At 56.5% G+C, this 70,024-nt stretch overlaps 4 protein-coding genes across 5 annotated transcripts; 3 read left to right on the top strand and 1 right to left on the bottom strand.

Annotated features, from left to right (window-relative positions):
• Positions 1-344: 344 nt before the first annotated feature.
• On the top strand, positions 345-9,222 carry PML (PML nuclear body scaffold). The gene is made up of 5 exons (XM_077786003.1): positions 345-1,196; positions 4,198-4,778; positions 5,888-6,174; positions 6,698-6,890; positions 8,842-9,222. Exons 1-5 carry the CDS (start codon positions 610-612, stop codon positions 8,922-8,924), a joined length of 1,731 nt encoding a protein of 576 aa, XP_077642129.1. The 5' UTR covers positions 345-609; the 3' UTR covers positions 8,925-9,222.
• A 6,924-nt stretch (positions 9,223-16,146) lies between these two features.
• On the top strand, positions 16,147-19,279 carry LOC110482663 (immunoglobulin superfamily containing leucine-rich repeat protein 2). Its single transcript, XM_021552080.2, has 2 exons — positions 16,147-16,352; positions 17,185-19,279. Exon 2 carries the CDS (start codon positions 17,191-17,193, stop codon positions 19,276-19,278), a length of 2,088 nt encoding a protein of 695 aa, XP_021407755.2. The 5' UTR covers positions 16,147-16,352; positions 17,185-17,190; the 3' UTR covers position 19,279.
• A 61-nt stretch (positions 19,280-19,340) lies between these two features.
• ISLR (immunoglobulin superfamily containing leucine rich repeat) lies at positions 19,341-30,901 on the top strand. Of its 2 annotated transcripts, none has more exons than XM_021552078.3 (2): positions 19,341-19,667; positions 28,959-30,901. In XM_021552078.3, the coding sequence occupies exon 2, from the start codon at positions 28,968-28,970 to the stop codon at positions 30,213-30,215; it is 1,248 nt and encodes a 415-aa protein (XP_021407753.2). In that variant the 5' UTR covers positions 19,341-19,667; positions 28,959-28,967; the 3' UTR covers positions 30,216-30,901. The 2 variants fall into 2 exon arrangements, with proteins under 2 accessions (XP_021407753.2, XP_077641978.1); XM_077785852.1 differs by lacking the exon at positions 19,341-19,667 and adding an exon at positions 28,030-28,090.
• Positions 30,902-33,095: 2,194 nt separating this feature from the next.
• STRA6 (signaling receptor and transporter of retinol STRA6) lies at positions 33,096-59,102 on the bottom strand. Its single transcript, XM_077786002.1, has 17 exons — positions 58,981-59,102; positions 57,199-57,277; positions 56,058-56,143; positions 54,405-54,556; positions 51,775-51,941; positions 49,222-49,344; positions 47,278-47,345; positions 47,111-47,184; positions 45,882-45,943; positions 43,760-43,940; positions 41,436-41,511; positions 39,300-39,433; positions 37,674-37,791; positions 36,891-36,992; positions 35,536-35,699; positions 34,615-34,752; positions 33,096-33,367 (listed from the first exon to the last, which is right to left on the bottom strand). Exons 1-17 carry the CDS (start codon positions 59,100-59,102, stop codon positions 33,189-33,191), a joined length of 2,025 nt encoding a protein of 674 aa, XP_077642128.1. The 3' UTR covers positions 33,096-33,188.
• Positions 59,103-70,024: the final 10,922 nt, after the last annotated feature.

Here is a 70,024-nt window from a genome sequence, read left to right as displayed (position 1 = left end):
GGGGGTTTTGGGGTCTCAGCCAGGGAGGTTTTGGGGTCTCAGCCAGGGAGGTTTTGGGGTCTCAGCCAAGGGGGTTTTGGGGTCTCAGCCAGGGAGGTTTTGGGGTCTCAGCCAAGGGGGTTTTGGGGTCGGTGCCAGGTAGATTGTGGGGTTGCTACCGGGGAGGTTTTGGGGTTGCTGCCAAGGGGGTTTTGGGGTCACTGCCAAGGGGGTTTTGGGGTCTCAGCCAGGGAGGTTTTGGGGTTGCTGCCAAGGGGGTTTTGGGGTCGGTGCCAGGGAGGTTTTGGGGTTGCTACCGGGGAGGTTTTGGGGTCTCAGCCAGGTAGATTCTGGGGTCTCAGCCAAGGGGGTTTTGGGGTCTCAGCCAGGGAGGTTTTGGGGTCCGGGTGTCCCGGCTTTTCCCTCTGTCGGGGCAGGAAGGGGCGGTGGCCATGGCGGCACGGAAAGCGTTTTACTTTCACTTCCACCGGCGCTCGGGAACCCGAGATTCCGGGAAGATCGAGAGCTCGGGAGGGTGGCGAGGGAGCGAGGGGCGGGACAGCAGAGCCCCGAGCGGGATCTGTAGCTCCGACCCCCGACCTGCTCCATCCCGGGGGCGCATCCCCGCAGATGGAGACGGAACCGGAGGCACAAGCGGCACCGGAGCAGCAGCCGGAGCCGTGCCCGGCCTCGAGCACCCCGGCACCGGCCTCCCCTCCCCATCACCCCGCCGAGGGCGAGGATGAGGAGGAAGAAGATGACGATTTCCAATTCCTGCGCTGCGACGGCTGCGGGCAGGAGTCGCCTCAGCCGCGGCTGCTGCGCTGCCTGCACACGCTGTGCCCGGCGTGCCTGAGCGACACCAAGCAGTGCCCGCGCTGCCGGGCGGCCGCGGCCGTGCCCGCCGTGGACAACCTGCTCTTCTGCAACCTGCGGAGCCGCCTGCAGCTCTGGCGGCAGATCCGCAGCGCCGGCGGGCCGGGCTGCGGGCACTGCCGCGCCGAGGCGGCGCTGGTTTGGTGCCAGGAGTGCGAGGAGTTCCTGTGCGGGCGCTGCCTGGAGGAGCACCAGTGGTGGCACAAGAAGAAGGCGCACAGGGTGCGCAGGGTGGAGGAGCTGCGGGCGGGCTCGGCGCGGCAGTTCCTGGAGGACACGCGCGGCTCCTGCAGCCTCTTCTGCTCCAGCGACAGCCACCCCGAGGAGAGCCGCGTCTGCAGGTGGGAGCGCCTCGGCACCGCTGCGGGCGACACCGCGAATCTCCTCCTGGCCCCAGATCTTGTCCTGGCCTCAAAGCTTGTCCTGGTACCAAAGCTTGTCCTGGTACCAAAGCTTGTCCCATCCCAAAACCTCATCCTGGCCCCAGATCTTGTCCTGGTACCAAAGCTTGTCCTAGCTCCAAAGCTTGTCCCATCCCGAAACCTCGTCCTGGCTCCAGATCTTGTCCTAGCCCCAGATCTTGTCCTGGTACCAAATCTTGTCCCATCCCAAAACCTCGTCCTGGCCCCAGATCTTGTCCTGGCTCCAAAGCTTGTCCCATCCCAAAACCTCGTCCTGGCTCCAGATCTTGTCCTGGCTCCAGATCTTGTCCTGGTACCAAAACTTCTCCTGGCCCCAAAGCTTGTCCCATCCTGAAACCTCGTCCTGGTACCAAAGCTTGTCCTGGCCCCAAATCTTGTCCCATCCCAAAGCCTCGTCCTGGCCCCAGATCTTGTCCTGGTACCAAAGCTTGTCCCATCCCGAAACCTTGTCCTGGCCCCAGATCTTGTCCTGGTACCAAAGCTTGTCCTAGCTCCAAAGCTTGTCCCATCCCGAAACCTCATCCTGGCCCCAGATCTTGTCCTGGTACCAAAGCTTGTCCCATCCCGAAACCTTGTCCTGGCCCCAGATCTTGTCCCGTCCTCAAAATGTATCATGGCCCCAAATCTTGTCCTGGTACCAAAGCTTGTCCTAGCTCCAAAGCTTGTCCCATCCCGAAACCTCATCCTGGCCCCAGATCTTGTCCCGTCCTCAAACTGTATCATGGCCCCAAATCTTGTCCTGTCCCCAAATCTCTTCCTGGCCCCAAATCTTGTCCTGGTACCAAAGCTTGTCCTGGCCCCAAAGCTTGTCCCATCCCAAAACCTCATCCTGGCTCCAGATCTTGTCCTGGCTCCAGATCTTGTCCTGGTACCAAAGCTTGTCCTGGCTCCAGAGCTTGTCCCATCCTGAAACCTCGTCCTGGTACCAAAGCTTGTCCTGGTACCAAATCTTGTCCCATCCCAAAGCCATGTCCTGGCCCCAGATCTTTCCTGGTCTAAGATCTTGTCCTAGCCCCAGATCTTGTCCTGGCCCCAAATCTTGTCCCGTTCTCAAACTTCATCCTGGTCCCAGATCTTGTCCTGGCTCCAGATCTTGTCCTGGTACCAAAACTCATCCTGTCCTCAAATCTCACACGGGCCCCAAATCTTGTTCTGGTCCCAAAACTTCGTCCTGGCCCCAGATCTTGTCCTGGCTCCAAATCTTGTCCTGTCCCCAAATCTCATCCCATCCCCAAACCTTGTCCTGTCTCCAAAGCTCATCCCATCCCCAAGTCTCATCTTGTCCCCAAACTTCATCCTGTCCCCAAATCTTGTCCTGTCCCCAATCTCATCTGGTCCCGTATCCTTGTCCCGTCCTCAAATCTCACACTCTCCCCACACCTTGGCCTGTCCCCGGACATTGCCATGGCCCCAGATCCTCTCCCCAAATCTCATCCTGTCCCCAAATCTCATCCTGTCCCCAAAACTCAATTGTCTCCAAATTTCATCCTGTCCCCAAAACTCTTCCTGTCCCCAAACATTGCCATGGCCCGAAAACTTATATTGTCCTCAAACCTCGTCCTGTCCTCAAATCTTGTCCTGTCCCCAAAACCTCCCCATCCCCAAATCTCGTCCTGTCCCCAAAGCTTGTCCTGCCCCCGAATCCCACCCTGCTCCAGGAGGTTTGGGGGTGATGCTCCAGCCTGGAATGTGCAGGAGTGGGATGAACCCAAATCTCATCCTGTCCCAAAATGTCACACAGTCCCCAAACCTCATCCTGTCCCAAAATGTCACACAGTCCCCAAACCTCATCCTGTCCCAAAATGTCATAGTCCCCAAATCTCATCCTGTACCCAAATCTCATCCAGTACCCAAACCTTATCCTGTCCCCAAAATCCCGTCCTGTCCCCAAATTCCCTGTCCCCAAATCCCTTGTCTCCAAATCCTGTCCTGTCCCCAAATCCCGTCCTGTCCCCAAATTCCGTCCTGTCCCCAAATCCCCTGTCCCCAAATCCCTTGTCCCCAAATCCCATCCTGTCCCCAAATTCCATCCTGTTCTCAAATCCTGTCCTGTCCCCAAATCTCATCCTGTCCCCAGTCCCCTGACCCCAAATCTGTCCCCAAAGCTGTGCCAGTGGGATTTTGCCCCCTGTGTCTGGGGGCTGGTGGCAGTGACCCCACAGAGACCCCGGCGGTGCCAGGGGAGCTCCAGCCGAGATCTGGGCACGGCCTGGCTGTCCTGGAACGGGCACTGACCACTGACCATCACTGACCACCACTGAACATCCATGACCATCCCTGACCACTGACCATCACTGACCACTGACCATCACTGACTGCTGTCCATCACTGACCCCTGACCATGACTAACTGCTGTCCATCCCTGACCACTGTCCATCACTGACTGCTGTCCATCCCTGACTGCTGACCATCACTGTCTGCTGTCCATCACTGACCCCTGACCATGACTAACTGCTGTCCATCCCTGACCACTGTCCATCACTGACTGCTGACCATCACTGACTGCTGTCCATCCCTGACCACTGACCATCACTGACTGCTGTCCATCCCTGACCACTGACCATCACTGTCTGCTGGCCATTACTGACCCTGACCATCACTGACCACTGTCTGTCACTGACCACTGACCATCACTGACCACTGACCATCACTGACCACTGACCATCCCTGACCACTGTCCATCACTGACTGCTGTCCATCACTGACCACTGTCTGTCACTGACCCCTGACCATCACTGACCCCTGACCATCACTGACCCCTGACCATCACTGACCACTGTCCATCCCTGCCCCGTGTCCATCCTGAGAGCCAATCCCGGTACCCTGGAGTCGCTCCGGCTGTCCCCACCCCTTGCGGCCGCGCCGTGCCCCCTCGTGCCACCACCCCTCCCTGACACCCACCAACCTTTCCCCCCGGCAGCATCTACTGCCCGCGCTGCGAGCGGGCGCTGTGCTGCCCGTGCGCGCTGCTGGACACCGGCCACGCTCCGTTCCGCGACCTGCGCGCCGAGAGCCGCCGGCGCCAGGATGAGCTGCGCTCGCTGCGCCGCGACATGCGGTGCCTCCGACGCGCCTTCGAGGCGGCGCTGGCGCGGCTGCGGGGCGAGGTGGCGCGGCACGAGGAGCTGCGGGAGCGGCTGCGGGAGCGCGTCCGCGCCAGCGCCGAGCGGCTGCAGGAGCTGGTGCGCAGCGAGGCCGAGGAGCTGCTGGCGCTGCTGGAGGCGCGGCCGGAGCGCGGCCGGCGCGGCGCGCTGGCGGAGGAGCTGAGCGGCGCCGAGGCGGCGCTGCTGCGGCTGGAGGCGGCCGAGCGGCTGGTGGACAGGCTGGGCCGCTACGGCGGCGAGCAGGAGCTGATGGACATGCAGCCCTTCGTCAAGGCTGCGCTGCTGGAGCTGCGGCGGCTGCGGCCGCCCGAGCCCCCCGAGCTCCGCGAGCCGCCCGACTTCGCCGAGTGCCGGGCGCGGCTGCGGGCGCTGGTGGAGCGCGTCACGGGGCGGCCAGGTCAGCGACGGGGTGGGATAACGGGATGGGATAACGGGATGGGATAACGGGATGGGATAATGGGATGGGATAATGGGATGGGATGGGATGGGATGGGATGGGATGGGATGGGATAATGGGATGGGATGGGATGGGATAATGGGATGGGATGGGATGGGATGGGATGGGATGGGATGGGATGGGATGGGATGGGATGGGATGGGATGGGATGGGATAATGGGATGGGATAACGGGATGGGATAATGGGATGGGATGGGGAGGGGAGGGAGCGTGGGGCTCAGCTGGCTTCAAAGCACCCTCTGAGAGCAGGGGCAGCACTGGATTCTTCTCCTTCTCCTTCTCCTTCTCCTTCTCCTTCTCCTTCTCCTTCTCCTTCTCCTTCTCCTTCTCCTTCTCCTTCTCCTTCTCCTTCTCCTTCTCCTTCTCCTTCTCCTTCTCCTTCTCCTTCTCCTTCTCCTTCTCCTTCTCCTTCTCCTTCTCCTTCTCCTTCTCCTTCTCCTTCTCCTTCTCCTTCTCCTTCTCCTTCTCCTTCTCCTTCTCCTTCTCCTTCTCCTTCTCCTTCTTCTTCTCCTTCTCCTTCTCCTTCTCTTCTCCTTTCCTTTTCTTTTTCATCTTTTTCTTTTTCTTTTCATATTTTTATTTTTATTTTTATTTTTATTTTTATTTTTATTTTTATTTTTCACCTTTTTCTTTCTCTCCTTTCTCCTCTTCCTCCTCCTTATCTTTCCTCTTTCCCCTCCTCCTTCCTCCTCTTCTCTTTGTTCTTCCTTCTCCTCCTCCTCCTCCTTCCCCTTCTCCTCCATGTTCTCCTCCAGCTCCTCTCCCCGTTTCCCTGCTCCGGCTCCTCTCCTGCCGAGCCAGGATTTGCTCCGTGGTTTTCTTGGAGCCCCTCTGGGTGTCCCCAATCCCGGTGGCTCTGGGGACGCCCATTCCCGGCTCCCCGGAGCCTCCCAAGCCCCCGGGGCCACCCCAATCCGGAGGGAAGGGGTTCGGAGCTGCCGAGCGGGATTTTCCCAGCTCCGGAGGCTCCGGCTCGGGATCTCATCCCGGTTTTCTCCATCCCCAGATGTCCCCGAGGTTGAGGTGGCCCTGGAGAACAACCTGGTGAGATATCGGGGTGCTCCTGCCCCATCCCACACCTGCACCTCTCCTTTCCCTCCCCATCCCGCTATTCCCAAGGTTTCCTCCCCCACGAATTTCCACATCCCACTGGGCACAATATGGGAAATTCCTTAGCCATGGCACCCAGACCCATCCCAGACCCCCCGTGCCTCAGTTTCCCCATTCCCGAGGGTGTTCCCATCCTAACTCCTTGCTTTTCCCGCAGGAAGAGGATCCAGCCCATCCCAAGCCCCAGAGCGTCTCCCCCAGCCCGGAGGAGATCCACGTGGGGCAGGTGAGGCCCATCCATCCCTTCAAGGGGGGATCTGCTGGGATCCAGGCGTTCCCACCCCAATCCCCATCCCAACCCCAATTCCCCATCCCAATCCCAATCCCAATTCTCATCCCAATCCCACCCCAATCCCCATCCCAACCCCAATTCCCAAGCCCAATCCCAATTCTCATCCCAATCCCACCCCAGCCCCAATCCCAATTTTACTCCAATCCCATCCCAATTCCAATTCCAATTCCATCCCAGTCTCAATTTCCATCGCAATCTCATCCCAATCCTACCCCAATCCCAATCCCACCTCAGTCCCAATGCCCATCCCAATTCCCATCCCAATCCACATCCCAATCCCACCCCGATCCCACCCCAACCCCAATCCCAATCTCACCCCAATCCTGATCCCAGCCCCAATCCAACCCAAATCTCAATCCCACCCCAATCCCAATCCCAGTCCCAATCCCAATCCCAATCCCACCCCAATTTCAACCCCACCCCGATCCCATCCCCGATCCCGCTCCTGCTTTTCCAGCCGGTCCCGCTGTGCTGCTGGACGTCGCGGCCGCAGCCCATGGTGGAGCAGGGCAGCCAGGTGTCCCCCAAGATCCTGAAGCTGGAATGCGACCACGAGCCGGGCCCCAGCCATCCCAAATCCCGCTGGGAATTCCCGACGCAGCCCGGGCCCTCGGCAGCACCGCACAACTGCGCCCGCGCCGGCGACACCGGTGAGCGCCGGGAGCGTCCCCGTTCCCGTTATTCCATGTGTCCCCGTTCCCGTTATCCCGCGTGTCCCCGTTCCCATTATCCCGCGTGTCCCCGTCCCTGTTATCCCGCGTGTCCCCATTCCCGTTATCCCGTGTGTCCCCGTTCCCGTTATCCCACATCCCCATTCCCGTTATCCTGTGTGTCCCCGTCCCCGTTATCCCGCGTGTCCCTGTCCCTGTTATCCCGCGTGTCCCCGTTCCCATTATCTCGCGTGTCCCCGTCCCCGTTATCCCACGTGTCCCCGTTCCCGTTATCCCGCGTGTCCCCGTTCCCGTTATTCCGTGTGTCCCTGTCCCCATTATCCCTCATGTCCCCTTTCCCGTTATCCCGCGTGTCCCCTTTCCCGTTATCCCGCGTGTCCCCGTTCCCGTTATCCCGCGTGTCCCCGTTCCCGTTATCTCGCGTGTCCCCGTCCCCGTTATCCCGCGTGTCCCCGTTCCCGTTATCTCGCGTGTCCCTGTTCCCATTATCCCGCGTGTCCCCGTTCCCGTTATTCCGTGTGTCCCTGTCCCCATTATCCCTCATGTCCCCTTTCCCGTTATCCCGCGTGTCCCCTTTCCCGTTATCCCGCGTGTCCCCGTTCCCGTTATTCCATGTGTCCCTGTCCCCATTATCCCGCGTGTCCCCGTTCCTGTTATCCCACATGTCCCCATTCCCGTTATTCCGTGTGTCCCCGTTCCTGTTATCCCGTGTGTCCCCGTCCCCTGGGATCCCCCCCGGCCTCTCTGCGCCCCCATTCCCTGCTAGGCCTGGCCACGGATGGGGACGGTGCAGATCCGTGGGATTTAGGGATCCATGGGATGAGGGATCCACTTGGTCAGGGATCATTGGGATGAGGGATCTGTGGGATGAAGGAACCATGGAATTCAGGAACCATGGGGTGAAGGATTTGTGGGGTGAAGGTTCCATGGGATGAAGGATTTGTGGGATGAGGGATCTGTGGGATGAGGGATCTGTGGGATGAAGGAACCATGGGATGAGTGATCCATGGGATGAAGGATCCATGGAATTTAGGATCCATGGGGTGAAGGAACCATGGGGTGAAGGATCAATGGAATTCAGGATCCATGGGGTGAGAGATCCATGGGGTGAAGGAACCATGGGGTGAAGGGTCCATGTGATGAAGGATCTGTGGGATGAGGGATCCATGGGATGAGAGATCTGTGGGGTGAAGGAACCATGGAATTCAGAATTCATGGGATGAAGGATCCATGGAATTCAGAATCCATGGGGTGAGGGATCCGTGGGGTGAAGAACCATGGAATTCAGAATCCATGTGATGAAGGATCTGTGGAATTCAGGATCCACGGGGTGAGGGATCCATGGAATGAAGGATCCATGGAATGAAGGATCCATGGGATAAAGGATCTGTGGGATAAGGTATCCATGGGGTGAGGGATCCATGGAATGAGGGAGCCATGTGATGAAGGATCCATGGGATGAGGAATCCGTGGGATGAGGGATCCATGGGATGAGGAATCCATGGAATAAGGGGTCCATGGGATGAAATAACCATGGCATGAGGGATCCATTGGATGAAGGAACCATGGGATTAAGGATCCATGGAATTCAGGATCCATGGGGAGAGAGATCCATGGGATGAGGGAACCACCAGATGAGGAATCCGTGGGATGAAGGATCCGTGGGATGAGGGATCCATGGAATAAGGGGTCCATGGGATGAAGTAACCATGGGATGAGGGATCCATGGGGTGAGGGATCCATGGAGTGAAGGATCCATGGAATTCAGGATCCGTGGGATGAGAGATCCATGGAATTCAGGATCCATGGGGTGAGGGATCCCAGGAATTCAAGATCCTTGGAGTCACGGCCATTCCAGGGGTTGGCTCTGGGCGCATATGTCGGGAATGTTGATCCCGCGGGATCCGGAATTTTGGGATTTCCATTTCAGAGGACGGCAGCATCATAATCTGCAGCTCGGACGACAGCGACGAGGACACCGTGGTGGTGACGGTGACACCGGAGCCGTGCTGACGTCCCAGCGGATCGTCCCGCCATTCCCATTCCCAGAATTCCGCTTGGGCTTTCCTCCTCTTAGCCATTCCCAAATTTATTCCTGGACTGAGGCTCCGGTGTTCCGGAGCGGCCCCAAATCTGGCTGGGATCTGCTGGGATCTCTTCTTCGGGGCTTTGAGGTTTCCTGGTGTCATGGTTTGACACGGAAAGAGAATTTTTTCCGAAAGGAAGAGTTCAATTTGGATATTGACCAATGGAAGGTGGACACGCCTCTGAGAACACAGAGGGGTTAAAAGCAGAATTCCCAGGGAACTCGCTCTCTTTGGTTCTGGTCAGTGTGCAGTGGAAACCTCCCCTGCCCAGCCACGAGCTGGGTGGGGAGGGGAAGCCCCATGGCCTGACTGAGGTAAGGCCCAAGGGTGGTGGAAGGACTGGAACCGGGCTGGCCCCTGCAGATGGAAGGGTGGAAGGAATCTGGGATGTCTCAGTTCCCGCCCCCCCGCCCCAGAGGTTCTCTCCTGAGAGGGAGAGAGAAAAGAGACAGCGGCAGTTCTGTCAGCAATTCCACTGTGAGGAAGGAGGAGAGGGGGGAGCTGCAAGGTGCCCAGTGCATGGGAGTTGCTGGATGTCCGGGCATCGAGCCATCCAGGGAGTTCGGACTTTTAACCCTTCCTTGAGAAATGAAAGCTTTGTGAATTTTCCTTTCCCCTCCTCGGTTTGAAAGAGAGGAAGAGGGACACCTTGGACCCTGGGATGTTAGAAGGAAGAATTCTAGATGGGAGGGGGATAAAGCGTGGCTTTTGGCTGGACTTTTCCGTGTTAGCCACAACCTGAACCAAATCTCCTTCAAGAGAGACTGTGTTTTGGGAGGATGCCAGTGAGTCAAGAGACCTGCTTCAGCTGGGAAAAGACAAGAGTGGAGTGAACGGAGAAAAGGTTAGGGGGTTTTTGGTGGCCCTTGTCCTCAAAGGAAAGAGAAGAGAAGAAGATCTCTGTTCTTGAGCCCTCGGCCCCAGGGGAAAATGGGGGGGACTGTGGTCCCAAACAATGAAAAACTGAACTGTTGTTTTCTCCCCTCTTGGCAGGGCATCCTTGAAAGGAAAAATCCTAAAAGCAGTGACCATCCATGCATTGTGGTGAGAGCACTGTGCATGGAAAGGAGAAGGGTCACCATGGCAATCTTTTCTCTAGGCGGTGCCATGTGTGACATGGAAACACAGGATGTGGAGCTGTGTTTCTTGGGGGGTCTGTGGCACAGGAAAGACTCTGTTCCCTCTAAGGGCTGAGTATCGATTGCTTGGAGGGTGGAAACCTGATTGGGGTCCAGATTGTGTCTCACTGTGGTTTGTTGGAGTTGGGTGGTGGGGGGAGGAATGCTTTGCAAGGTTTTCATTTGATCTTTGTGTGTTTTTTTTTTTTCCCCTTCTTTAGTTTTCTCTTTTATTTTGTAGTGGTAGTTTAATAAAGTTTTTTTCCTGTTATTAAGCTTGGGCCTGCTTTGCTCTGTTCTAGATTCCACTTCACAGCATTCCAGGTAGGGATCACATTTTCATGGGGGCACTGGCATTGTGCCAGTGTCAAACCATGACACCTGGGAATCTTGCTCTCCTCTTGGAACACACCTGGCTAGATCCCAAAATAAAATTTGGGATGGGAGTCGGGATCCGTGCTGGCGGATCCTGTTCTCAAGCCCCCCCAAAGGTGGGGAGACGATCCCAAGGGTGGGATCCCCCTCTGGGATCCCCCCCAGCAATTGGAGCAGGGAATTCCTCGGGATCGGGATCGGGATCAGGATCGGGATCAGGATCGGGATCGGGATTGGGATTGGGATTGGGATTGGGATTGGGATTGGGGTTGGGATTTGGGCCGATTTCCTGATGTAATGAGGGATTAAAATCCCGGGTTTTTTTATGTCTCCCCTCAATAAATTTGCTCTGGGATAAAATTCCAGCCTTGCTTTTCCCAGTCCATCCTGAGCAGAGGGAAAATTGGGAATTTTGGGATAAAATGTGACTCTGCTCCCTGCTCCTGGCACCGACCCCAGCGTTTCAGGGATGAGAGAGGTTCCAGGGATAAAATTCCCACCTTCCGTGGGTGGAGGAGCCTGTTCCAGCCACGTTCCCACAAATCCGGGGCTGCCGGGAAAGAGGGAAAGGGAAATTCCATTGTCCTGAGGAAAAGAATGTGGGATTGTCCCGAGGAAAAACAGGGAATGAATTCGGGGCTCTGCTTTTATCCCAGATCCCAGGGTTTTTTGGGACACCCCAAGCTCCAGGAATGTTTCCATGGATTAAATTCTGAGGATTTCTGGGATTTGAGCATTCCTGCCTCAATCCCAGCTGGATTTGGGATTCCCAGTTCCAATTTTTGGAATTTCCCAGCTCCAGGACTGTTTTCCATGGATTCAATTCCCGGGATTTGTCCCGGCTGGATTTGGGATTCTCAGATCCCATTTTCAGGGTTCCTCACTCCAGGAATGTTTCCATGGATGAAATTCCTGGGATCTGAGCATTCCATGGATTCAGTTTCCATTCCTCGCTCCCAGGCTGCCCCATCCAGCCCCAAGCCACCAGCCAGGATTGGGGTCCCTTCTCCTGCCTTTCCCAGGATTTTGGGGACATGGGGACACCGGCCCATGGAGGTGGCACCTGGCCCTGTCCTCACCCCGGCCTTTGTGATTCCCGGTTGGAGTCGGGAATTCCGGAATTCCATGGCATCTAGGGTGTCCCCAAGGGTGACATTGTCTGGGGAATTTGGGGACATGGAGAAACCCATGGACGTGGCACCGGGTGTCCCATGGAGGTGACACTGTGTGTCCCATGGAGGTGGCACTGGGTGTCCCATTGAGGTGGCACTGGGTGTCCCATGGGGGTGGCACCGGGTGTCCCATGAAGATGACACTGTGTGTCCCATGGAGGTGACACCGGGTGTCCCATGGAGGTGACACTGGATGTCCCATGGAGGTGGCACTGCGTGTCCCATGTGGGTGACACTGTGTGTCCCATGGGGGTGACACCGGGTGTCCCATGGAGGTGACACTGTGTGTCCCATGGAGGTGGCACTGTGTGTCCCATGGAGGTGGCACCGTGTGTCCCATGGAGGTGACACCGGGTGTCCCATGGGGGTGACACTGTGTGTCCCATGGAGGTGGCACTGTGTGTCCCATGGAGGTGACACTGTGTGTCCCATGTGGGTGACACTGTGTGTCCCATGGAGGTGACACTGTGTGTCCCATGGGGGTGACACCGGGTGTCCCATGTGGGTGACACTGTGTGTCCCATGGAGGTGGCACTGTGTGTCCCATGGAGGTGACACCGGGTGTCCCATGGAGGTGACACTGTGTGTCCCATGGGGGTGACACTGTGTGTCCCATGGGGGTGTCACTGTGTGTCCCATGGAGGTGACACTGTGTGTCCCATGGAGGTGACACTGTGTGTCCCATGGGGGTGTCACTGTGTGTCCCATGGAGGTGACACCGGGTGTCCCATGTGGGTGACACTGTGTGTCCCATGGAGGTGACACCGGGTGTCCCATGGAGGTGACACTGTGTGTCCCATGGGGGTGACACTGTGTGTCCCATGTGGGTGTCACTGTGTGTCCCATGGAGGTGACACTGTGTGTCCCATGTGGGTGACACTGTGTGTCCCATGGAGGTGACACCGGGTGTCCCATGGAGGTGACACTGTGTGTCCCATGTGGGTGACACTGTGTGTCCCATGGAGGTGGCACTGTGTGTCCCATGGAGGTGACACTGTGTGTCCCATGGGGGTGACACTGTGTGTCCCATGTGGGTGACACTGTGTGTCCCATGGGGGTGACACCGGGTGTCCCATGGAGGTGGCACCGGGCGGTGTCGCCGGGCGGGTCTGGCTGTGACGAGGCCGTGCCACCACCAGGTGTCCCCCCTGCACAGCGGCTCGAGGCTGGCGCTGCTCTGGGGACACGGGGACACTGACACAGGGACAGTGACACAGGGACAGTGACACGGGGACAGTGACACGGGGACACTGACACAGGGACAGTGACACAGGGGCAGTGACACGGGGACAGTGACACGGGGACACTGACACTGGGACAGTGACACGGGGACAGTGACACGGGGACAGTGACACGGGGACACTGACACGGGGACAGTGACACTGGGACAGTGACGCGGGGACACTGACACGGGGACACTGACACGGGGACACTGACACGGGGACAGTGACACTGGGACAGTGACGCGGGGACACTGACACGGGGACACTGACACGGGGACAGTGACACGGGGACACTGACACGGGGGCAGTGACACGGGGACACTGACACGGGGGCAGTGACGCTGTGACACTGTGACACTGACATTTGTGACACTGACACGGGGACACTGACTCTGTGACACTGACAAGGGGACACTGACATGGTGACACTGATACGGTGACACTGAGTCTGACACAGTGACCCTGTGACACTGACACGGTGACACTGACCCTGTGACACTGACACGGTGACCTTGTGACACTGACATGTTTGACACTGACTTGGTGACAACTGATGACACTGACACTGTGACACACGTGTGACACTGAGGACACTGACACAGTAACAGTGACATGTGCAACACTGACACAGTGACACTGTGACACTGACCCTGTGACACTCACATGTGTGACACTGAGGACACTGACACGGTGACACTGAAATGTGTGACAGTGACATGGTGACACTGATCCGGTGACACAGAGAGTGTGACACTGACATATCTGACACTGACCCTGTGACACTGACACGGTGACATTGACGACACTGACCCTGTGACACTGACACGTGTGACTTGGTGACACTGACACCGTGACCCTGCGACACTGACAGGGTGACACAGATGACACTGACACTGTGACACTGTAACCCTGTGACACTGACACGTGTGACTTGGTGACACGGACACGGTGTCACCGCCATTGTCACACTGCCATGTGTCACACTCCCATCCCAACCCTCTGCCTGTTCACCTGCGTGTCCCTCGGTCACCCCTGGGTGGTGGCAGGGCCGGGAGAGGGGGAGGGGACAGAAAGGAGGGAGAGATCCCAAAAGATCCAGAATGTTATTCCCAAAATCCCACAGTGATCCCAAAGGATCCAGGATGGTATTCCCAAAATCCCGGGCCGTGGGATGGGGTCAGACCCTCCCAACACTGGGAAAAGGGAGGCAGGAGAGAGACGGGGGGGAAACGGGATGGGAAAATAATGGGAAAAATCCAGTCTGGTGATGGAAATGGATCTGTGACCTCCATGGATCCATCCATGCATCATCCATCCAACATCCATCATCCATCCATCCATCCATCATCCATCCATCCATCCATCCATCATCCATCCATCCATCCATCCATCCATCCATCCATCCATCATCCATCCATCCATCCATCCATCCATCCATCCATCATCCATCCATCCATCCATCCATCCATCATCCATCCATCCATCATCCATCATCCATCCATCCATCATCCATCATCCATCCATCCATCATCCATCATCCATCCATCCATCCATCATCCATCATCCATCCATCATCCATCCATCCATCATCCATCCATCCATCCATCCATCATCCATCCATCATCCATCCATCATCCATCCATCATCCATCCATCCATCCATCCATCCATCATCCATCCATCATCCATCATCCATCCATCCATCATCCATCATCCATCATCCATCCATTCATCCATCCACCCATCATCCATCCATCATCCATCCATCCATCATCCATCATCCATCCATCCATCATCCATCCATCCACCCATCATCCATCCATCCATCCATCCATCCATCCATCCATCCATCCATCCATCCATCATCCATCCATCCATCCATCCATCCATCCATCCATCCATCATCCATCCAACATCCATCCATCCATCCATCCATCCATCCATCCATCCATCATCCATCCATCATCCATCCATCCATCCATCCATCCATCATCGATCCATCATCCATCCATCCATCCATCCATCCATCCATCCATCATCCATCCATCCATCCATCCATCATCCATCCATCATCCATCCATCATCCATCCATCCATCATCCATCCATCCATCATCCATCCATCCATCATCGATCCATCATCCATCCATCCATCCATCCATCCATCCATCCATCCATCATCCATCCATCCATCCATCCATCATCCATCATCCATCCATCATCCATCCATCCATCATCCATCCATCCATCATCCATCCATCCATCATCGATCCATCATCCATCCATCCATCCATCCATCCATCCATCCATCCATCCATCCATCATCCATCCATCCATCCATCCATCATCCATCATCCATCCATCATCCATCCATCCATCCATCATCCATCATCCATCATCCATCCATCCATCCATCATCCATCCATCCATCCATCCATCCATCATCCATCCATCCATCCATCCATCATCCATCCATCATCCATCCATCATCCATCCATCCATCATCCATCCATCCATCCATCCATCATCCATCTGTCCGTCAGTCACACCTGGGGGCAGTCCCGCTCTCTGTCGCGGCTCCGCGATGTCGCCGACACCGGGAGGAGCCGCTCTCCTCCCGCATTCCCCGCTGGCCGCGGGGCGGGGATGGAGGGATCGGGGTTGGGAAGGGAAAGGCGGGAATCGATCCCCGCCCCATCGGGACGATCGATCCCCGCCCCGATCGGGATCGATCGCCGCCCCATCGGGACGATCGATCCCCGCCCCGATCGGGATCGATCCCCGCCCCATCGGGACGATCGATCCCTGCCCCGGTCGATGCTTCCTGCCCCGGGGCTCTGTTGCGCCGCTCCCCGGCTCTCGTTTTTCCCGTGTGGATCGCTCCGGGAGCGGCGTGCGGCCGCCGCGTCCCCCCGCTGCCGTCCCCGTCCTCCCTCCTCCTCCGGCGGCCGCACGAGCCTCTGGAATTCCCGCATGGATCGGGAACAACGGCGCGGGAGGCTCCGACCTTCTCCTCCTCCATCCTCCGAGGGATGCGCGGCCGGGACGGCGAGAGCCGCGCCCCGACGGCATCGCCGCCGCTCCGGGCAAAAAGCGGCGACCGCGCGGCCGAGCAGCACCGGCGGCTCCGCGTCTTTTTTCGGGCTTATTTCTGTATTTTCGGGGGTACCGGCGGCGCGGGAGCGGCCGCGGGCGGTGCCGGCCGGGGGGGTGGGTGGTGGGCTGGGAGGAGGAAGGGGGTGGCGAGCGGGCGGAGGGGGAGGCTGGCAGAAATGCAAATCGCTGCCTCTCGCTGCGCCTCGGCAGCCCAGAGCCCGCACGGCCCCGCCGCCGCTCGCAGCTCAGCCCCGGCAGGCGCGGGGGCAACGGGCGGGGTCCCCCCGGTCCCCCCGCCCCTCGGCCGGCTGGCAGGAGGAGGATGAGGAGCGCCGGGAAGGGCTGAGGGTGGCGGAGAGGCTCCTAGGAGAGGGTGAGTGGTGGGGGACGGAGCGACAGGAGAGAGGGAATAGGGCGGGGATGAAGTAGGGAGAGACGGGGGAGCGAGGGAGGGGAGAGCTGGAGGGGAGGGAGGCGAAAGAAATAATTGGGAAAGGAGGGATGAAAGCGGAGGATAAAGAAAATGGAGGTTAATTAGTTGGTTATTTCGCTGGCGGGGAGTTGGGGGAGGAAAAAGCCTGATAGAGGCGAGGAAAAGAAAAGTGAGAAGGGTGGGAAGAGCGGGCTGGGAAAGGGAGAAGGAAAAACCTGATCCAGCCGGGGAAAAGAGAGTGAGAAGGGTGGGAAGAGCCGGGAAGGGGAGAGGGAAGGAAAAACCTGATCCAGCCGGGGAAAAGCGAGTGGGAAAGGTGGGAAGAGCCGGGAAGGGGAGAAGGAAGGAAAACCCGATCGAGCCGGGAAAAAGCGAGTGGGAAAGGTGGGAAGAGCCGGGGAGAGGGAAGGAAAACCCGATCGAGCCGGGGAAAAGAGAGTGAGAAGGGTGGGAAGAGCTGGGGAGGGGAGAAGGAAGGAAAAACCTGATCCAGCCGGGAAAAAGAGAGTGAGAAGGGTGGGAAGAGCCGGCCAGGGAGGAGGAAAGAAAAACCTGCTGGAGCCGAGAAAAAGCGAGCGAGAAGGGTGGGAAGAGCCGCCGCGAAGGGGAGCAAAGCGGGGGAGAGGGCGAGGAGGGGATGCGCGGGAGGCAGCGGGCGGCAGCCGGGGGGAGCCGGGCACAGACAATGGGGCGCGGCCCCGCCGCCTGCAGCTCCCGAGGGCGGGCGGGGCCGGGGCGCGCTGGCGCTGAGCCCCGCGCTGTCCCCTGCCAGGGGGACATGGCCCCGCTGCTGGCGCTGCTGCTGGCGGCCCTGCTGGGCTCGGGCCGGGCGTGCCCGGAGCCCTGCGCTTGTGTGGACAAGTACGCGCACCAGTTCGCCGACTGCGCCTACAAGGAGCTGCGGGCCGTGCCCGCGGGGCTGCCCTCCAACGTGACCACCCTGAGCCTGTCGGCCAACAAGATCAGCTCGCTGCCCCGCGGCGCCTTCGCCGAGGTGACCCAGGTGAGCTCGCTGTGGCTGGCGCACAACGAGATCGCCGCCATCGAGCCCGGCGCGCTGGCCGCGCTGGCGCAGCTCAAGAACCTGGACGTCAGCCACAACCAGATCGTGGAGTTCCCCTGGCGGGACCTGCGCAACCTGAGCGCGCTGCAGCTGCTCAAGATGAACAACAACCGCATGGCGCTGGTGCCGCCCGACGCCTTCCGCACGCTCAAGGACCTGCGCTCGCTGCGCATCAACAACAACCGCTTCGCCACGCTGGCCGAGGGCATCTTCGACTCGCTGGGCTCGCTGTCGCACCTGCAGATCTACAACAACCCCTTCGAGTGCTCCTGCGCGCTGCGCTGGCTGAAGCGCTGGATGGAGAGCACGCTCATCTCCATCCCCGAGAAGGACTCCATCGCCTGCGCGCTGCCCGAGCGCCTGCGCGGCGTGCCGCTGGCCAAGCTGCCCGAGCTGAGCTGCGCCGCGCCCGCCGTCAGCCTCAGCTTCTCGCCCGAGCTGGACGCGGCCGAGCTGCCCGACGGCATCGCGCTGAGCCTGCACTGCGCCGCCAGCGGCTCGCCGCCGCCCGAGCTGCGCTGGAAGATCCGCACGGCCGGCCAGAGCCTGGAGCTCGGCGGGAGCGGCCCCGAGAGCGCGGCCAAGGAGATGCCTCGGTCGGAGCCCGAGCGCTTCGTGGCCTTCAAGAACGGCACCTTGGCGATCCCGCGGCTGAGCAAGCGCGAGGAGGGCACCTACACCTGCGTGGCCACCAACGAGGTGGGCAGCAACCACTCCTCGGTCAACGTGGCCGTGGCGGGCGCGCAGAAACGCCCGCCGGTGCCCGGAGGAGACCCGCCGGGCGGCAAGGGGCAGGCAGGCGACAAGAAAGCCGCCGGCGAGGCGGCCAAGAACAGCGTGCTGACCCCGGAGGAGAGGGGCAAAGCGCTGGGCCCCACCCGGCAGAGCCGGCCCGGCTCGGCGGCAGGGCCGGAGCCTGAGGGCCGGGGCCTGGTCCCGGTGGAGCTGCCGGGCCTGGAGAAGAAATGTGGCTCCTCGGCGGGCGGCTCCAAGCACATCTCCAACCACGCCTTCAACCAGAGCGGCGACTTCAAGCGGCGCAGCTTCGACCTGGGCGTCATCGCCCTGGACGTGGCCGAGCGCGACGCCCGCGTCCAGCTGACGCCCACCCGGCCCGGCGAGGGCCACCTGGGCGTGCTCTACCTGTGCCAGCAGGGCCACCGGGGCCACACCCTGCTGCAGTGGTCGCAGATCGAGGCCGGCGTGAACTCCTACTGGTTCCAGGGCCTGAGCCCTGGCACCAACTACTCGGTGTGCCTGAGCTCGCCGGGCGAGGAGTGCCGGGTGCAGGTGGTGTTCACCACCAAGAAGGAGATCCCGTCGCTCATCATCATCGTGGTGGTCAGCATCTTCTTGCTGCTGCTGGCCACGCTGCCGCTGCTGGGCGCCACGTGGTGCCACCTGCTCGCCAAGCTGCAGGCCAAGCCCTACAAGCTGATCATGAAGGCGCAGAACCCCGACCAGATGGAGAAGCGCATGGCCGCCGACTTCGACCCCCGCGCCTCCTACCTGGAGTCCGAGAAGAACTTCGGTGCCGGCGAGGCCGAGGCCGAGGAGGAGGAGGAAGAGGAGGCGGGGGATGAAGAAGGAGCGCGCTGGAGGAGCGGCAGGGAGGGGGAAGGCGCGGCGGAGCTGGAGCGGGAGGAGAGCGTGGCCGCCAGCTCCATGGCGGAGTCGCAGTCCAAGGGCGGCGCCGAGGAGTTCGAGGTGCGCTCCGAGTACAGCGACAAGCTGCCGCTGGGCGCCGAGGCCGTCACCATCACCCCGGAGATCAACGGCAACTACCGGCAGCGGCCCCGCTGAGCCCCCCGAAGCCCCCGGCCCCCGCTCCCCACCCCCCGCTCGCCCGGGGGAAAAACCTCCGGGATCGAGCGGAGCCATCCCCGCCTCTCCTCCCCCTCCTCCTCCTCCTCCTCCTCCTCCTCCTCCTCCCCCTTCTCCTTCTCCTTCTCCCCCTTCTCCCTCTCGCCCGGTGCCGGCGGGTTGAGCCTCCCACGATTTCGTTTCCATTTCGGGCAACAACGATTCCCGCTCCCCCGCCTCCCTCCGCCTCCCGCCAGCCCCGCGCTCGCTTTCCCCTCCGAGGAAAAAAACGAAAAAAACCCCGAGAAAACGGCTAAAAGCTAAAAACCCGATAGCCCCCAATTTTCTTTGCTGGAATCCGTTCAGTCCCCGCCGCTCCTCGGCGCCCGGTGAGTCCCCTCTGCTCCCCGCTTCTCTCCCGTCGAGCCCGGAGCGGTCCCCGCCGCTCCCCCGCTGCCCACCGCGCTCCGCCGCATCCCGGTTTTCCCCGGCGGGTGCCGACATTCCCGGCCCCGCTGCTCCCGGGCGGTTTTCCCGCTGCCCGATGGATCCCGGGGCTCCACGGTCTCCTCCACTCCCGGGCGATGCTCCCCGCGCCCCGGCGGGTGCCGACATTCCCGGTCCCCGCCGCTCCCGGGAGCTGATCCCTGGTCCCCGCGACTCCCGGGAGCTGATCCTCGATCCCCGCCGCTCCCGGGAGCTGATCCTCCCTTGCCGGGAGCTGATCCTCGATCCCCGCCGCTCCCGGGAGATGATCCCCGGTCCTTGCCGGGAGCTGTTCCTCGGTCCCCGCCGCTCCCGGGAGATGACCCCCGGTCCCCGCCACTCCCGTTCCCGGTGGGTCCTCGTTCTCCCTGGTCCTCGGCACTCCCAGGAGCTGATCCCCGGTCCCCGCCACTCCCGTTCCCGGTGGGTCTCGGTTCTCCCTGGTCCCCGCCACTCCCGGGAGCTGATCCCCGGTCCTTGCCGGGAGCTGATCCTCGGTCCCCGCCACTCCCGGGAGCTGATCCTCGATCCCCGCCCCTCCGGTTCCCGGTGGGTCCCCGTTCTCCCTGGTCCTCGGCACTCCCAGGAGCTGATCCCCGGTCCCCGCCACTCCCGTTCCCGGTGGATCCCGCTCTCCCCGTTCAGCACCGGATGAACCGGGACAGCTCCGCGCCCCACAAGGTGCCGGGGGCTCCCCAATCCCTGATTCCCGATCCCAAATCCTGATTCCTGGTCCCCAATCCCTCATTCCCGGTCCCCAGTTCTCGATCCCAAATCCCGATCCCAGACCCCCAGTCCCCAATCCCCGATTCCTCATCGCAAATCCCCAATTCCCGGTCCCCAGTCCTGATCCCCGGCCCCCACCAAATCCCCGATTCCCAGTCCCAAATCCCCGATCCCTGGTCCCCAATCCCCTATTCCCTACCGCAATTCCTGATCCCCAATCCTGATCCCCAATCCCTAGACCCCAATTCCTGATTCCCAGTCCCCAATCCCCAATCCCCAAATCCTCAATCCCCAATCCCCAATCCCCGATCCCTGATCCCCGGTCCCCAAATCCCCAATCCCCGATCCCCAAATCCTCAATCCCCAATCCCCAATCCCTGATCCCCGGTCCCCAAATCCCCAATCCCCGATCCCCAAATCCTCAATCCCCAATCCCCATCCCCGGTCCCCAATCCCCAATCCTCAATCCCCAATCCCCAATCCCCAATCCTCAATCCCCAATCCCCAATCCTCGATCCTCGATCCTCGATCCCCCGTCCCCAAATCCCCAATCCCTGATCCCCAAATCCCCAATCCCCAATCTCCAATCCCCAATCCCCAATCCCCAAATCCCCAAATCCCCAAATCCCCAATCCCCAATCCCCAATCCCCAATCCCCGATCCCCCGATCCCCAATTCCCAGTCCCCAAATCCCAAATCCCCAAATCCCCAATCTCCGATCCCCAACCCCCTCCCCTCGGTGTGTTTTGGTAGAGTAGCCTTGTAGCCCAGTGTGTGTGTGCCGCGGCCGCTTCCTCCGCGCGTTCCGTCCGACGAGTCAATAAAAGGGATTCTTGGAAGTGGAGCCGCCTCCGTGCTTTGGGGGAAAAAACCGGGATTTTGTCCCCAGGGCGCGCGGGGAGGGGACAGCCAGCAGGTGGCACCGCCACAGCCGCCTCCTTTGATGCGCTTTCCCATTTTTTTTCCCCATATCCTAAAAAAAATTCATTTTTTCCGGCCATAAAGCAGGCGCGGAAATCGCGAGCGGAATCGCCCAAATCCATTAAATCTTCTCTTATAAAAATCACCCCGGAGGGGGGGGAAAAAAAAAAAAGGAATTTCATTTTCCCCCCGGTGCTCATCGGAATCCGCTGGAGCAAGGAAACATCCCACGGATGTGCGTTTTCCACCGTTTTATGGATCGTTTTCTATCATTTTCTACGCCGTTCTCTATCATTTTAATTCTCATTTCTGTCATTTTTCTGTAATTGATGTCATTTTAGATATGCTTTCTCCCATTTCAGATATGTTTTTATTATTTTATGTATTATTTCTATCATTTTAGAAATACTTCATCTGTCATTTTTTTTTTCTGTAGCTTATTTAATTTTTGATGGAATTTCTGCAATACTCGCCTCTTTATTTTTGTTAAAAATACACCCAAAACCCTGCTCTTTTTTTGCCTTTTTCTCCCCAGATTCCTCTGCCTGCTGGTGCCACCTGGGTTCCCAAGCTCTCCCAGCACTCATCCCAAAATTCCCACTGGATTTCTGCTCCCAATCCATCCCACCAATGAAATCCCCCCCTGGCAATCCAACATTCCTTTCTCCAGGGGAAAAATATGCAGAAATCCCCCCAAAATCCACCAAAAATCCCCCCAATCCCAGGGATCTGAGGCTGATCCAGGAGTTGGATCTGCCTGGCAGAGCCTGGATATTCCCATAATTGCTGGCATTCCCATAATTAATTGTGACTATTCCCATAAATGTTGACATTCCCATAATTGTGGACATTTCCATAATTGTTGGCATTCCCATAATTATTGGTATTTCCCTAATTGTTGACATTCCCATAATTGTGGACATTCCCATAATTAATCGTGAATATTCCCATAATTGGTGACATTCCTGCAATTATGGACATCCCCATAATTGTGGATATTCCCATAATTGTGAATATCTCCATAAATGTTGATAATCCCATAATTGTGGATATTCCCTTAATTGTTGACATTCCCATCACTGTGTCTATTACCATAATTAATTTTCAATATTCCTGTAATTGTTGACATTCCCATAATTGTGAATATCTCCACAATTGTTGACATTCCCATAACTGTGAATACTATCATAATTAATTTTGACTATTCCCATAATTCTAGACATTCCCATAAATGTTGACATTCCCATAATTGTGGATAATATCTCCATCATTGCTGACATTCCCATAATTGTGAATATTCCCATAATTGTTTGCATTCCCATAATTATTGGTATTTCCCTAATTGTTGACATTCCCATAATTGTGAATATCTCCATCATTGTCGATATTCCCATCATTGTGGATATCCCCATAAATGTTGACATTCCCATAACTGTGGATATTATCATAATTAATTGCGAATATTCCTATAATTGTTGACATTCCCATAACTGTGAATATCTCCATCATTGTTCCCATAATATTCCCATAATTGTGGATATTCCCATAATTAATTGTGAATATTCCCATAATTAATTGTGAATATTCCCATAATTGGTGACATTCCCATAATTGTGAATATCTCCATCATTGTTGATATTCCCATAATTGTTGACATTCCCATAACTGTGGATATTATCATAATTAATTGTGACTATTCCCATAATTGTTGACATTCCCATAATTGTTGACATTCCCATAACTGTGAACATTCCCGTAATTGTTGATACTCCCATAACTGGATATTACCATAATTAATTGTGAATATTCCCATAATTGTGGGTATCCCCATAAATGTTGACATTCCCATAATTGTGAATATCTCCAACATTGTTGATATTCCCATAATTTGGGTAGTCCCATAGTTGTTGGCATTCCCATAATTGTGGATATTCCCATAATTAATCGTGAATATTCCCAAAATTGTTGACATTCCTGTAATTATGGATATTATCGTAATTAATTGTGAATATTCCTATAACTGTCGACATTCCCATAATTGTGAATATCTCCATCACTGTTGATATTCCCATAATTGTTGACATTCCCATCACTGTGGCTATTATCATAATTAATTGCGAATATTGCTATAATTGTTGACATTCCCTGAACTGCGAATATTCCCGTAATTGTTGACACTCCCATAATTGTGGAAATTCCGGTAATCGAGCGTTGCGCTCGGGAGTCACGGCGGGAGTGGAAAAGAACAATCAAGCCAGCCGCCTTTAATTAGGGAACCGCAGATTCCCGGGAATGCAGGATGAGGCCGGGGTTTGCTGCTCTCCAGGAGGGGGGGTGGGGGAGGGAATCGGCATTTCTCCTGGAAAAAATTCCTGCTGGGAATGGTGAAAGCAGCCATGGAGTGCTCGCAATTCCCAAAAATCCTCCGGTTTTATCCCCGTGGCCGGAATGAAGGGAGAGCTCACGAGGGAATTGCAGACATACAGTGAGAATGGCCCAGTTTGAGCAGCCAGGATTTCCCAGTTTGACCAGTTGGGAATGTCCCAATTTAACCAGTCAGGAATGTCCCAGTTGGGATTTCCCAGTTTGACCAGTTGCGGATGTCCTAGTTTGACCAGTTTGACCAGCTGGGAATGTCCCAGTTTGACCAGTTGGGATTTCTCATCTTGACCATTTGGGAATGTCCCAGTTTGAGCAGCAGGAATGTCCCAGTTTGACCAGTTTGGGAATTTCCCAGTTTGAGCAGTCAGGATTTCCCAGTTTGACCAGTCAGGTATGTCCCAGTTTGAGCAGTCAGGATTTCCCAGGTCGACCAGTTTGGGAATGTCCCAGTTTGACCAGTTGGGATTTCCCAGTTTGACCAGTCAGGATTTCCCAGTTTGACCAGTTGGGAATGTCCCAGTTTAACCAGTCAGGAATGTCCCAGTTGGGATTTCCCAGTTTGACCAGTTGCGGATGTCCTAGTTTGACCAGTTTGACCAGCTGGGAATGTCCCAGTTTGACCAGTTGGGATGTCCCAGTTTGACCAGTTGGGATTTCTCATCTTGACCATTTGGGAATGTCCCAGTTTGAGCAGCAGGAATGTCCCAGTTTGACCAGTTTGGGAATTTCCCAGTTTGAGCAGTCAGGATTTCCCAGTTTGACCAGTCAGGTGTGTCCCAGTTTGAGCAGTCAGGATTTCCCAGTTCGACCAGTTTGGGAATGTCCCAGTTTGACCAGTTGGGATTTCCCAGTTTGACCAGTTGGGATTTCCCAGTTTGACCAGTTGGGAATGTCCCAATTTGAACATTTGGGATTTCCCATTTTGACCAGTTGGGAATGTCCCAGTTTGACCAGTTGGGATTTCCCAGTTTGACCAGTTTTGGAATGTCCCAGTTTGACCAGTCAGGAATGTCCCAGTGTGAGCAGTTGGGATTTCCCATTTTGACCAGTTGGGAATGTCCCAGTTTGACCAGTCAGGAATGTCCCAGTTTGACCAGGTGGGATTTCCCAGTTTGACCAGTTTTGAATGTCCCAGTTTACCAGTTGGGCTTTTCCCCACTTGACCAGTTTGGGAATGTCCCAGTTTGACACGTTTGGGAATGTCCCAGTTTGACCAGTTTGGGATCTCCCAGTCTGACCAGTCAGGACTTCCCAGTTTGACCAGTTGGGATTTCCCAGTTTGACCAGTTGGTAATGTCCCAGTGTGACCAGTTTGGGAATGTCCCAGTTTGACCAGTTGGTAATCTCCCAGTTTGACTATTTTGGAATTTCCCAGTTTGACCAGTTGGGATTTCCCAGTTTGAGCAGTTGGGATCTCCCAGTTTGACCAGTTTGGAATCTCCCAGTTTGACCAGTTTGGGGTGGACAGGGCCCGTTCCCATTCCCGTGTGGGATCTGGGGGAAGAAATCCCCACAATCCCAAATTTCCAACCTTTTCTTGGGAATTCTCCACAGGGACACACGAAGGTGGCACCGGGGACGTCCTGGGTGCCATTCCCGGTGCCATCCCCTGTCACATCTCCTGTGACATTCCCGGTGCCATTCCCGGTGCCATTCCCAGTGCCATCCCCTGTCACAAACCCGGTGCCATCCCCTGTCACATCCCAGTGCCATCCCCGGTGCCATTCCCGGTGCCATCCCCGGTGCCATCCCCTGTCACATCCCCGGTGCCATTTCCAGTGCCATTCCCAGTCACATCCCAGTGCCATTCCCGGTGCCATCCCCGGTGCCATCCCCTGTCACATCTCCTGTGACATCCCCGGTGCCATCCCCGGTGCCATCCCCAGTGACATTCCCGGTGCCATTCCTGGTGCCATCCCCTGTCACATCCCCTGTGCCATTCCCGGTGCCATCCCCGGTGCCATTCCTGGTGCCATTCCCGGTGCCATTCCCAGTGCCATTCCCGGTGCCATCCCCTGTGACATTCCCGGTGCCATTCCTGCATTCGGGAATTTCCTCCTCCCTTCTGACCCTGCCCCACAACCACTCTGTGGGGTCACCTCGCCACCCCATGTCCCCAGACCTGTCCCCAGACCTGTCCCCAAACCCTGACCCCAAACCCTGACCCCAAACTCTGTCCCCAAACCCTGACCCCAAACCCTGACCCCAAATCCTGACCCCAAATCCTGACCCCAAACCCCAACCCCAAATCCTGTCCCCAAACCCTGTCCCCAAACCCTGACCCCAAACCCTGTCCCCAAACTCTGTCCCCAAATCCTGTCCCCAAACCCTGTCCCCAAACCCTGTCCCCAAACCCTGTCCCCAAACCCTGTCCCCAAACCCTGACCCCAAACCCTGACCCCAAATCCTGACCCCAAACCCTGACCCCAAATCCTGACCCCAAATCCTGTCCCCAAACCCCGACCCCAAATCCTGACCCCAAATCCTGTCCCCAAACCCTGACCCCAAACCCTGTCCCCAAACCTTGACCCCAAACCCTGTCCCCAAACCCTGTCCCCAAACTCTGTCCCCAAATCCTGTCCCCAAACCCTGTCCCCAAACCCTGTCCCCAAACCCTGTCCCCAAACCCTGTCCCCAAACCCTGACCCCAAACCCTGACCCCAAATCCTGACCCCAAACCCTGACCCCAAATCCTGACCCCAAATCCTGTCCCCAAACCCCGACCCCAAATCCTGTCCCCAAACCCTGTCCCCAAACCCTGTCCCCAAAGCCCGTCCCCAAATGGGGTTTTGGGGAATTTTGGCGATCAAGGATTTGAAGGGAAGGAGATTTTAGGGGATTTTGGGGGGCAGGGATGTGGAGGATGGGGTTTGGGGGGATTTTGGGATACAGGGAATTTGGGGCACGCAGTTTTAGGGGATTTTTGAGGGTAGGGGTGTGGGGATGGGGTTTTGGGGGATTTTGGGATACAGGGAATAGGGGTGATGAGGTTTTGGGGGATTTTGGGAGGCAGGGAATTGCGGGGACGGGATTTGAGGGGATTTTGGGCAATAGGGAATTGTGATAACGGGTTTTGGAGGATTTTTGGGTTCAGGGATTTTGGGTGATGGGGTTTGAGGGTTTCTTGGGGGACTGGGAATTGGGGTGATGAGGTTTTAGGGGATTTTGGGGGGCAGAGAATTGGGGGGATGCAGTTTTAGGGGATTGGGGGGGCAGGGTGTGAGTTGACAGGATTTTAGGGGATTTTGGGGTGCAGGGATTTCGGATGATGGGGCAGGAATTGGGGTAATGGGATTTTAGGGGGTTTTGGGGGACAGGGAATTGGGGTGGTGGGATTGTAGGGGATTTGGGGGGGCAGGGGGTGTGGGTTGATGGGGTTTGAGGGGATTTTGTGGGACAGGGATTTGGGGTGATGGGGTTTGAGGGGATTTTGGGGAATAGGGAAATGTGGTAACGTGTTTCTGGGGATTTTGGGTTCTGGGAATTGGGGTGGCGGGTTTTTAGGGGATTTTGGGGGACTGGGATTTGGGGTGACAGGGTTTTAGGGGATTTTGGGGGGCAGGGATGTGTGGTGACGGGTTTCAGGGGATTTTGGCACTCAGGGGTGTGTGGTGATGGGTTCTAGGGGATTTTGGGGGCAGGTATGTGGATTTTAGAGGATTTTGGGGGGCAGGGGTGTGTGGTAACGGGTTTTAGGGGATTTTGGGAGGCAGGGATGTGGATTTTAGGGGATTTTGGCACTCAGGGGTGTGTGGTGAAGGGTTTTAGGGGATTTTGGGGCTCAGGGGTGTGCAGTGAGGGGTCTTAGGGCATTTTGGGGGACAGGGGTGAAGGTTTTATGAGATTTTGTGGGGACAGGGGTGTGTGGTGACGGGTTTTATGGGATTTTGGGGGACAAGGGTGTGGATTTTAGAGGATTTTGGGGGGCAGGAATGTGTGGTAACGGGTTTTAGGGGATTTTGGGGGACAGGGGTGTGCGGTATCGGGTTTTAGGGGTTTTTGGGGGACAGGGGCGTGTGTCTTAGGGGATTCTGGGGGACAGGGGTGTGGGTTTTAGGGGATTTTGGGGGACAGGGGTGTGTGTTTTAGGGGATTTTGGAGCAGCCGAGGCCGGGCCGCGCGGGTCGGTGCCATGGAAAACAATCCGGGCCCGGGGGACGGGGAGGGGACGGGCCGGGAGGAGGAGGAGGAGGAGGAGGAGGAGGAGGAGGAGGAGGAGGAGGAGGAGAAGCCGAGGAAGGCCCGGGAGCGGCGGGGCCGAGGCCAGCGGAGCGGGGACACCGGGGCTGCACCGGCGGTGACGGGGCGGGGGCGGCGGGCCCGGGGAGCGGGGAAAAAACGGGGAAAAAGCGGGAAAAAAATCCGGGAGAGGACGGGAGGAAGGAGGCAGGGAGGTTCTTCACGGCCCTGGAATGCGCCGGGAGACGGCGGGGGAGCCCCGGGGAGCTCTGGAAAAGTGGGGGGATGCGACCCGGAGCTCCGGGAGAGAAAAAAATATATCCTGGGATTTTCCCTCCGCAACCTCCGGGAGATGGGGTCCGTCCCTCCCCGCGCACCCCAAAATGTCACCTGGAGCTGCCCCAGAGGCAGCGGGGCGCCTCTGCCACCCCTCCGATCCCGAGCTCGGGTTTATTCCCGAGAAAATTCCCGCTGGGAATGGCAGCGCTGGGAGCGGGGAACGGAGGGCACGGAAAGACAAAAGGGGTCTGCCTGCCAGCTGCGGGAATTCGCAGCGGGGAGGAACCTCTGGAGCGCCTTGGAAAAGCCCCCGCCAGGGGAATGAGGAGTTAAGTTGGGAAAAATTCCCTTCCCAAGAATTCCAGCGGCCGCGGGGACCCCAGCTGAGAGAAGGCGCCGCGTTTTTTTCCATGACACGGCCTGCGAGCCCGCTGGAAATCCCAAAAATTCCCTGCTTTACGGGAAGGCCGATTCCCGGATTTTTGGGAAGGCCGGTTGGGAAAGAGCTGCGGAGGTTCCGTTCCTCCCCAACGGGAGGAGCCCGGAACCCTCCGGCTCCCGCTCCTCATCCCAAACCCGGAAAAGCTTTTCCAGAGGGGAGGAAGAACAAACTCCAGGGGGTTTAGGGAATCTCCCAAACCGCTTTCGGCATTCTTTCCCATCCCGGCTGTTTGGCCGGGGCTCATTCCTTTTTCTGCGCCTGGCAGGAGGCGAGGATGAGGCCGCTGCTGGGCGTCGTGGCTCTGGTGACACTCGTGTCCCTCGTGTCCCTCGTGTCCCCCGGCCTGGCCTGCCCGGCGCCGTGCTCCTGCTCCACCAAGAAGAACGGGCGGCTGCTGGCCGAGTGCGCCTACCGCGAGCTGCGGGACGTGCCGCGGGGCCTGTCCGCCAACATCACCATCCTCACGCTCTCCGCCAACCGCCTGGGCCGCCTGGGCCGCGCCTCGCTGGCCGAAGCGCCCGAGCTGCAGTCGCTGTGGCTGGGCTACAACCGCATCTCCAGCGTGGAGCCCGGCGCCTTCGCCGCCCTGCCGCACCTCAAGAACCTGGACCTGAGCCACAACCGGCTGGCGGATTTCCCCTGGCAGGACCTGCGCAACCTGAGCGCGCTGCAGATCCTCAAGCTCAGCAACAACCGGCTGGCCGCCGTGCCCCGCGGCGCGCTGGCCGGCCTGCGGGAGCTGCGCTCGCTCTGGCTCAACGACAACGAGCTGGCCACGCTGGCCCGCGGCACCTTCGAGGGGCTGCCGGCGCTGGCGCAGCTGCAGCTCTTCCACAACCCCTTCGACTGCTCCTGCAAGCTCTTCTGGCTCAAGGAGTGGGCGCACGGCAGCTCGGCGGTCCTCTCCGGAGCCGGCTCCACGCTGTGCGCCGCGCCGGCGGGGCTGCGGGGCCGGCCGGTCACCGACATCCCCGGGGCGCTCTGCGTGCCGCCCTCGGCCCAGCTCACCTATCTGTCCGGGCCTCGGGACGGGCCGACGCTGACCCTGCACTGCAGCGTGGCCGGCAGCCCCCCGCCGGAGATCCGCTGGCGGATCCGCACGGCCGCTCGCCGCGTGGACATCCGCGGGCCCACGGCGGCGCGGGACCGCGGCGGCGCCGAAGGCGGCCGGCAGCGCTTCGTGGCCTTCAAGAACGGCACCATGGCCATCCCCGACTTCGGCAAGGAGGACGAGGGCACCTACACCTGCCTGGCCGTCAACGACGTGGGCACGCGAGACGTTTCGGTCAACGTGGCGCTGGCCGGCTCGGCCAACCCGGCCGAGGAGCTGCCCCGCGACGACCCGCAGGCCGGGCACGCCGGCGGGCACGGCTGCGCCGAGGGCGGTCAGCCGCATCCCTCCGCCGCGGCCGAGAAGTTGGTCATCGTCTACCATGTGCCCGGCCGGGCCCGGAGCGGCGCTGGAGCCCGGGAATTCCGCCTGGGAATTCTGCCGCTGGCCCTGGGGCTGCTGCTCTGGTGAAGGGCGGCGTTGCCGGTTTTCCCCGGAGTTTTTCCTCCCGTCGCGCCCTCGCTGAGCTCACGGCATCCGGGAGCGCTCCGCAGCCCGCCGGGGTCGCCGCGGGCCCCGGGGCGGGTGGTGCTGCCCTCGCCGTTCCCGCTGCCGGAGGAGCTCCGGGAACGCGGGGCGGATCCAGGGCGGATCCAGGCGGGATCTGCCGCCGGTTCCCGGCTGTCCCAACGCTTCCCGCTTTTCTCCCCGCCCGGATGCGAGGGCGGCCGCGGGAGGTGAGAGCGCTGGCGATCCCTCCCCAGAGCCGCCGCGGCTTCCAGAGGGATCCGAGGATAAAATCCCTGGGAACGGACGCGGGTGCCGCGGAGCATCGCGATGCACCCACGGCCTTGCATCGGGAATCCCAAAATCCCATCTGGGCTGGACCCACCCAGTTGAGCCAAAGATTCCCAAAGCGTTCCCGGTGGGAATGGGGGAAAGATTGGGAACAGCAGAGAAGCTGAGCTGCCTCGAAGCCATAAATATTCCCCGAATGCTTCGGAATTCCCGGCGGGACAAATACTCCTTATCCAGCTGTCCTGGGAAACCAGGGACAGCAAGAAGTGCCTTTAATGAATGCCTTTAATTAAGAAATACCCATCATAAACACCTGTAATAAAGAAACTATTTTAATAAATACCTTGGATTCATAAACACTTTGAATTAATAATTACTTTTTATAAGCACCTCGAATAAACTCCTTTTTTTTTTTTTTTTTTTTTTTTTCCTAAAACAGCCGGGCTTCGCTTGGTCTGCGCATCCCAAAATCCCAAAATCCCAAAATCCCAAAATCCCAGCAGCTCCTGGGCTCCCCCAGATTATGCCCAACTCTCCTGGATCAGGGGATACTTCTGTCATTCCCAGTTTTCCCAAATTCTTCCCAGGGCTGGAGAATCCCCCAATTTTTCCCCATTCATTGAATCCTCCCAGATCCCCCAAATCTTTTCTGGCTCTGGAGAATCCCCCCCCCCAGCACCCCAAAATCCTTCCCTGTCCCACGGAATCCCCTTGAATTCCCCCAAATCATTCCCAGTGCCAGAGAATCCCCAAACCCTTCCCAATTCTGGAGCATCCCAAGATCCCCCCAAATTCCCCCGTTCCCCAAATCTGGAAGGAATCCCCAAAATCCTGGGATACCCCAAAATTCCCCCCTACAGCAGTCCCAGGAATGGATGTGACCCCAAAATCGGAGCCTGGAGCTCCCCAGCACCGAAATTTTTCCTTATCCGGGGGGATTTTAGGGAAAGGGAATTGGCAGCTGAGGTCTCCGGGGGAATTCCTGGATTCCCATAAATTTTTCCCACTATGGGATAAAAATCGTGGCCCCAGTGAAAGTTTTGGGTTCATTTCACAGGATCTGACTTTTAACTTCCATTTTATCCCTGGGAATAATGGGGATCCGGGATTATTCCCAAAATTCCAGCTGGGATGGGAGGGGTGAGGAGGCGGATTTGGGGTTTTGAGGTGAGCCGGGAAGCACCAGGAAGGGGAAGAAAATCCCAAATCCCGCCCAGGGCGCTGCTGCTATCCCGAAAACCAAACAAATTCCAGGGATCTCCAGGGAGCCTTGGGTGGGGCTGTGGAAACAAGATCCCAAAATTCAGCCCCGCCCGTAGCACGGAGCTGTCACAGATTTTAGGGATTTTTAAAAGGGATTTTAGAGATTTTTTGGGATTTTTAAAGGAATTTTGGGGATTTTTCGAGGGATTTTTTCAAGGGAGTTTTCAAGGGATTTTGGGATTTTTCAAGGGATTTTTGGGATTTTTCAAGGGATTTTTTTCACGGGGTTTTACGCTGCCTTTGGAGCTGCAGGGGTCGGGATGGGCTGGGAGGAAATCCTGGGAAAAGGGAGGGGATCGCTCCAAGGAAATCCCAACCCTCGGTGACTCCGAATTGTCCTGAGGGTGCTGGGAACATTCCAGAGGGAGGGAATGGGTTCCTTGGGATCCTGCAGAGAGCAGCTGTGGCCAACCCCAAAGGAAATCCCAGAGTGATCCGACAGCTCCATGCGGTGCGGGTTGAGAATTCCCAAGGGAATCTCGGGGTGGTTGGGATCCACCGGGAGCCTGCTCATTCCAGCCCAAAAAGGAAAGGAATTCCGGGATTTAAGAGCAGGAAGAAGGGATCCAACACCTCCTCATTCCCATCCCGTTGGTGTTGTATCCCCAGAATTCCCCGTTCCCATTCCCGCCCATCCCGAATCTGTGGGAACACGAAGGGAGTGGCTTTCCCATAAAACGGGATCACGGAGCGGATCCAAACATTCCCAGCTGGAGCAGATCCCCAAAATCTCTGCTGGGCGATGTCATCCCAACCATTCCGTGGATTCAGGGCTGGGACGATCCCGAATCCCGCTGGGAGTGGGAATATCCAAGGAAAACAGCACATCCGGCAGTAGGAGCAAGGATCTGTTTATTCTCCTTCCCCCGCGCTTCCCAGGGAGTGGATCCCAGAGGATCCCTTCCCATGGATCCCAGCCCTGGAAAACCACGGGATCGCCGCAAAACCAGGAATGGGAATGAGCCGGGGAAATCAGGGAAAAAAAATCTGGGAAAAAAACCATCCCGGGAGTGGATGCGGAGCCCGGATGGAGCCGGGATGGGGAATTGAAAAGCCAGGAATGGGAATTTTCTCCTGGTGCTTGGGAATTCCTTCGGCCCGCTGGGGATCCCCCCCAGCTCCTCTCCCACTTCCCTGGGAATTGTCCCGTGCTGGAAAAGCTGCTGAGAACCGGGCTGGTTGCAGGAGCGAATCCCAAAATATTTTTGGGATGCCTGGAGCGTTTTCCTTGGCTCGGCTCCATCCAGGCTGGGCTTGGAGGCGTCACCTCCGGACATCAGGAGTGGCTCGGCGTGGATTTGGGATAAACCCTCGGAGAGAGTCCGGAGGCTGGGAAGGAGCTCAGAGGTGGGAGATGGGAGGTGGGATGGGATTCCCGGGAATTCAGGGCCTGGAAACGCCGAGCTGGGCGCCGTTGGCCGCGGGATCGGCCAGCGCGGTTTTTCGGGAAACGGTCAGCGAGGGGTTGTGCAGGAGCGTGTAGGCCACCCACCAGCGCGCCCGGATGCGCCGGATCCGCGCTCTTCCCGGAGCCGGGGGCTTGGGATGCATCAGCTGGAGGCCTGGAAGGAGACGGGAGCAGCAGGGAGAGGATTCAGGGCCTGGAGAGGGTTGGGATGAGGAGCAGAGGGATGGATTCCAGCTGGGAAAGGTGAGGTTGGGATGGAATTCCCAGAGGAGATGTGGCTGCCCCTGGACGCCCGAAGTGTCCAAGGAAAGGTTGGATGGGGTTTGGAGTAGCTTGGGATAGTGGGAGGTGTCCCTGGATGGGCTTTAAGGGCCCTTCCAACCCAAAGCATTCCAGGAGTCCCAGATTCCAGCACATTTCCATGGAGCCACCAAGATCCCACCACACCCCAAAGAGCCCCATCACAACCCTGGAGTGGCATCAGCCCTTGGGTGGAAGATGGATGGATGATGGATGATGGATGGATGATGGATGGATGATGGATGGATGATGGATGATGGATGGATGATGGATGGATGATGGATGGATGATGGATGGATGGATGGATGGATGGATGGATGGATGGATGGATGGATGGATGGATGATGGATGGATGGATGGATGATGGATGGATGATGGATGGATGGATGGATGGATGGATGGATGGATGATGGATGATGGATGGATGATGGATGATGGATGGATGGATGGATGGATGGATGGATGGATGGATGGATGATGGATGGATGGATGGATGATGGATGGATGATGGATGGATGGATGATGGATGGATGGATGGATGGATGGATGGATGATGGATGATGGATGGATGGATGGATGATGGATGGATGGATGGATGATGGATGGATGATGGATGGATGGATGATGGATGGATGGATGATGGATGATGGATGGATGATGGATGGATGGATGATGGAGGGATGATGGATGGATGATGGATGATGGATGGATGATGGATGGATGGATGATGGATGGATGGATGATGGATGATGGATGGATGATGGATGGATGATGGATGATGGATGGATGGATGATGGATGGATGATGGATGATGGATGGATGATGGATGGATGGATGATGGATGATGGATGGATGATGGATGGATGGATGATGGATGGATGATGGATGGATGGATGATGGATGGATGAATGATGGATGATGGATGGATGATGGATGATGGATGGATGGATGGATGATGGATGGATGGATGATGGATGATGGATGGATGATGGATGGATGGATCCATGGATGGGTGTAGGTGTCCCCACACCAACCACAAGTGCCATCCAGAGGTCACCATCATGTCCCTTCCCCCGCATCCCTGGTGGCCCCAGGTCCCACCTTCCTCCAGCTGGGTCTCCCGGGGCGGTGCCAGCGGCTCCGGCCGGCCGTGCTGGAGCAGCAGGAAGCAGAAGGCCTTCAGCAGCGGGTGGCACTGGCTGACCTCCACCTTCAGGTAGTTGCAGTAGGTGCGGTACCCTGCGGGGACACCGTGTCCTCACTGGGGACAGCATTCCCCATTCCCACCCCGGAGCCCAAGGAAGGATCCAGCTGTGGTCTCCGTGCTCCCATAATCCCAGCAGGAAAAGCAGGGGTCAGCCTGAGGTCCCCTGAGGTCCTCTGATGTCCTCTGAGCTCCCCTGAGGTCCCCTGAGGTCCCCTGATTTTCTCTGAGCTCCGCTGAGGTCCCCTCTCCTTTATCCCAGGAGATGAGGTGGAACCCCAAAGCTCATCCCACTTTTTTGGGGATAAAAGAGGAGGACCCAGCCAGCACCACCTTCTCCAGGTGTTCCAATCCCAACGTTTGGAGAGCCACCCTCAATCCCAGCAGGAAAACCAGAAGAAGACCTGAGGTCCCCTGATGTCCCCTGAGGTCCCCTCTCCGTTATCCCGGGATCTGAGGTAACCTCTGGTGAAACCCCAAAGGTCACCCCTTGTTTTTTGGGATCAAAGAGCAGGACCAAGCAGGAATTTGGAGAAGCTGATTTCTGTCCTGGTCCCACTCCCAAGCCACCCTCGATCCCACAGGAAGAACCTGGAGGTCCTTTCTTTATCCCAGGACATGAGGTGACCACTGGTGAAGCTCCAAGGTCACCGCTTGTTTTTTTGGGCCAAAAAAAGCAGGAATCAGGAGAAGCCACCTGCTGCAGGTGTCCCGTTTCCAACGTTTGGGGTCACCATCAATCCCAGCAGCTCCGGGCCCCCATCCCAACCCCCCGCGGTGGGACAAACTGGTGGCACGGTGACCTCTGGCCGTCCCACCTGGGTCGAAGGTCTCCACGCCGCGGTGCATCAGGCTGATGTCCAGGCGGCAGAAGTGGACGGCGTTGTAGAGGCCGGAGATGACCACGCGCCACACGGCGGCCATGACGCCCACCAGGACATTGGTGGGGAAGAGCAGGAAGGTGACGATGTACAGCGCGCGCCTGCGGGGCAGACATTCCCATGGGATGGGGCAACTCCGGCCACCCCAGACCTCCCGGCCCCACCCACGTCCGGCCCCGGTGGCTCCGTCCCACTGCGAGAAGACATAGCCCTCCCAAGCTCCTGGAGAACCATCAGGAGCTCCTTGTCTCCATGGAGATCGGGGAACCGGGCAAAATGTGGGGTTGGAATTTTGGGATGGAGGCCACCAGCTCCAGGAGAGCCGCGCTGGCCCCCCAGGACACCTGGGTCCCTCTGTCACCCCAGTCTGGGGTGGTGACACCACGTGGGAGCGGCATCTGCTGGTGGCCTGGGATGGACACTGGCGCGAGGAGAGCTTCTGTGACCTGCTGGGGGTGGCACTGGACACTTGGGTCTTTCTGTCACCCTGGGCATGGGTGGTGCCACCATCGCTGAGTAGGGGACATCTGCTGGTGCTTTGGGATGGAGTCCAGGAGAACCTTCATGCCCTGCTGGGGGGTGGCACTGGACATTTGGGTCCCTCTGTCACACCGGTCTGCGGTGGTGCCACCATCGCTGAATGGGGGACATCTGCCAGTGCTTTGGGATGGAGTCCAGGAGAACCTTCATGCCCTGCCAGGGGGTGGCTCTTGGGTCTTTCTGTCACCCTGGGCATGGGTGGTGCCACCATCGCTGAGTGGGGGACATCTGCCAGTGTTTTGGGATGGAGTCCAGGAGAACCTTCATGCCCTGCCAGGGGGTGGCACTGGACATTTGGGTCTTTCTGTCACCCTGGTCATGGGTGGTGTCACCATCCCTGAGTAGGGGACATCTACTGGTGCTTTGGGATGGAGTCCAGGAGAACCTCTGTGCCCTTCTGGGGGGTGGCACTGGACACTTGGTTTGCTCTGTCACCCTGGTCATGGGTGGTGTCACCATCCCTGAGTGGGGGACATCTGCCAGCGGTGACCGACCCCACCTGGCCGATCCTGAGGGATCTGGGCTTGGAAGTGGGACCGGTGGAGCACCAGCGTCACCCCACTAAAATCCAGGCCAGAACATCTGGAGAAACCTCCTGGGGGCTGGAATTCCTGCCAGACCCCAGCTGGGGACAGTTGGGGACAGCTGGGGACAGCTGGGGACAGCTGGGGACAGCTGGGGACAGCTGGGGACAGCTGGGGACAGTTGGGGACAGTTGTGGACGGTGGGGGACGGTGGCGGTGTCCCCGTACCTGTTGGTGATCTCCTTCTGCAGGGAATGCTGCTCCAGGAACTGGGAATGGGCCAGGAAATGCTGCAGGAGCACGGCCACCACCAGGGTCAGCCAGAAGGGCCTGGAAGAACACCGGGAATGGGCCAAAACATCGGGAACATCCCAAAACATTGGGAAGATTCTAAAACATCGGGAATGGCCCGAAACATCGGGAATGGCCCAAAACATTGGGAATGGCCCAAAACATTGGGAATATCCCAAAACATCGGGAATGGCCCAAATCATTGGGAGTGTCCCAAAACACCGAGAATATCCCAAAACATTGGGAATATCCCAAAACATCGGGAATGGCCCAAACACCGGGAATGGCTCAAAACACTGGGAATGGCCCAAAACACCAGGAATGGCCCAAAACACCGGGAATGGCCCAAAACATCGGGAATGGCCCAAAACACCGGGAATGGCCCAAAACACCAGGAATGGCCCAAATCATTGGGAATGTCCCAAAACACTGGGAATATCCCAAAACATCGGAAATATCCCAAAACATTGGGAATGGCCCAAAACACCGGGAATGGCCCAAAACATCAGGAATGGCCCAAACTGGGAATGGCCCAAAACATCGGGAATGGCCCAAACTGGGAATGGCCCAAAACATCGGGAATGGCCCAAAACATCAGGAATGTCCCACGACACCACCAAGGGCAGAGTCTTCCAGTGGTGTTGGGAAGATCCCAAATGGAGCATCCCAAACGCTTCCAGGAGCATTCCCTGGGGTTTCCAGCCCTTCCCGAGGGCTCACCACATGTTCCGGATGATCCCGAAGAGCGGGGAGCTGGTGCCGATCTGGAGCGGGATCACCACCAGGAAGGTGAAGGCCACGGAGCAGAGGAAGAAAATCACCTGCTGGATCAGGAGACCTGGAACGGGGACACGGAGCGGGAGTCCGGGATGGGAAGACGGCTCTCGTTCCCCAAATTCCCGCGCGGGGCTTTCCCGACGATCCCAGAAAAACCCCGCCGGTCCCCAAAAACCAGGTCTGCATTCCCAATGGATTGACCGACAGATCCCGGGGGTGGAGAGAAGATTTCCCTTCTTTTTGGGGGTCGCCCACCCAATTCCCAGGATAATCCAGGCTGGGATGGGGACAAGGAACCCCTGGAATGTGCTGAGGACCAGAGGCTTCCACAGCTTTTCCCATCCAAATATTTGGGATCCAGCCAAATCTGGGCATCATCCCACCCCTTCCTCCACTTTGAATTCCCAACCCAATTTTCCCAAAATTTTTCCAATCTTTCCAATTATTTTTCCAGCTTTTCCCCAATTCGCTGCCACCTGATGATTCCAAAACCCGCCAGATCCCGTTTGAGGAAATGGGGATTAAAACCCTCCCGGAAATGGGGTGAAAATAGGGAATTGTCACTTTGTCCTAAAGAAAATTTGGATTCCCATGCCGTGATCCCAAAATCCCGGTACCCAGGCATCATTCCACCCCTTCCTCCTCTTTGAATTCCCAACCCAATTTTTCCAATTATTTTTCCCTGTTTTTCCCAATTCTCAACCACTCGGTGCTCCCAAAACCCGCCAGATCCTGTTTGAGGAAATGGGGATTAAAATCCTCCTGGAAATGGGGCAAAAATTGGGAATTGCTGCTTAATCCTGAAGAAAATCAGGATCCTCCATCCTGTGATCCCAAAATTCTGTTACCCAGGCATCATTCCACCCCTTCCTCCTCTTTGAATTCCCAACCCAATTTTTCCAATTATTTTTCCCAGTTTTTCCCAATTTTCAACCACTCGGTGTTCCCAAAACCCGCCAGATCCTGTTTGAGGAAATGGGGATTAAAATCCTCCTGGAAATGGGGCAAAAATGGGGAATTGCTGCTTAATCCTGAAGAAAATCAGGATCCCCCATCCTGTGATCCCAAAATTCTGTTACCCAGGCATCATTCCACCCCTTCCTCCTCTTTGAATTCCCAACCCAATTTTTCCTGATTTTTTTGCAATTTTTCCAATTTTTCCAGTTATTTTTCCCTGTTTTTCCCAATTCCCAACCATCTGGTGTTCCCAAAACCCGCCAGATCCAGTTTGAGGAAATGGGGATTAAAACCCTCCCGGAAATGGGGTGAAAATAGGGAATTGTCACTTTGTCCTAAAGGAAATTTGGATTCCCATGCCGTGATCCCAAAATCCCGGTACCCAGGTATCATTCCACCCCTTCCTCCTCTCTGAATTCCCAAACCAATTTTTCCAATTATTTTTCCCAGTTTTTCCCAATTCTCAACCACTCGGTGCTCCCAAAACCCGCCAGATCCTGTTTGAGGAAATGGGGATTAAAACCCTCCCGGAAATGGGGTGAAAATAGGGAATTGTCACTTAGTCCTAAAGAAAATTTGGATTCCCATGCCGTGATCCCAAAATCCCGGTACCCAGGCAGGCGAAGGCCGCCTGGAAGCTGGAGAAGGCCATCCAGCAGACCAGGGATTCCCGGGAAGGCCGCAGGATGTGGGCCTTGGAGAAGACATCCAGCACGGCGCCCTGGTAGAGCGCCCGCAGGTTGGACCTGCGTGGGAAAATGGAAAATGTCCCGGATTGATCCCGGCCCGGAATGGGGGCGGGAACATCGGGAATGGGGACATCGGGAATGGGGATGGGAACATCGGGAATGGGGACATTGGGAATGGGAATAGGGACATCGGGAATGGGGGCGGGGACATCGGGAATGGGGATGGGAACATGGGGAATGGGGATGGGGACAATGGGGATGGGGATATTGGGAATGGGGATGGGGACATCGGGAATGGGGATGGGAACATCGGGAATGGGGACATTGGGAATGGGAATAGGGACATCGGGAATGGGGATGGGGACATCGGGAATGGGGATGGGGACATCGGGAATGGGGACATTGGGAATGGGAATGGGGACATCGGGAATGGGGATGGGGATATCGGGAATGGGGATGGGAACATCGGGAATGGGGATGGGGACATCGGGAATGGGGATGGGGATATTGGGAATGGGGATGGGGACATCGGATATGGGAATGGGGACATCGGGAATGGGAATGGGGACATCGGGAATGGAGATGGGAATATTGGGAATGGGGATGGGGACATCGGGAATGGGGATGGGGACACTGGGAATGAGGATGGGGACATTGGGGATGGAGCTGGGAATATCGGGATCGCGGATGGGGATATTGGGAATGGGGACAGGGATATCGGGAATAGGAACATTGGGAATGAGTTTGGGAACACTGGGAATGTGGTGGGGACATTGGGAATGGGAACATTTGAAATGGGAACATTGGGAATGGGGATGGGAATATTGGGAATGGGGATGAGGATATCAGGAATGGGGATGGGATATCGGGAATGGGGATGGGAACACCAGGAATGCGTTGAGGACATTGGGAACATTGGGAATGAGGCTGGGGACATTGGGAATGGGGATGGGAATATTTGGAATGGGACTGGGGACATCGGGGATGGGGACATTGGGAATGGGAATGGAAACATTGGGAATGAAGCCAAGGATATTGGGAATGGGGATGGGAGCATCAGGAATGGGGCTCGGAACATTGGGAATGGGGCCGGGACATTGGGAATGGAAACATCAGGAATGGGCATGGGGACATTGGAAATGGGGATGGGAATATTGGGAAAGGGGATGGGGAACACCAGGAATGGGGATGGGGACATTGGGAATGGGAACACTGGGAATGGGGATGGAAACATTGGGAAAGAATCCAAGGACATTGGGAATGGAAACACTGGGAATGGGGATGGGGACATCGGGAATGGGAATACCGGAAATGGGAATGGAAACATCAGGAATGAAGCCAAGGACACTGGGAATGGGGATGGGAGCATCAGGAATGGGGCTGGGAATTTTGGGAATGGGGATGGGGACTTTGGGAATGGGGATGGGGGTATCAGGAACGGGACTGGGGATATTGGGAATGGGGTCAGGGATATCGGGAATGGGGCTGGGGATATTGGGAATGAGAACAGTGGGAATGGAGCTGGGAACATTGGGAATGGGGCCAGGGATATTGGGAATGGGAACATTTGGAATGGGGATGGGAACATTGGGAATGCGGCCAGGGACATTGGGAATGTGGCCATCAGGAATGGGGATGGGGATATTGGGAATGGGGCCGGGGATATTGGGAATGGGAATTTTGGAATGAGGCTGGGGACACTGGGAATGGGGCCGGGGATATTGGGAATGGGACCATCAGGAATGGGGATGCGGATATTGGGAATGGGGCCGGGGATATTGGGAATGGGAATATTGGGAATGGGAACATTGGGAATGGGGCCAGGGGTATTGGGAATGGGAACATTGGGAATGGGGATGTGAACATTGGGGATGGGGCCAGGGATATTGGGAATGGGAACATCGGAATGGGGCCAGAGATATTTGGAATGGGAATATTGGGAATGGGAACATTGGGAATGGGGATATCAGGAATGAGGCTGGGGACCCTGGGAACGGGGCTGGGGATATCGGGAATGGGGACATCGGGAATGGGAATCTCGGGACTGGGAATGTCCCACCTGTGCATGGCCAGGCTCCGGAGCAGCATGGCGCAGGTCAGCAGGCAGCACAGCGCCAGCGAGAAGATGTAGCACACTGCGGGAAAACGGGAAAAAATTCCCGGATTTCGGGTCGGGAATGACACCGGGAGCGGGGTTTTGCCAGGAATTGCACCTCGGGGATGAGAGATTGGCACCGTGCCTCAGTTTCCCTCTTTGTGTCGCTCCCTCTTTCAGCTCCCAAGGAGGGGATGGATGGGACACAGGGAGGGAAAAGGGGAAGGGAAATCCGGAAAAATCCCTGGAATGAGTTGGGATGGGGGTCTTAGGAAAGGGGATCTGTGGGAAAGAGGGTGGAGGGAGAAAATGGGATGAGAGAGGTTTGGGATCCCAAGGAAGGGAGGAGCATCCCTGCTCTTCCTTTATTCCTGGAATTCCCAGATCCCTGAAATTCCTTGATCCCTGAAATTCCCTCATCCCTGCTATTCCTTTATCCCTGAAATTCTCTCATCCCTGAAATTCCCTGATCCTTGCTATCCCCTCATGCCTATTCCTTTATCCCTAAAATTCCCTCATCCCTGAAATTCCCTGATCCCTGGAATTCCCTGATCCCTGGAATTCCCGCATCCCTGGAATTCCCTCATCCCTGAAATTCCCTGATCCCCGCTATTCCCTCATCCCTAAAATTCCCTGATCCCTAAAATTCCCTCATCCCTGCTCTTCCCTCATCCCTGAAATTAAATTCCCTCATCCCTGAAATTCCGTGACCCCTGAAATTCCCTGATCCCTGAAATTCCCTCATCCCTGGAATTCCCTGATCCCTGCCATTCCCTCTTCCCTGCTCTTCCCTCATCCCCCATCCAAGGATTTCCACTCTCCAGGGATCCGGGCCCATCTGTTCGCTTCCAGCACGTTTCCAGCATTTCCAGGCCTGCAGCATCTGCCAGCCCTTCCCTGCGGCTCTTCCCAACGGCTTTTCCCGGAGTCTCTTCCCGCCTTGGCACGCGCCAGCCTGGCACAGCTCCATCCCTGCCAGCTGCTCCCGAAATCCCTCTGGATTCTGCCCAATCCCATCCTCCAGGCGAGGAATCCTCACAGAATTCCCACTGGAATCGGCCCCAGCCCATCCTCCCCAAATGCCTCTGGAATCTGCCCCATTCCATCGTCTGGATCAGGAATCCTCTGGAAATGCCCCTGGAATCCTCCCAGTGCCATTCTCCCGGTGAGGAATCCTCCCAAAATCCTTCTGGATTCTGACCCATCCCATCCTCCGGGTGAGGAAATCTCCCGGAATCCCCCTGGAATCCACCCCATGGAATCCATCCCATCCCATCCTCCTGGAAACCCCCTGGAATCCACCCCATGGAATCTGCCCCATCCCATCCTCCCAGAATCCCCCGGGAATCCATCCCATGGAATCTCCACCCCGTCCCATCCTCCTGGAATCCACCCCATGGAATCAGCCCCATCCCATCCTCCCGGAATCCCCCTGGAATCCACCCCATGGAATCCACCCCATCCCATCCTCCAGAATCCCCCTGGAATCCACCCCATGGAATCAGCCCCATCCCATCCTCCTGGAATCCCCCTGGAATCCACCCCCTGGAATCCACCCCATGGAATCCATCCCATCCCATCCTCCCAGAATCCCCCGGGAATCCATCCCATGGAATCTCCACCCCATCCCATCCTCCTGGAATCCACCCCATGGAATCCACTCCGTCCTGTCCTCCTGGAATCCACCCCATGGAATCCACTCCATCCCATCCTCCAGAATCCCCCTGGAATCCATCCGATCCCATCCCATCCTCCTGGAATCCCCCTGGAATCCACCCCATGCCATCCTCCTGGAATCCCCCTGGAATCCATCCCATGGAATCCAGCCCGTCCCATCCTCCTGGAATCCACCCCATGGAATCAGCCCCATCCCATCCTCCTGAAATCCCCCTGGAATCCACCCCATGGAATCAGCCCCATCCCATCCTCCCGGAATCCCCCTGGAATCCACCCCACGGAATCCACCCCATGGAATCCACCCCATCCCATCCTCCTGGAATCCACCCCATGGAATCAGCCCCATCCCATCCTCCCGGAATCCCCCTGGAATCCACCCCATGGAATCAGCCCCATCCCATCCCCCTGGAATCCACCCCATGGAATCCACCCCATGGAATCCACCCCATGGAATCCACCCCATCCCATCCTCCCGGAATCCACCCCATGGAATCCGCCCCATCCCATCCTCCCGGAATCCCCCTGGAATCCCCCGCCTGGAATCTCCATCCCGTGCCCCGCTCGGGGCGGGGAATCCCGGGCCGATCCCGGCGGGCGGGCTCGGGACGCACCTTCCAGGGCCCGCAGGAAGAGTCGGGCGGTGCGCAGCTCCTGCTCCAGCCGCCCGGGCCCGGCCGCGCCCTGCGAGGGCACCAGCCCCAGCTGCACCAGCAGCAGCACCACGTCCGCGCTCAGCCCCGCCCGCACGATCCGCAGCGCCGGCACCACGGCCAGCAGCAGCAGCAGGGCCACCTGCGGGCACGGAGAGCCCCGGGATTGCGGGATGTACGGCAAGGATCCCGTGGGATTGGAGGTTCCGATCCCGTGGGATTGGAGGTTCCGATCCCGTGCAATTTACAGCTCAAATCCCCCGGGATTGCGGGATGTACGGCGCGGATCCCGTGGGATTGAAGGTTCCGATCCCGTGGGATTGAAGGTTCCGATCCCATGGGATTTACAGCTCAAATACGGCGGGGTTTTGGGGTTTTAAGGCTCATATCCCATTGGATTGAAGGTTCTGATCCCGTGGGATTTACAGCTCAAATCCGGCGGGATTTTGGGGTTTTAAGGCTCGGATCCCATTGGATTGAGGGTTCTGATCCCATGGGATTTACAGCTCAAATCCCGCAGGATTTCAGGATTTACATCTCAGATCCCGTGGGATTTAAGGCTCAGATCCCATTGGATTTAAGATTTTGAACCCATGGGATTTACAGCTCAAATCCCCCGGGATTGCAGGATGTACGGCGCGGATCCCGTGGGATTGGAGGTTCTGATCCCGTGGGATTGGAGGTTCCGATCTTGTGGGATTTACAGGTCAAATCCCCCGGGATTGCGGGATGTACGGCGCGGATCCCGTGGGATTGGAGGTTCCGATCCCGTGGGATTGGAGGTTCTGATCCCGTGGGATTGGAGGTTCTCATCCCGTGGGATTGGAGGTTCTCATCCCGTGGGATTGGAGGTTCCGATCCCGTGGGATTGGAGGTTCCGATCCCGTGCGATTGGAGGTTCCGATCTTGTGGGATTTACAGCTCAAATCCCCCGGGATTGCGGGATGTACGGCTCGGATCCCGTGGGATTTACAGCTCAGATCCCATTGGATTTAAGGTTCTGATCCTGTGCGATTTACAGCTCAAATGCGGTGGGATTTTGGGGTTTTAAGGCTCAGATTCCTCTGGATTTAAGGTTCTGATCCCGTGCGATTTACAGCTCAAATCCTGCGGGATTTTGGGATTTACATCTCAGATCCCGTGGGATTTAAGGCTCAGATCCCATTGGATTGAAGGTTTTGATCCCGTGGGATTTACAGCTCAAATCCCCCGGGATTGTGGGATTTACGGCGCGGATCCCGTGGGATTTACGGCGCGAATCCCGTGGGATTGAAGGTTCCGATCCCGTGGGATTTACAGCTCAAATCCCCCGGGATTTTGGGGTTTTAAGGCTCAGATCCCATTGGATTGAAGGTTCCGATCCCATGGGATTTACAGCTCAAATCCCCCGTGATTTTGGGATTTTAAGGCTCGGATCCCATTGGATTGAAGGTTCTGATCCCATGGGATTTACAGCTCAAATCCCGCAGGATTTCAGGATTTACATCTCAGATCCCGTGGGATGTCAGGCTCAGATCCCATTGGATTTAAAGTTCCGATCCCGTGCGATTTACAGCTCAAATCCTGCAGGATTTTGGGATTTATGGGACAGATCCCATGAGATTTAAGACTTGGATCCCATGGGATTTAAGGTTCCGATCCCATGGGATTTTCAGCTCCAATCCCACTGGATTTTGGGATTTATGGGTCAGATCCCGTGGGATTTAAGGTTCAGATCCCACAGGATTTTGGGATTTACTGCTCAGATCCCATGGGATTTAAAGCTTGGATCCTGCAGGATTTTGGGGTTTACAGTTGAGATCCCATGGGATTTTGGGATTTATGGCTCCTGTGGGATTTAAGGTTCTGATCCCGTGGCAATTAAAGCTCAAATCCCGCGGGATTTTGGGATTTGCAGCTCAGCTCACACAGGATTTTGGGATTTACGGCTCGAATCCTGCAGGATTTACGGCTCTGATTCCGCAGAATTTGGGGATTTGTGGCTCAGATCCCGTGGGATGTCAGGATTTATGGGAGCGCGGAATTCCAGAAGGGATTTTAACACCATTCCCAGGTGACCCCCGGGATCCTCTGGGAATGTCACCTGGTAGACGGCGACAATGGCCACGGTGACGGACACCACCAGCTTCAGCGGGATCCGGAATCCTGGAGGGAAAATCGGGAATTTGGGATGGAGGACCAGGATCAGGGTGTACCCAGCAAAGGGAACAACACCCTTTGGAATGGGATTTCCGCAAGGAATTTCTGCTGGGATGGCGAGTCGGGAATGGATGGATGGCTCCATCCTGCTTTTCCATAGAAACTCAGGATTATCCCTGCCCCCTCCATGGATGGGAACGGCTCCACATTCCCGGGATTTCACCTCCTCAGTGCAGAGCAATTCCCGTCTCCAGCTCCTGGGTGCTCCCGTCCTCCCCTGGCCGAGCTTTCCCAGGAAAACCGTGGCTGGCCAAAACTCCCTGGAATTGTCCCAGGATCCCTTTTCCATGGAATTATGGGGCCTCCATCAGGATCCCATCATTCCCAGAACGCTTTTCCATGGATTTGTGGGGCCTCCATTGGGGTCCCATCATTCCCAGAACCCTTTTCCATGGATCTGTGGAACTCCATGGGTTTCCCATAATTCCGTGGATTTGTGGCGCCTCCATGGTGTTCCTATCACTCCCATCATTCCCAGAACCCTTTTTCATGGAATTAAGGGGTTTCCATGGTGTTCCCATCATTCTCAGAACCCTTTTCCATGGATTTGTGGGGCCTCCATGGATTTCCCATAATTCCATGAATTTATGGGGTCTCCATGATGTTCCCATCATTCCCAGAACCCTTTTCCATGGATCTATGGAGCCTCCGTGGGGTTGCCATCATTCCCAGGCCCCTTTTCCATGGATTTGTGGGGCTCCATGAGGATCCCATAATTGCCAGGACACCTTTTCCATGGATTTATGGGGTCTCCATGGATTTCCTGCAATTCCATGGATTTGTGGGGTCTCCATGGACTTCCCATCACTCTCATCACTCCCAGGACTCCTTTTCCATGGACTTGTGGGGCCTCCATGGGGTTCCCATCATTCCCAGAACCCTTTTCCATGGATTTATGGGGTCTCCATGGACTTCCCATCACTCTCATCACTCCCAGGACTCCTTTTCCACGGATTTGCAGATCCCTGCCCCAAGTTGAGCTGGATTTGGGCTCCAAGCCCGGCCGGGTAGGACAGGGCTTGGAGACACCCGGGATTTTGGGAATGGCCTGGCTGATCCATAAATCCCGACCCCAACCGTTCCCGGATTCCGTGGGATTTTCCAGGTGCCCACCTTCCTCAGGAATGTAGATGTAGGAGCGCAGGTAGGAGCGGATCCGGGAGCTGAGGCTCTCATCGATCTTGGAGCTGCAGGAGGTGGGAGATGGTGACATTCCTGACCTTCGGGAATGGCATTTGTCGGGAATGGGATTTTCTGGGAATGGGAATTTCCATCCTTACCTCCCCTTCTGACCCCGTTTGGACAGCAAGGCCTTGAGGTACTTCCTGTAATAGCTTTTCCCGGAAATCTGGGAATAACGGATGGCTTTGGGGTGGCAGAGCCACCCTGGCCGCCCCCTCATCCCGAGCACATCCCGACAGGAATTCCCGAGCCGGGAATGTTGGTATGAAAAGGTGGGAATAAAGCGGGATTTTGTTCCCAAACACCTCCAGAATCCCTCGTTCCCGCCTGAGGGGCCACCTCAGGCCTTTCCCGCTTTTCTGTCCTCTCTTCCCGACAAAGCCCGGAGGGATTATCCGGGAAAATGAGGAGAGCCCGGGGCCGGCCTGAATGGAGCCATTGATGCTGGGAGCCTCAGGGGGAAGGGATTTATCCCAGAGGAATTTCCCAACCCCGCTGCCGGTCTGGGACAGCAACGGAGAACCCACAGATCCCGATCCCGATCCCAATCCCGGGATAACAACAGAGAACCCACAGTGGCAGGGCTGGGATGGGAACATCCAGAGAATCCGATCCCGATCCCAATCCTGATCCCAATCCCGATACTGATCCCGATCCTGATTCTGAACCCAAACCCAATCCCAGCATAGCAAGGGAGAACCCCCAGCAGCTGGGCTGGGAGGGGAACATGCGGAGATCCTGATCCCGATCCCGATCCCAAACCCAATCCCAGGATAACAACAGAGAACCCACAGTGGCAGGGCTGGGATGGGAACATCCAGAGAATCCGATCCCGATCCCAATCCTGATCCCAATCCTGATACTGATCCCGATCCTGATTCTGAACCCAAACCCAATCCCAGCATAGCAAGGGAGAACCCACAGCAGCTGCGTTGGGAGGGGAACATGTGGAGATCCCGATCCCAATCCTGATCCCAATCCTGATCCCGATCCCTATCCCAATCCTGATCCCAATCCTGATCCCAAACCAAATCCCGGCGTAGCAAGGGAGAACCCCAGCAGCAGGGGTGGGAGAGGAACGTGTGGAAATCCTGATCTCAATCCCAGTCCCGATCCTGATCCCAATCCCAATCCCAATCCCAATCCCAATCCCAATCCCAATCTCAATCCTGAGATAGCAACGGAGAACTCCCAGCAGCAGGGATGGAAGGGGAACATGTGGAGGTCCTGATCCCAAATCCGATCCTAATCCTGATCCTGATCCTGATCCCAAATCCGATCCCGATCCTGATCCTGATCCCAATCCTGATCCCGATCCCGCTCCCGACCCCGATCCTGATCCCGATCCCAATCCTGGTGCCGAGTTCCCGTGTCTGTACCGGCGGCTCGGGGCCGTCCCCGTTCCGGAGGCTGCGCAGGAGCTGTGCCGGGTACCAATCCCAATCCCAATTCCAATCCCACACCAATGCCATCTCAATCCCAATCCCAATCCCAATCCCAATCCCAATCCCAATCCCAATCCCATCCCAATCCCAATTTCCGTGGGTACCAGCGGCTCAGGGCCGTCCCCGTTCCAGAGGCTCCGCAGGAGCTGTGCTGGGTACCAATCCCAATCCCAATCCCAATCCTGATCCCAATCCCACACCAATCCCATCTCAATCCCAATCCCAATCCCATCCCAATCCCAATTTCCGTGGGTACCGGCGGCTCGGGGCCGTCCCCGTTCCGGAGGCTCCGCAGGAGCTGTGCCGGGTACCAATCCCAATCCTGATCCCAATCCCATCCCAATCCCAATCCCAATCCCACACCAATCCCATCCCAATCCCACACCAATCCCATCCCAATCCTGATCCCAATCCCATCCCAATCCCAATTTCCGTGGGTACCGGCGGCTCAGGGCCGTCCCTGTTCCAGAGGCTCCGCAGGAGCTGTGCCGGATACCAATCCCAATCCCAATCCCAATCCTGATCCCACACCAATCCCATCCCAGTCCCAATCCCAATCCCATCCAGTCCCATCCCAATCCCAATTTCCGTGGGTACCGGCGGCTCGGGGCCGTCCCCGTTCCGGAGGCTCCGCAGGAGCTGTGCCGGGTACCAGAGGCTGAGCAGGGCCAGCGACAGCAGCACGGGGACGTGGGACAGCAGCGAGTACAGCCGGTGGATCTGCGGGGACAGCGGCGTCACCGCCACCGCCCGGGGACACTGACACTGCCCTGGGGACAGTGACACTGCCCAGGGACAGTGACACCACACAGGGACAGTGACACCACACAGGGACACTGACACTGCCCTGGGGACAGTGACACTGCCCAGGGACAGTGACACTGCCCAGGGACAGTGACACCACACAGGGACAGTGACAGCACACAGGGACACTGACACTGCCCTGGGGACAGTGACACCACACAGGGACAGTGACAGCACACAGGGACACTGACACTGCCCTGGGGACAGTGACACTGCCCAGGGACAGTGACACCGCCCAGGGACACTGACACTGCCCTGGGGACATGGACACCACACAGGGACAGTGACACTGCTCCTGGGGACACGGACACCACACAGGGACACTGACACTGCCCTGGGGACAGTGACACCACACAGGGACAGTGACAGCACACAGGGACACTGACACTGCCCTGGGGACAGTGACACCACACAGGGACAGTGACACTGCCCTGGGGACACTGACACCACACAGGGACACTGACACTGCCCGGGGACACTGACACTGCCCTGGGGACACTGACACTGCCCTGGGGACACTGACACCACACAGGGACAGTGACACCACACAGGGACACTGACACTGCCCTGGGGACAGTGACACTGCCCAGGGACAGTGACACTGCCCAGGGACAGTGACACCACCCAGGGACAGTGACAGCACACAGGGACACTGACACTGCCCTGGGGACAGTGACACCACACAGGGACAGTGACAGCACACAGGGACACTGACACTGCCCTGGGGACACTGACACTGCCCGGGGACAGTGACACCGCCCAGGGACAGTGACACCACACAGGGACACTGACACTGCCCGGGGACACTGACACTGCCCTGGGGACACTGACACTGCCCTGGGGACACTGACAGCACACAGGGACAGTGACACCACACAGGGACACTGACACTGCCCGGGGACACTGACACTGCCCAGGGACAGTGACACCACACGGGGACAGTGACACCACACGGGGACAGTGACACTGCCCTGGGGACAGTGACACCACCCAGGGACACTGACACTGCCCCTGGGGACAGTGACACCACACGGGGACAGTGACACCACACAGGGACACTGGCACCACCGGGGACAGTGACACCACCCCTGGGGACACGGGGACACTGCCACCACCCTGGGGACACCAGCAGCACCCTAGGGACACCATCACCACCCTGGGGACACTGCCACCATCCTGGGGACACCAGCAGCACCCTAGGGACACCATCACCAGCCTGGGGACACTGCCACCAGCCTGGGGACACCATCACCACCCTGGGGACACCACCAGCACCCTGGGGTCACTGCCACCACCCTGGGGACACCACCAGCACCCTGGGGTCACTGCCACCACCTTAGGGACATCACCACCTCCTGGGGACACTGCCACCACCCCCAGGGACACCATGTCACCGCCACCACCCTGGGGACACTGCGTCTCTGCCAACACCCCAGGGGCACACAGTAGCGGCCACCACCCCAGGGACACCAGGTCACTGCCACCACCCTGGGGTCACGATGCCCAACCCCTCAGGGCTACCTCAGGAGGTGACCAGGGAACCATGACACCTCAGGGCCACCCCAGGAGGTGACAAGGAAGCCACAACCCCTCAGGGCCACCCCAGGAGGTGACAAGGGAGCCACAGTGCCTCAGGGCCACCCCAGAAAGTGATAAGGGATCCACAGCATCCAGGGCCACCCCAGGAGGTGACAAGAAATTCAAAACCCCTCAGGGCCACCTCAGGAGGTGACAAGGGAGTCAAAAACCCTCAGGGCCACCCCAGGAAGTGACAAGAAATTCAAAAACCCTCAGGGCCACCTCAGAAAGTGACAAAGAAGCCACAACCCCTCAGGGCCACCCCAGGAGGTGACAAGGGAGCCATGACACATCAAGGCCACCCCAAAAAGTGACAAGGGTGTGAAGAACCCTCAGGGCCACCCCAGGAGGTGACAAGGGAGCCATGGCACTTCAGGGCCACCCTGGAAAGTGACAAGGAAGCTACAAACCCTCAGGGCCACCCCAGGAGGTGACAAGGAAGCCCAACTCATCAGGGCCACCTCAGGAGGTGACAAGGGAGCCATGGCACCTCAGGACCACCCTGGAAAGTGACAAGGAAGCTACAAACCCTCAGGGCCACCCCAGGAGGTGACAAGGGAACCAGGACCCTTCAGGGCCAGCCCTGGAAGTGACAAGGGAGCCACAACCCCTCAGGGCCACCCCAGGAGGTGACAAGGGAGCCCAACTCATCAGGACCACCCCAGGAGGTGACAAGGGAGCCACAGTGCCTCTGGGCCACCTCAGGAGGTGACAAGGGAGCCACCTCAGTGCCACCCGAACGGGCCGTGCCACGGCGGTGCCACCCACCTGGGGCGCCAGGGGACACTGCGCGCGCTGCCAGGCGTGCGCCCCGCAGTGTCCCCAGGCCAGCAGGGTCCCCGCGGCGTAGGCCAGGCGGTGCCGGGGCCCGGCGCAGGCCAGCAGCGGCGAGTAGAGCGCCGGCACGTAGAGCAGGGCCAGAACCTTCCAGAACTCTGCACGGCCAGCCCGCTCAGCGCGGGGACACCGGGACACCGCGGGGGGACATGGGGACACCACCCCGGGGACGTGGGGACACCGCGGGGGGACACCGCCAGCGCCCCGGGGACACGGGGACACCGCGGGGGGACATGGGGACACCACCCCAGGGACATGGGGACACCGCGGGGGGACACCGCCAGCGCCCCGGGGACATGGGGACACCACCCCGGGGACATGGGGACACTGCCTTGGGCACACCACCACCACCCCAGGGACACGGGAACACCACCCTGGGGACATGGGGACACTGCCCAGGGGACATGGGGACACCGCGTGGGGACGTGGGGACATCACCACCACCCCAGGGACATAGGGACACTATCCCGGGGACATGGGGACACCACCCTGGGGACATGGGAACACCGCGTGGGGACATGGGGACACTGCCCAGGGGACATGGGGACACCGTGGGGGGACGTGGGGACACCCCCACCACCCTGGGGACATGGGGACACTGCCCAAGGGACATGGGGACACCGCCACCGCCCCAGGGACATGGGGACACCACCCCGGGGACATGGGGACACTGCCCAAGGGACATGGGGACACCGCCACCGCCCCAGGGACATGGGGACACCACCCCGGGGACATGGGGACACTGCCACCACCCTGGGGACATGGGGACACCGCTGTCACCCTGGGGACATGGGGACACTGCCACCACCCCAGGGACATGGGGACACTGCCACCACCCTGGGGACATGGGGACACTGCCCTGGGGACATGGGGACACCACCCTGGGGACACCACCACCAGCCTGGGACACTGCCACCATGCCAGGGAGATGGGGACACCACCCTGGGGACATGGGGACACCGCTGTCACCCTGGGGACATGGGGACACTGCCACCAAACTGGGGACACTGCCACCAAACTGGGGACACCACCACCGCCCAGGGGACATGGGGACACCACCCCGGGGACATGGGGACACCCAGGGCCAGGGGGTTGGTGGCAGCAGCCCAGCCAGCCCTTCCCAGAGAGGGGAGTTGGGAATTCCCGGGATGGGATCGGGACATTCTGAGACCTTCCCAGAGACGGGATTGTGGGTGTCCAAACCCTCCCCGGGACGGGACCTGGGAACTGGGATGGGATCTGGGAACCGGGATGGGATCTGGGAACCGGGATGGGATCTGGGAATTGGGATGGGATCTGGGAACCGGGATGGGATCTGGGAATTGGGATGGGATCTGGGAACTGGAATGGGATTTGGGAACCGGGATGGGATCTGGGAACTGGAATGGGATTTGGGAACCGGGATGGGATCTGGGAACCGGGATGGGATCTGGGAAGTGGAATGGGATTTGGGAACTGGAATGGGATTTGGGAACCGGGATGGGATCTGGGAACCGGGATGGGATCTGGGAACCGGGATGGGATCTGGGAAGTGGGATGGGATCTGGGAACCGGGATGGGATTTGGGAACCGGGATGGGATCTGGGAACTGGAATGGGATCTGGGAACCGGGATGGGATCTGGGAACCGGGATGGGATCTGGGAATTGGGATGGGATCTGGGAATTGGGGTGGGATCTCGGAACTGGGATGGGATCTGGGAATTGGGATGGGATCTGGGAATTGGGATGGGATCTGGGAATTGGGATGGGATCTGGGAACTGGGATGGGATCTGGGAATTGGGATGGGATCTGGGAATTGGGATGGGATCTGGGAACTGGGATGGGATCTGGGAACTGGAATGGGATCTGGGAATTGGGATGGGATTTGGGAACTGGGATGGGATCTGGGAATTGGGGTGGGATCTGGGAATTGGGGTGGGACCTGGGAACCGGGATGGGATCTGGGAACTGGGATGGGATCTGGGAACTGGAATGGGATCTGGGAACCAGGATAGGATCTGGGAACTGGGATGGGACCTGGGAACCGGGATGGGATCTGGGAACTGGAATGGGATCTGGGAATTGGGGTGGGATCTGGGAACTGGAATGGGATCTGGGAATTGGGGTGGGATCTGGGAACTGGGATGGGATCTGGGAACCGGGATGAGATCTGGGAAGTGGAATGGGATCTGGGAACTGGGATGGGATTTGGGAGCTGGGATGGGATCTGGGAATTGGGGTGGGATCTGGGAATTGGGGTGGGATCTGGGAACTGGGATGGGATCTGGGAACTGGGATGGGATTTGGGAATTGGGATGGGATTTGGGGACTGGGATGGGATTTGGGAGCTGGGATGGGGTCTGGGAACTGGGATGGGATTTGGGAACCGGGATGGGATCTGGGAACTGGGATGGGATTTCGGAACTGGGATGGGATCTGGGAACTGGGATAGGATTTGGGAATTCTGAGCCCTGCCTGGGACGGGATTTTGGGAATTGGGATGGGATTTGGGAACCCTGAGCCCTGCCCGGTTCGGGATTTGGGGCGCAGGGCCGCATTCCGGAATGCGGCGGAGCTCACCGCGCTGCGCGGGCGCGTGGCCGGTGCTGCGCGGCTGCAGGAGCGGCAGCGGCGCCGGGAGCAGCAGCAGGCGGCAGAGCTCGGAGAGCAGCAGCGCCAGCGCCGCCGCCGCCGCCGCGCGCGGCCCGTCCCGCTCCAGCAGGCTCCCGGGGCTGCAACGGGAATCCCGGGATGGGCCGCCGCACCGGGATGGCCGCGGAGGCGGGATGGCCGGGGAGTTGGGAATGGCCACAGAGTTGGGAACGTTCAAGTGTTGGGAATGTTCAGGGAATTGGGAATGTCCAGGGAATCGAGAATGGCCAGGGAATCAGGAATGTTCAGGGAGTCGGGAATGGCCAGGGAACTGGGAATGTTCTGGGAGCTGGGAATGGCCAGGGAGTTGGGAATGTTCAGGGAGTTTGGGAATGTTCAGGGAACTGGGAATGTTCAAGAGTTGGGAATGTTCAGGGAGTTTGGGAATGTTCAGGGAACTGGGAATGTCCAGGGAGTTGGGAATGGCCAGGGAGTTGGGAATGTCCACAGAGTTGGGAATGTTCAAGTGTTGGGAATGTTCAGGGGTTTGGGAATGTTCAAGGAATCGGGAATGGCCAGGGAGTCGGGAATGTTCAGGGAACTGGAAATGTCCAGGGAGTTGGGAATGTCCACGGAGTTGGGAATGTCCAGGGAGTTGGGAATGTCCAGGGAGTTGGGAATGGCCAGGGAACTGGGAATGGCCAGGGAACTGGGAATGGCCAGGGAACTGGGAATGTCCACGGACTTGGGAACATTCAAGTGCTGGGAATGTTCAGTGAGTTTGGGAATGGCCAGGGAGTTGGGAATGGCCAGGGAACTGGATATGCCCAGGGAGTTGGGAATGGCCGGGGAGTTGGGAATGTCCACAGAGTTGGGAACATTCAAGTGTTGGGAATGTTCAGGGGTTTGGGAATGTTCAGGGAGTTCGGGAATGGCCAGAGTCAGGAATGTTCAGGGAACTGGGAATGGCCAGAGAGTTGGGAACGTTCAAGTGCTGGGAATGTTCAAGTGTTGGGAATGTTCAGGGAACCAGGAATGGCCAGGGAGTTGGGAATGGCCAGGGAGTTGGGAATGTTCAGGGAACTGGGAATGTCCACAGAGTTGGGAACATTCAAGTGCTGGGAATGTTCAGGGAGTTTGGGAATGTCCAGGGAGTCGGGAATGTTCAAGAGTTGGGAATGTTCAGGGAGTTTGGGAATGTCCAGGGAGTCGGGAATGTTCAAGAGTTGGGAATGTTCAGGGAGTTCGGGAATGTCCAGGGATTTGGGAATGTTCAGGGAACCAGGAATGTTCAGGTAGTTGGGAATGCCCATGGAACCAGGAATGTCCTGGGAACAGGGCATGTCCAGGGAATGTTCAGGGAGTTTGGGAATGTTCAGGGAGTTGGGAATGTCCAGGGATTCAGGAATGTCCAGGGATTCAGGAATGTCCAGGGAGCCCATTCCGAGCCCTTTCCAAGGAGGGATCAGTGGGATTTTGGGAATTCTGGGTCCTTCCCAGGGATGGGATTTGGGAATTCCGAGCCCTTTCCAGGGAGGGATCAGCGGGATTTTGGGAATTCTGGGTCCTTCCCAGGGATGGGATTTGGGAATTCCGAGCCCTTTCCAGGGAGGGATCAGCGGGATTTTGGGAATTCCATACCTGAGCAATCCCGGGACGCCGTTCCAGCAGTTCCGGTGGAGCCGGCGGCGCTTGACCAGGAAGGACAAGGCCAGGAGCACGGCCAGCTGGAACGGGACGGAAATCCATGGAAAAGGTGCCGGGAGCGCTGGGAACCCCATGGAAACCCCATGGAAACCCCAGAAATCCATGGAAAAGAGACTTGGGAATGATGGGAACCCCATGGGAATCCCATAAATCCATGGAAAAGGGGTTCTGGGAATGATGGGAGAGGTGGGAACCCCATAAATCCATGGAATGATGGAAATGATGGGATTTTCATGGAAACCCCATAAATCCATGGAAAAGAGATTTGGGAATGATGGGAACCCCATGGAGACCCCAGAAATTTATGGAAAACGGGTTCTAGGAATGATGGGAATGATGGGATCCCCATGGAGACCCCACAAATCCATGGAATGATGGGAACCCCATGGGGGCCAATAAATCCATGGAAAAGTGTTCTGGGAATGATGGGAATGATGAGATCCTCATAGGGGCCCCATAAATCCATGGAAAAGGGATCCTGGGAATGATGGGAATGATGGGAACCCCATGGAGACCCCACAAATCCATGGAATGATGGGAATGTTGGGAACCCCATGGAGGTCCCATAAATCCATGAGAAAGAGACTTGGGAATGATGGCAATAATGGGATCCTCATGGAAACCCCATAATTCCATGGAAAAGAGATTTGGGAATGATGGGAACCCCATGGAAACCCCATAAATCCATGGAAAACAGACGTGGGAATGGTGGGGTCCTCATGGAAACCCCATAAATCCATGGAAAAGGGTTCTGGGAATATTGGGATTCTCATGGAAACCCCATAAATCCATGGAAAACAGACTTGGGAATGGTGGGATCATCGTGGACACCCCATAAATCCATGGAAAAGGGTTCTGGGAATGATGGGATTCTCATGGAAACCCCATAAATCCATGGGAAAAAAAGCCCTGGGAATTATTTGGGAGGAATTTTGGAGTTCTTGTCCCACAGGGAAACGAAATCCCGGAAATCCGGGAATTCCGGGAAAATCCATCCAAGATGGCGCCGGCAACGAAATCTGTGGGAAATTTGGGATTGGGGTTTTTTGGGGGGAATTTTGGGGCGGATACTCACGGAAACGGGAGCCATGATGGTGTGGTACAGCCGGGGGGAGAGGGTGGGGTGGCATTCCGGGATGGCGTCGGGAAAAAGGCTGGAAAAACGGGAAAAATCCCAGATTTGGGTGGGCTTGACCCTAAAAGGGCCTGGAAAATGGTGGAAAAACGGGAAAAATCCCAGATTTGGGTGGGTTTGATCCTAAAGGGGCCTGGAAAATGGTGGAAAAATGGGAAAAATCCCAGATTTGGGTGGGTTTGATCCTAAAAGGGCCGGGAAATGATGGAAAATGGGAAAAATCCCGGATTTGGGTGGGTTTGACCCTAAAAGGGCCTGGAAAATGGTGGGAAACGGGAAAAATCCCAGATTTGGGTGGGTTTGATCCTAAAAGGGCCGGGAAATGATGGAAAATGGGAAAAATCCCAGATTTGGGTGGGTTTGATCCTAAAAGGGCCTGGAAAATGGTGGAAAAATGGGAAAAATCCCGGATTTGGGTGGGTTTGATCCTAAAGGGCTGGGAAAAACAGGGAAAATCCCAGATTATGGATTTTTAGGATTTTTTGGGATTTCCCCCCTTAAAAGGGCTGGAAAAATGGGAAAATGGGGGAAAAAAATCCCGTATTTGGGTTTAATCCTAAAAGGGCTGGGAAAACCAGGAAAAATCCCGGATTTGGTATTCTGGGGATTTTTGGGATTTCCCCCCTTAAAAGGGCTGGGGAAAATGGGAAAAACGATGGGAAAATGGGAAAAATCCCATATTTGGGTTTAACCCTAAAAGCGCCGGAAAAATGATGGGAAAATGGGGAAAATCCCGGATTTGGGATTTTTAGGATTTTTGGGATTTTGGGAGCACTTTAAGGACCCTTTGGGTGACATTTTGGGGACACCTTGGGGACATTTTGGGGACAATTTTGGGGGGATTCTTTGGGAACATTTTTGGGACATTCTAGGGAATTTTTGGGGCCACTTTTGGGAACATTTTTGGGACATTTTTGGGACATTTTGGGGACATTTTGGGGCCACTTCTGGGGACATTTTTTGGGGATTCCTTGGGGACATTTTGGGGAACTTCTGAGGATATTTGGGGCCACTTTTGGGGACATTTTGGAAAACTTTTGGGGTCAGTTTTGGGAATATTCTGGGGACATTTTTGGGGACATTTGGGGACATTTGGGGACATTTTGGGGACACTTTTGGGGATATTTTGGGGACATTTGGGAGATATTCTGGGAATATTTTGAGGGACATTCGGGGACGTTTTTGGGGACATTTTGGGGCGACTAATGGGGAACTCTTGGGGCCACTTTGAGGACACTTTTGGGGACATTTTTGGGACTTTTTTGGGACTTTGGGGGACATTTTTGGGGACATTTTTGGGAACATTTTGGTGACATTCTGGGGACGTTTTGGGGACATTTTGGGACATTTTGGGACCACTAATGGGGAACTTCTGGGGCCACTTTGGGGACACTTTTGGGGACATTTTGGGGATAATTTGGGGATATTCTGGGAATATTTTGGGGGATATTTTGGGGACATTTTGGGGACATTTTGAAGGCATTTTGGGGATATTTTGGGGCCACTTTTGGGGATATTTCGGGGACAGTTTTGGAACTTTGGGGGATATTTTGGGGCCACTAATGGGGAACTTTTGGGGCCACTTTGGGAATACTTTTGGGGATATTTTGGGAACATTTTGGGGCAATTTTGGGGATATTCCGGGGATATTTTTGGGGACATTTTGGGGATATTCCGGGGATATTTTTGGGGACATTCGGGGGACATTTTGGGGCCACTCACTCATCCTGGGCCGCGGACTCGGTGGATTCGTAGATGTACCAGTCGGATCCCAAATCCTCGTCCAGGAAAATCCCCGGCTCCAGGGGGGAATCCCGAATTCCCACCGAGCCGTTGGGGGCCATGGCCGCCCCTGCCCCGCCGGGATCCCCGCGGCTGGAAAAGCAGGAAAAACCCCGGGAAAAACGGGAAAAAACCCGGGAAAAAGGGGGGAAAACACTGGGAAAAGCGGGGAAAACGCTGGGAAAAACGGGGAAAACGCCGGGAAAAGCAGGAAAAACGCCCAAAAAGTGGGAAAAACATTGGGAAAGTGGGATAAACCCTGGGAAAGTGGGCAAAAAAATGGGAAAGGAGGGGGAAAGGGCAAAAAAATGGGAAAGGAGGGGGAAAATGCAGGAAATGTGGGAAAAATGCCAGGAAAATGGGGGAAAAAATTGTAAAAGAGGGGGAAACCCCGTGAAAGTGGGAAAAACTCCGGGAAAGGCAGGAAAAACCCAGGAAAGTGGGGAAAACACCAGAAAAGTGGAAAAAACACTGGGAAAGTGGAAAAATAATGGGAAAAGTGGGAGAAAACCACAGAAAAGTGGGAAAAACCCTGGGAAAAGCAGGAAAAACCCAGGAAAGTGGGAAAAACCCGGGGAAAACACTGGGAAAGTGGGAAAAACCCCGGGAAAAGTGGGGAAAATGCTGGGAAAATCAGGAAAAACCCCAGGAAAAGTGGGGAAAGTGACGGAAAAGTGGGAAAAATCCCAGAAAAAACGGGAAAAAACACTGGGAAAAGTAGGAAAAACCCCAGGAAAAGTGGGAAAAAACGCCAGGAAAGTGGGGAAAATGCTGAGAAAAGAGGAAAAAACTGTTGGAAATCAAAAAATCCTGGGAAAAGAGATAAAAACCCTGGGAAAGTGGGAAAAATTATGGGGAAAGTGGGGAAACCGCTGGGGGAATTGGGAAAAACCCCAGGAAAGTGGGGAAAATGATGGGAAAAGAGGAAAACACCCGGGGAAAGTGGGAAAATGCCGGGAAAAGTGGGAAAAATGCTGGGGAAAGTGGGGTGGAGGCTGAAAAAGTCAGAAAAACACTGGAAAAAGTGGGAAAAACTCTGGGAAAAGCAGGAAAAATGCCAGGGAAAGAGGGATGGGGACTGGAGAAATGAGGAAAACTCCAGGAAAAGTGGGAAAAACACCAGGAAAAGCAGCAGGAAAAGAGGGATAGGGGTTGGAAAAGTGGGGAAAACACCAGGAAAGGCCAGAAAAACGATGGGAAAAGTGGGAGAACCACCGGGAAAAATGGGGAGAACTGCAGGGTAAGAGGGATAGGGGCTGGAAAAGCGGGAAAAATGATGGGAAAAGTGGGAAAAGTACCGGGAAAAGTGGGATGGGGGCTGGAATCCCAATTCCCGGCGGAATTCCCGCTGCTCCCGGAGCGGGGGCGGGGCCGCTCGCGGAGCCGCTCCCGCCTTTGTTTGGGTTTTTCTGGGAATTCTTCCCGATGGAAAAGCGGCGCAAAGGCCACAGGGACGGGGGAGGGGCGGCAGCCGCGCTGTCCCCAAAGTGCCACCAGCGGCGACATCCCATCCCGGGAATTGTCCCATCCCGGGAATTGTCCCATCTCATCCCGGAATTGTCCCATCCCGGGAATTGTCCCATCTCATCCCGGGAATTGTCCCGTCCCGGGAATTGTCCCATCCCATCCCGGGAATTGTCCCATCCCATCCCGGGAATTGTCCCATCTCATTCCGGGAATTGTCCCATCCCATCCCGGGAATTGTCCCATCTCATCCCGGGAATTGTCCCATCCCGGGAATTGTCCCATCTCATCCCGGGAATTGTCCCATCCCATCCCGGGAATTGTCCCATCCCAGCCCGGGAATTGTCCCATCCCATCCCGGGAATTGTCCCATCCCAGCCCGGGAATTGTCCCATCTCATCCCGGGAATTGTCCCATCTCATCCCGGGAATTGTCCCATCTCATCCCGGGAATTGTCCCATCCCATCCCGGGAATTGTCCCCAGCCCGGGAATTGTCCCATCCCATCCCGGGAATTGTCCCATCCCATCCCGGGAATTGTCCCGTCCCAGCCCGGGAATTGTCCCATCCCAGCCCGGGAATTGTCCCATCTCATCCTGGGAATTGTCCCATCCCATCCCGGGAATTGTCCCATCCCAACCCGGGAATTGTCCCATCCCAGCCCGGGAATTGTCCCATCTCAGCCCGGGAATTGTCCCCAGCCCGGGAATTTGTCCCCAGCCCAGGAATTGTCCCATCTCATCCCGGGAATTGTCCCATCCCATCCCGGGAATTGTCCCCATCCCATCCCGGGAATTGTCCCATCCCATCCCGGGAATTTGTCCCCATCCCGGGAATTGTCCCATCCCATCCCGGGAATTTGTCCCCATCCCGGGAATTGTCCCCATCCCATTCCTGGAATTGTCCCCAGTGCCATCCCGGGAATTCTGATCAGTTTGGCGCCAGGACAACCCCAAAATGTCCCTAAATGTCACCTGGGGGTCCTGGGGACATCCCGGGAATTGGGGACATCCCAGGAATTGGGGACATCCCGGGATTTGGGGACATCCCGGGAATTGGGGACATCCCAGGAATTGGGGACATCCCGGGATTTGGGGACATCCCGGGAATTGGGGACATCCCAGGAATTGGGGACATCCCAGGGATTGGGGACATCCCGGGAATTGGGGACATCCCGGGATTTGGGGCCACCCCATGGACGCCCCGGCTCGGGAATGTCCCCAAGGGCCCCAGGGCGGTGAGGGGACAGCCGAGGCTGGCTCTGCTCCCGGGATCGGGATCGGGAATTGGGATGGGGATTGGGAATTGGGATGGGGATGGGGATGGGGATCGGGATTGGGAATTGGGATTGGGAAATGGGATTGGGGTGGGGATCGGGAATTGGGGATCAGGAATTGGGATGGGGATGGGGATCAGGAATTGGGGATTGGGATTGGGAATTGGGATTGGGACTGGGGTGGGGATTGGGATGGGGATAGGGAATTGGGGATTGGGATCAGGATTGGGATCGGGATTGGGATTGGGGTGGGGATTGGGATTGGGATGGGGATTGGGATCACATTTGGGATTGGAATTGGGATCAGGACCCAGATTGGGGTCAGGATCAGGATTGGAATCAGGATTGGGATCAGGTTTGGGATTGGGATTGGGATCAGGATTGGGATGTGGATTGAGGTCACATTTGGGATTGGGATTGGGATCTGGATTGGGATCAGCATCAGGATCAGGATCAGGATCAGGATCAGGATCAGGATCAGGATTGAGATCAGGATCGGGATTGGGATCAGGATTGGGATCAGGATTGGGATCAGGATCTGGATCAGGATCAGGATCAGGATCAGGATCAGGATTGAGTTTGGGATTGGGATCAGGATCAAGATCGGGACGGGGGTCAGGATGGATCAAAGAGGTTCTGGTGGGTGCCACCCAGCAGTGGCACTGTCACCGGCTGTCACCGGGTGTCCCCGGGTGTCACCGGCTGTCACCGGCTGTCCCCGGGTGTCACCGGCTGTCCCTGAGCGTCACCGGGTGTCACCAAGTGTCACTGGGTGTCACCGGGTGTCCCTGGGTGTCACTGGATGTCACCGAGTGTTTTCGGGTGTCACCCAGTGTCCCCGTGTGTCCCCAAGTGTCCCCGAGTGTCCCCGAGTGTCACCGGCTGTCCCTGAGTGTTCCCGGGTGTCCCTGGGTGTCACCGGGTGTCACTGGGTGTCCCTGAGTGCCACTGGATGTCACTGGGTGTCACCGGGTGTTCCCGGGTGTCACCCCCGGCACTGCAGCCCTGGCAGCTTTTCCTGGGGTTTCCCCCGTGCCAGGAGGGAAAATTTGGGATTTGTGCCTCCCTTCCCAAAAATCCGCTGGGAATCAGAGTCCGACCCCTCCCTGGTCCTTGTCAGGGTGAGCCCAAACCCCAAATCCAAATCCCAAATCCCAAATCCCAAACCCCAAACCCCAAACCCCAAACCCCAAATCCCAAACCCCAAATCCCAAATCCCAAACCCCAAATCCCAAACCCCCAAACCCCAAATCCTAAATCCTAAATTCCAAACCTCATTCCAAATCCCAAACCTCATCCCAAATCCCAAACCCCAAATTCCAAACCCCAAATCCTAAATCCCAAACCCCAAATCCCAAACCCCAAATTCCGATTCCCAAACCCTAAATCCCAAACCTCATCCCAAATCCTAAACCCCAAATCCCGCTTTAGGATCCCAGCAATCCCAAATCCCAAACTCCATTCCCAAAATCCCAAAGCCCATCCCAAAGCCCATCCTCAAACCCATCCCAAATCCCACTTTGGGATCCCAAAAATCCCAGATCCCATCCCAAATCCCACCTCTGGTCTGGGAGCTGGGAATGGGATTGGGGTTTGGGATTTGGATTTGGGATTTGGGATTGGGGTTTGGGATTTGGGATTTGGGATTTGGGATTTGGGATTTGGGATTTGGATTTGGGATTTGGTGTTTGGGAATCGGGGTTTGGGATTTGGGATTTGGGATTTGGGATTGGGGTTTGGGATTTGGGATTTGGGATTTGGTGTTTGGGAATCGGGGTTTGGGATTTGGGATTTGGGATTTGGGATTTGGGATTTGGGAATGAGTTTTGGGAGTTCCTGATTTTTTTTCAGCCTCCCAGGACACAGGGAACAGCTCATTCCCAATTTTCCCACACAGGGAAAATTCCGATTTTCCCGATTTTTAGGGAACAGCTCATTCCCGATTTTCAGGGAACAGCTCATTCCTGATTTTCCAGGCAGGCTCATTCCCGATTTTTTGGGAAAAGTTAATTCCCGATTTTCAGGCAGGGCGTATTCCCGATTTTCAGGCAGGGCTCATTCCCGGCCCATTCCCGATTTTCAGGCAGGGCTCATTCCCGATTTTTCCCGATTTTCCGCCTCTGGAGCGCCCCGGGAATTGTCCCCCCATGGAATTGGCTCCCTCCGCTCCTTCCTGGCTCCCGAAATCCCAAAAAAATGAGGCGGGAACACCACAAGCCCAGCGGGCTCCGCATTCCCGGCCCGCCCGCCCGGCTCCCGAGTTTCCCTTGGAATCCGATCCCGAGTTTTCCTTGGAATCCGATCCCGAGTTTTCCTTGGAATCCGATCCCGCTGCGGGAAACTCCCGCCCATCCCCCACTGTCCCGGGAATTCCGGGATCGGGGAGAAAACCGGGAATGGGAAAAGGGATCCGGGAGGGAATTCCCAGATCCTCCCAAAAAAACTGGGAATGGGGAATCTGGGAAGAGAATTGCTGGAATTAAACCAGGAATGGGAAAAGGGATCCGGGAGGGAATTCCCAAATGCCGATCCAGTTTTTACTCAATGACCCCAATTTCATTCCAGGCTTTTCCAGGGAATGTTGGGGCTTGGGATCATCAGGATTGCCCAGAATTCCCGATCCCAATCCCTGCGAATCCCAACAGTGGCTTTAGGATCTGATCCCCAAATGACCCCAAACGCAACGATCCGGCCCCAAAACCATCCCAAAAAAAAAAGTGGGAAGGGTTGGGATCATCCGGATCTCCTCTCTTCCCTTTCCCATTCCCGTTCCCATTCCCATTCCCATTCCCATTCCCATTCCCACTGTGTCCCATTCCCATTCCCATTCCCATTCCCATTCCCATTCCCATTCCCATTCCCATTCCCATTCCCAATCCCATCCCCATTCCCATTCCCATTCCCATTCCCGTTCCCATTCCCGATCTCTGCAAATCCTAAAAAATCGATTTAGGGACAGATCCTGCTCCGACACCACCCAAAAGACGCCAAATCCAGGGATCCAGCCCCAAAATGATCCCAAAAAAACGGGGGGTTGGGATCTGGGAGCGGTCGGGATAATCCGGATTTCCTCTCCTTCCCCTTCCTGATCCCGGCAAATCCCAAAAGCGGATTTCGGATCCTTTTGGGGCCGCTGATCCCACCCCAAAACCATCCCAGAAAAACCGTGGGAAACCTCGGAAGCCTCTCCCAGGTTTTTGGGGTTTTTTTTTTGGGAAGAACCTCTGGAAAAGCGACCCTGGAGCGCTCCAAACCCCACAAACCTCCCGGAGATTCCCAAAGGATTCCGGGACCGTCCCAAGGGATTGAGGAGCTTTTTCCCAACCCCATTCCCGAGCCCGCCCCAAAATTCCCCCAAAATCCCCCCAAAATTCCCCCATTCCCAGAATCCCGGGAGCTGCTCCAGGTTTTCCCAATCCCATTCCTGATCCCATTCCCGATCCCATTCCCAATCCCATTCCCAACGCCATTCCCGATCCCATTCCCATTTCTCCCACAATCCCACCCCAAAATTCCCCCCAAATCCCCCCAAAATTCCCCCATTCCCAGAATCCCAAATCCTAATCCCGGGATTCTGCAGCCCCCAGGAAAAGGGAAAGGGGGGGGGGGGGTTAAACCCCTGCTGGGGGATGGGAATTTGGGAATTTTTTTGGGATTTTCCTGCTCCTGGAATTCTGCACCCCCCGGGGAAGAGAAAACCGGGATAAAAGCGCGGCTGGGGGCTGGAATTCGGATTTTTTTGGGATTTTCCTACTCCTGGAATTCTGCATCCCCCAGGGAAGGGAAAAGTGGGACGAACGCGCGGCGGGGGGGCGGAATTTGGGATTTTTTTGGGATTTCTTTGGGATTTTCCTGCTCCTGGAATTCTGCACCCCCCGGGAAGAGAAAACCGGGATAAAAGCGCGGCTGGGGGGGCGGAATTTGGGATTTTTTCTGGATTTTCCTACTCCTGGAATTCTGCACCCCCCAGGGAAGGGAAAAGTGGGACGAACGCGCGGCGGGGGGGGCGGAATTTGGGATTTTTTTGGGGGATTTTTTTGGGATTTTCCTACTCCTGGAACTCTGCACCCCCCGGGCAGAGAAAACCGGGATGGACGCGCGGCTGGGGGGGCGGAATTCGGATTTTTTTGGGATTTCTTTGGGATTTTCCTACTCCTGGAATTCTGCGCCCCCCGGGCAGAGAAAACCGGGATGGACGCGCTGCTGGGGGCCGGAATTCGGATTTTTTTTTTTTTTTTTTGGGAATTTGGGGGATTTGTTGGGAATTCCCGCACCCCCCAGGACAAGATTCGATCCCAAATTCCCACCTTGGAATTCTCCACCGAGCCGGGAGACGAAACAACCCCAAAACCACCAAAGGGGAAGCGGCGGGAAAGGGGAAAAGACGGAAAAAAAAGATTCCCAAATCCAGGTTTTTTACCTTTTTTTTTTTCCTTCCTCCTGCCCTTCCTTCCGGCCGGGAATTCCTGCGGGATCCGGGCTTGGCTAAGCTCGGTCTAAAGGCCGGCCGGCAGCTCGGGAGGCTGCGGGAACTTTGGGATTTGGGGAAAACTTTGGGATCTTTATCCCTTCCAGAGCCTTGGCCGGGGGCCACGCGCGGGATTTGGGGATTTAAACCCGGCCCAGGGGGGTTTGGAGGATTTAAACCCGACCTCGAGGGGGTTTGGGGGATTTAAACCCGGCCCAGGGGGGGTTTGGGGTTTTAGCCTCAAATTTGGGCTAAAATTTTGCCCCATATTTTGTTTTAGCCCTAAATTTGGGCTAAAACCCCAAATCCCACCAATTTCTTGGGAGTTTTGGGGCTAAAACCCCAAATCCCACCAATTTCTTGGGAGTTTTGGGGCTAAAACCCCAAATCTCACATATTTGTCGGGGTTTTGGGGGGGATTTGTTGTTTTAGCCCCATATTTGGGCAAAACCCCAAATCCCACAAATTTCCTGGGGTTTTTTTGGGGAATTTGGGAATAAAACCCCAAATCCCACAAATTTATTGGGGTTTTTTTGGGGAATTTGGGACTAAAACCCCAAATCCCACAAATTTCCTGGGGTTTTTTTGGGGCTAAAACCCCCGTGGGGTGGAGGGGGGAGTGCAGGGATTGGGATGATCCCATAAGGATTGGGATGATCCCATAAGGATTGGGATGATCCCACAAGGATTGGGATGATCCCACAGGGATTGGGATGATCCCACAAGGATTGGGATGATTTTATAAGGATTAGGATGGATTCACTGGGATCGGGATGATCCCACAAGGATCAGGATGGATTCACTGGGATCGGGATGATCCCACAAGGATCAGGATGGATTCACTGGGATCGGGATGATCCCATAAGGATTGGGACGATCCCCAAGGGATCCGAGCCCGATCCTTCCCCAAATCCCGCCATTTTCTCGGGATTTCTTGGGAATCCAGGGGCACCAAGGGCCGGGATCCACCCCGGGAAGGATTTTGGGAAGCGGCGAGGGTGGGAGCAGCCCCGGGCCCATCCTCCATCCCACAAATCCCGCGGTAAATCCTCGGGAACGCGGCCAAATCCCGCCGCGAGGCCCAATCCCGGCGGAACTCATCCGGGCGGAAAATCCCGCTGGAGTTTTCGCCCCTCGTGACCCGCGGGATCTTCGGGATTTGTTTGGCCTTTCCCACTTTTCCCGGGCTTGTTTTTAAAGGGAAAACGCCGCTGGCGCGATCCCGAAGGAGATTTCCCGGGAAGTGGTCGGAATCCCGAGCCCTCTGAGGTTTTCCTCAGTCCTAAATGGAAATATTCCCAGGGAATTTCATCCCCAAACCCCTCCAGGTATCCTGGGAAAGTTGGAATTCCAGGAATTCCAGGAGTTTGGGGGTTTTTTCCCCTGGGAAAGGGGCTCGGCTTTGGGGCTGCCGGGAGGTCAAGGGCGACCCTGGAAAAGCAGGAATGGGAAAAGTGGGAAAAGCATCCCAGATTATCCAGGGATGGGAATTCCAGAGAATTCCTTGGGAGCTTCCAGCGATGGCAAATTCCCGTTTTTCCCATTTTATCCCCGAGCGCTGGATCCAGGGAATCCCAGCGTCGCCCGCCTCACACTCATCCCGATTTCCATGGGATCCTCATCCCAACTTTTGTGGGATCCTCATCCCGATTTCCATGGGATCCTCATCCCAACTTTTGTGGGATCCTCATCCCGAATTCCACCTCACCCTCATCCCAATTCCATCCCGATTTCTGTGGGATCCTCATCCCGAATTCCATGGAATCCTCGTCCCAATTTCGTGGAATTCTCATCCCGATATCCGTAGGATCCTCATCCCAAATTCCACCTCATCCCCATCCCAATTCCATGGAATCTTCATCCCGATTTCTGTGGGATCCTCATCCCAAATTCTGCCTTGTCCCAAATTCCTCCTTATCCCGATTCCTGCCTCATCCCGATTTCCATGGAATCCTCATCCTGATTTTTGCTTCATCCTCATCCCAATTCCATTTTCATCCCATTTTTCCATGGCATCCTTATCCCAAATTCTTCCTCGTCCCAAATTCTGCCTTATCCTGAATTCCATGGAATCCTGAATTCCATGGAATCCTCATCCTGATTTTTGCCTAGTCCTCATCCTGATTGTCCTTTTATCCCAATTTCCGTGGGATCTTCATCCCAAATTTCCATGGCGTCCTCATCCCAAATTCTGCCTTATCCCGATTCCTCACTTATCCCAAATTCCATGGAATTCTCATCCCGAAGGACCGGGACATCCCAGGAGGCTTCCAGGGAGGTGTGGGAATCATTTGGGAATTGCAGCCCAAGGATTTTGGGGTTGGAATTTTGGGGTCAGGAATTTTGAGTCTGGAATTTTGGGGCCGGAATTCTGGGGCTGGAATTTTGGGGCTGGAATTTTGGGGTCAGGAATTCTGGTCTGGAATTTTGGGACCGGAATTCTGGGGTCAGGAATTTTGGGGCTGGAATTTTGGGGTCAGGAATTCTGGGGCTGGAATTTTGGGGTCAGGAATTTTGAAGCTGGAATTTTGGGGTCAGGAATTTTGGGGCCGGAATTTTGGGGCTGGAATTTTGGGGCTGGAATTTTGGGGTCAGGAATTCTGGGGTCAGGAATTCTGGGGCTGGAATTTTGGGGTCAGGAATTTTGGTCTGGAATTTTGGGGCTGGAATTTTGGGGTCAGGAATTTTGGTCTGGAATTCTGGGGCTGGAATTTTGGGGTCAGGAATTTTGAAGCTGGAATTTTGGGGTCAGGAATTTTGGGGTCAGGAATTTTGGGGTCAGGAATTTTGGGCTGGAATTTTGGGGTCAGGAATTCTGGGGTCAGGAATTCTGGGGCTGGAATTTTGGGGTCAGGAATTTTGGTCTGGAATTTTGGGGTCAGGAATTTTGGGCTGGAATTCTGGGGCTGGAATTCTGGGGTCAGGAATTTTGAAGCCGGAATTTTGGGGTCAGGAATTTTGGGCTGGAATTTTGGGGCTGGAATTCTGGGGTCAGGAATTCTGGCTCCAAGCCTTGCAGGTGCCTGGGAATCCCAAAAAAAAATCCCAAAAAAATCCCCAAACTTCCCCTCGCCGGGGCCCCATTTGATCCCATCCCTTTTCCCTGGGATAATCCTGTTGTTTCAGGCTGGAATGTGGGATTTTCATGGAATGTGGAGCTGCCTGGGACAGGAGCCACCTGCGCCCGGCTCGCCTTTCATCCCAAAAAATGTGGGAACTTCTTCCCAAAAAAATGTGGGAATGGGCCTGGAGGAGGCTTTGGCATTCCTGAGAAACTCCGGAATTCCCGAGGATGGGATGGGATGGATCAGGGATGGATCCTGAATTCCCAGGATTTTGAGGATCCAGAATTTGGGAATCTCTCCCTGAATTCCAAAATTTGGCTGGTCCAGAATTTGGGAATCTCTCCCCAAATTCTCAGGACTTGGAGGATCCAGGATTTGGGAATCTCCTTCCATGTCCAGACATGCCAGATCCAGAATTTGGGAATCTCTCCCCAAATTCCCAGGATTTGATTGATCCAGAAATTTGGGTCCTTGAATGAAGATTTCCCAGGGATTGGAGCCATTGAATGAAGAATTCCCAGGAATTTTGGCCATTGGATGGAGAATTCCCAGGAATTGGAGCCTTTGGATGGAGAATTCCCAGGAATTGGAGCCTTTGGATGGAGAATTCCCAGGAATTTCGGCCATTGGATGGAGAATTCCCAGGAATCGGAGCCTTTGGATGAAGCTGCCACGGATCCAGGATTATCCCATGGATCATTCCCAGCAGCAG

The sequence above is a fragment of the Lonchura striata genome, chromosome 11, assembly GCF_046129695.1.
Source record: "Lonchura striata isolate bLonStr1 chromosome 11, bLonStr1.mat, whole genome shotgun sequence".
NCBI classification, from domain to species: Eukaryota; Metazoa; Chordata; class Aves; order Passeriformes; family Estrildidae; genus Lonchura; species Lonchura striata.
This window is presented reverse-complemented; position numbering and strand designations above follow the sequence as displayed.

Bases quoted from the DNA above. Each gene is read 5' to 3' on its own strand.
- PML (XM_077786003.1), top strand. From the start codon at position 610: ATGGAGACGGAACCGGAGGCACAAGCGGCACCGGAGCAGCAGCCGGAG. The intron at 4,779-5,887 runs GTCAGCGACGGG...CAACCTGGTGAG, and splicing joins GCGCGTCACGGGGCGGCCAG to ATATCGGGGTGCTCCTGCCC. The intron at 6,891-8,841 runs GTGAGCGCCGGG...TTTCCATTTCAG, and splicing joins CGCCCGCGCCGGCGACACCG to AGGACGGCAGCATCATAATC.
- LOC110482663 (XM_021552080.2), top strand. From the start codon at position 17,191: ATGGCCCCGCTGCTGGCGCTGCTGCTGGCGGCCCTGCTGGGCTCGGGC.
- ISLR (XM_021552078.3), top strand. From the start codon at position 28,968: ATGAGGCCGCTGCTGGGCGTCGTGGCTCTGGTGACACTCGTGTCCCTC.
- STRA6 (XM_077786002.1), bottom strand. From the start codon at position 59,102: ATGGCCCCCAACGGCTCGGTGGGAATTCGGGATTCCCCCCTGGAGCCG. The intron at 45,944-47,110 runs GTGGGCACCTGG...TTTTCCCTCCAG, and splicing joins CATCTACATTCCTGAGGAAG to GATTCCGGATCCCGCTGAAG. The intron at 33,368-34,614 runs GTGGGACCTGGG...GTCTCCTTCCAG, and splicing joins GGAGACCCAGCTGGAGGAAG to GCCTCCAGCTGATGCATCCC.